Raw genomic sequence first — 68,750 nt, 5'->3', positions numbered from 1 at the left:
TAGTTTCTCTTGTGTATAAGTTATAACATCAAAGATGCCAAAGGGTATTTAAAATAAGCTACAATAATATTCAACAGAATTTAACCTGGACCTTATGTTGTAATAATTTATTCATATTAGCTGTAGTCTTCTGTATTTATATTTTCAGTATTTATTATGAATGACATGGAAATTCGTGTATTTATTGTGGCTTTTTATTGCAGTGTGTATATATATATATATATATTACAAATAAGCATTTTTAAGTCTTATCCCTTAAGTTTCTTTTATTAGTGGCACTTGTATTATGCTGTACTTTTTATTATATATTGTACAATATCTTGTCCATTTGTTTGCAGCAGAGTAAAGACGGTTTCTAAGTTGTATTTACCGTTGCATTTTTGTTGCATTTTGTGTAAATCCATTGTTCTTACATATTGAGCCATCATTACACAAGCAAGAATATCTCTCTTACTGTCCCTCCCTCACTGTAAGATACACATTCTTGAAAACCTGTGTGAAGCCAGTTCCTGTGAAATGACTCATTCATTGTATTATCATCTCAAAGTGTGTTAATTTTATTAGGATTGATCCCTAAGTGGAGATGCTTGTAACATTTTTCTTCCTCAACTATTCAACCCAGTCATCAGATAATGATATGTAAACAAAAGTAAAGATCAGAGAAGAACTCCCTGTTTAAATGAAATTTGGGAGGATATTTTTTACAAAGACAAATCCAATCTCTTGTAAATAGTATCCTGTAATTCACCTGCTTGGTAGTATTTTTGTTTTGCATGACTTGAAGCAGAATCTGAGTGGTTTGGTGTTAAGAACATTTGTGTACACATGGGTAATCTGTTTAATAATGCTGACTTATGGTAACCAAATGACCTTTTATTGACAGTAGAACGAAGAGAAAAGAAAATGGATCCTTCCTAATCTCCTGTTATCTGTAAATCACTATCTTCAAACAATTTCTTTTCCTACATTTGGACACTGGATCTATATTTTTGAAAGTGAAATAATAATATGCGGTTCTGTGATTATCCTAAAATTCAGTTTTGATCACGTTGCTCGCTTCCTTAAGAACCTTCTGTCATGATCCTTCCTCATTGCCAAGAAGATAAAATCCAAACTCTGGAATGCCCCACAAGATCACCTAAGATCTGGGTGCAACAAACTCCTGCAGTCTTTGTGCACTTTCTTTGCCTCACAGGTCCTCCCTTTGCCCACAAGAAGACTACTTTCCTCTGCTATTCAGTTTCCCTGCCTCTGTTCAGCTTGGCCCTTTAGAAAATCATACACCTCACAACCCCAACTGACCACACAATTTAATGACCATCTACTTGTTTTTCAAGAGAAAACTCAGATGTCCCTTCCTTTGTGTTGTCTTTATGATTCTCCTGAAAATAGATTTTCTGCTCTTTTATGCCCAATGCCAACATTTATTAGACCCCCTTCAAGTTTGGCTACACTTATTTATTTATATGTGTCTACTTACTCCACAGGACTCCCTGAGCACACAATGTGTCTTACTTCTCTCCATGTCCTCACCATCTAGCTTAGTGCCTAGAATATTGTAGATGCTTAAAATATGTTTCCTAATACATGTGCAGTACAAAACTGGGTGGTGCATTTACAGTTCAGATGAAGGAAAGATGGCCAACTGAAAGCAGGAGGTGGTGTCGGATTCAGGGGGAGGAAGAATTTCAGCTGGTAGGGAACATCCCACATTCCACATCATGGACACCTTGCGGAAAGGCTGAGTCAGGACCAAGTCACTCCCTCCTATGCAGGGCAGAAGGTCATTGCTGAGAGCAAATGATTTACCTCTGGGACAAGCAGGAAGCTCAGATCATCTGAAGGGTCTGACTTGGGTCCTTAGGGAAATAGGGAAATCCTGAAGGTGTCAGAATAGGAAGTCCAACCATCATGTTCAGGAGTGTGGAACTGTGTGGTTGAAGCACACAGACCATTTGGGAAGATGGGAACGCCAGTGTAAAAAATCTTCCTAGTAGCTATTGCAATTACTCTTCATTCAAAAGTCAATTGTTGAGGATCTACTCTATTTAGAACATTGTGTTAGAGAATGAGGGGGCAGCGGTTGTCAAGATAGGTAGGCTTCCCCAGACAGGCAGGGGGTCTAGGCAGCTCTGACGTAGCTAGTGGCTTGGTCCACTGACCAAGGTATTATAAGTATTATGTGAACCATAGAGGGGAGTGACCAATGTCATTTAAAAAATTTCTGGCAGCCACATTAAAAATATTCTTTAAAGATGAATGAAATTAATTGTAATAATATATTTTATTTAATCTAATATAAAAATATTATCATTTCACCATGTAACCAACAGATGAATGATTATTAATATTTTACATTCCTTTATGTGTGTGTGTGTGTGTGCTACTGTTTGAAACCCTGTATATATTTTACCTTGACAGCACATTTCATTTGGACTGGCCACATGTGGCTTGGAGACAGTACTGGCCCGGACGGGTCCACACCTGTGGGGTGCATGGATGCTCTCTGCTGGGTGTTAAGACATGATCCTAAGGTCTCCACCCTTTGCACCCACACCCGTCTGTCCACATGATCCTTTCATCCAGACCTCCTTCATCCCAGTCTCCAAATCTCTCTCCTTTCAGGCCCCTGACGAGTGAGTGAGTCAGCCAGGCCACTCACCTCCGCCCATGGGTCCATGTCTATTCTAACGCAAAGAGAATGACCAGGTCTGCTCCTGAAACTACAATTTTAAAGGTTTTCCTTAGCCACTGACTTTCAATGCTGCAGAGCAGCCACCATCCATTTTCGTCTTGCATTGCATCCACTTACCAGACAAAATCCAGGTTTTTTCCTCCTCTAACAGCTGTTCATCAGAACCCTTCGTGTGGAGCAAGGGATGAACTGAGGGTGAGGTGCTGGCACACACTGGTGGATAAAACAGGAGACAAGATCTCCTGTTTGTGCAGCTTCCTTGTGCTTTCCAGTCCCATCCCCTCCATGCTCAATTCCAGTTTTTCTACTCCTATTTGACAACAGATCACCATTAGCCCTGACTTTCCCTCTGATGCAGTGGCTTTGTTAGGCTGCTTCTCATGACGCATGATCACAGAGGCATGGCCACATGACATGCCGCACTCAGGCGCTTTCCCCCGGCGGGACCTCAGTGATACTGCAGGCATTGTTCTTCAAGGGGCATGTGAATTCCTGATGCAGATGTCAATGCCTGGATCCCGGAGCCCACGTTGTGATTCTACAACTGCAGAACTGGGGCAAAAGTTAACTAGTTTAAAACAAAATTGATGTTTACACTAAATACAACTTTTCTTCAGATACCATCAGAAGTTCGAAATTATTCCCTGTGGAATAATTAGCTGAAAGTCTAAGAACGCAGAAATTATCATAATACAGGGAGGATAATTTTGATAATTACAACCAAGTAAAAAAGCAGTGCAGATGTAAATTAGGCAGATGAAGGGGGGAAGTGGCATTTCTGATCAAAGCAGCTATTTCAGGCAACTGTGTAAAGTTCAGATGCCAAATATAAGACTACGGGAGAACCGCAAAAAGGGGAAATGAACATAAACTAAGTGCCAGACTGTCAGCGTCCTTGTATGTCATACTTAGGACTTCAGCTATTAAGCAGTGGTGGCCAGGCTGGCATTTTAAAGGGTAACTCTGACAGCAAGGTACAATGGATTGTAAGAGGTGCACAAGCAAGTAGGCAGAGAACCCAATTAAAAGTAGCCATGATCAACGGAATTACGTCTATCTTGCTTACCATTGTATTTGCAATGCCTGCCGTTATATCTGCACATAGAAGAGCCTCAGAAAGTGTCTGTCAAATGAGTGCATGCTCAAGCCAAGTACCAGTAGTCACCCAAACTAAGACAATGGCTGTGGGGACACAGAGGCAGTAACATGTTCAAAACATATGAAAAGATTGAATGACGAGTGAGGGAGAGACCGGAGTGAAGCACAATAGATGGATTTCTTGGTGTGCACATGGTGGTCCACTGAAGGAGGAGTACTCGGTGGACCAGGCAACGTCAGGGGAAGGAAAGCAGGCCTGAATTCTAAGGTTCACCTAGGAATCTATGATTAGGGGCTATCTCTGTTGAACTGTCTCAACAAAGTCTCTGCGAATGTTCTTTCTCATAGATGCTTTCTGTGTTCAAGTTCTCTGTGTTTACCACCACCCCGTCGGTATGGAACAGCCTCTGCTTCATTGTCAAGTTTTCACTGGCACAAGCCAATTACTGAGATCATTCAGATGAAAATTTTACTTTTGCCTGAATTAGCCTGAGAATTGAAGCATAAATGGACCTTTTCACTTGACTGATTGAGATAATTGCCTCACTTTTCTCGGAGAGACCTATAGCTGAGAGGCTGTGTTTGGTCACCAAAACATGTTTGTAAAGTGCGCTACTGACTTTTCTTGAAACAAGGATGCTTGGCTAGATGCCACACTCAGATGCTTGCCCTCGTCTCTTTAGGGATCTGAAACAATACAGAGAAATACTGTACCTGGGAAAACTCAACGCTTGAATTCTTTCATCTGGGGCCAGCCTGAAAACACATCGATTCAGGCCTCCGCAAGAGGTAAAAATGGCATCTAGGGGAGTCTGGTGGGAGGTGGTGGGGCAGGAGGCTGGGTTCGTGGATAGGATGCAAGAAGGGAGAATTAGTTCCAGGTGCATGGGAACAAATGGCTTTTCCTGAAAGAAGGGGGAAGGTGGACTTGAAAGAAACATGTAATTTGCATTTATTATTGGAGGGGTGAGTGGAGTTAATAAAGAGACCTGAGAAGGGCAGACATTAAAGCAGCAGCAGGACTCAGCTCAGAGCCTTTGGCCAGGATTCTGTGTAATAGAAGCTTTGTCTAACAGCATGGGACCTGGGGGAAGCAGGATTCCAAAGAAAGAGCCCAGCATCTGAGCTTTTCTGCAGCATTTACTATCTGGTGGCCTGCTGCTGTGAGGGCCTGGGAGCACACAGACAAAGCCTAGCCAGTGGTGACCTAGAAAATTCGCTGAAGAGCAAAATGTGCATTAGAAAAACACTCACAAACTTGAATTCAAAGGTTGTCATGTAATGTCTGTAATCACTTTGTGATGGCGCCCCTTACTGGCCAATTGGCAGAATGTCCTAGATCTTGAAGATAAGTAGGAACATACCTCTGAAGCATCCTGCTTAACTCCAAGTTTCCTGCATTTAAAAAAAAAACAAAAAACTATATTGCTAAAAGGATATTTTATTTTCTGAGTATCGAAGTGAAAAAAGGGAAATCTCAGCCATGGCATTTATAGAATCCAGCAGAAATATTTTGGGGGTTTTATATTTATCCTCTGGATGTTTAAAGAATCTGATATTATGATTTGTGATTATAAAGTAATATGGCTGCCTTAAATCTTTTTAACCTTTTAAGTGTTTATATCACATCTAATTTCAAAAAGTATTTGAGGTGATGGATGAGATACACACACACATACACGCATACACACACATACATACACACTCATCAGGATTGATAAATCTAAATGGACAGCATTTTTCAGGAGATCATTCACTTACAATAAAGAGGCTGTCATTGTTACAAAGCACCTTGAATTTCTTTTTCTGTTTGTTTTTTTGTTTAGAATATAGCTTTAACTGTGCCAAAGAGTAATACTTTAAAATCATTTTGGTTTTTTAACACCCATAAATCATTTAGAACTAACAATGCTAAAATAAACACCAGTGAACTAATAAAGTTAAGCCATTGTATCTAAAATAATAAAAATAAAATAAATGTCTTCCAAATTGTTCCAAGATACCTCCCAAAATAACCTTTAAAAAAATGTCAAAGAATGTACTAAGCATATATCACACACCTTTCCCACAAGCTACATATGTGGTTATTTATTTAAATATAAGAAATAGAATATTTTATTTTAAAAATATTTTTTAAAATACCTATACATATAGGTATCATGAAATATCTCTATGTGCATTTTGTCATCAAGAAGTCTGAGAAGGCCAATTCAGTCACTAGTATAAGGCTATGATTTTTGCTTTATTCTAAACCAAGACTAATAAATCTTGCAAGACAAATGATATTGTCAGGATACCTGGAAAAAAATATCACAGTATTAAACTGATGTTTTATTTCGACAGATCCTGCCATAGATAGGATACTCTTGAAATCAACAATTTACACTGAAATTGTTGATTGTCATCAGATTTTTCACTCTTACAGTTTTATTTTTATTGTACTATATCCACCGGAGTAGTCGAGAGATTGGAAATCACGCTGTGTTTAGAGGCAAGCAAGCCTCTGATGCTCAGTGGTTTGAAACCTGGTCACACAGGTCCGTCTTGACTGGAGGAGGCAGTCTGGTCCCCGCTGTCCTCCGTTATTGACGAGCCTCCACCATCTGAAAAGCCGCAAACGGGGGGAGGGCTTATGGCTAGTCATGCGCCGCTGCTTGAAGTCTAGGGGAAAGTAACATGTCTCACCTCCACTACCATGTGCATTGGTCAAAATCAATCATATGGACATAAATAGAACTGCATTTTACTTCCTATTGTCTTAACTGATTCCCAACAAGATACTTTATGATCTTTCACAGAAAAAAAGGGGGTTGGGTAATGCTGTCCTACAATGTGCTTGGAAAGAGAACAGGCACACTGGTGAGCAGCACCAATAACCGCCACGCTCCCACTAAACGAGGAGCTTTATCTTAATAAGGGAAAGGACACGGTCCTTACTAGCTGAGAATCAAATTCGGCAACAAGACACAGTGAGATCTTACTCTTGTTTTTTCCTAACGGCCAGACACCTAACATCATATTTGCTGATTAGGTTTAATGTCTGAACTTCTTTCCAAGTCTTACTTTTTACTGCAATATATTGTGCTTACAGCGAGCTCTCTGGGCATTTCCCAGTGACTGTCCAGACGGTGCGGAGGGCACTCGGGACCCACGCGAGGAGCGGGGGCGCCACAGGAGGGCAGCGGCTCCAGGGCTGGGCAGAGCACTTGAACGTTGCCATGGTGACAGCTGCGGCGGGAGCCCAGGATGCTTTATATCAGCCAGTGTGCATGCCCAGCCTTTCAGACATCAGCATGATGGACTCGTCAGCCAGGTGTTTCTGTCTGTTGACCTATGAGGACAGTTTATTCTTGCGAGAACTGTCCTTTGCCAGATGTCAGTACAGACAGACAAACTCTATTTTCTCTTCCTGCACTCTTCCTCTCAGCTTAGTGTCATATCACACCCCACCCTTTTCCCCATTTTCTAGGTATATAATGAATAGTTATTAATGGAGAAATTAACACATTTCGATATAATGGAAAAGCCAAAGAAACAGGTTCTCTAACACAGGGCTGCCCAATAGAACGTTCTGGGATAATGGGAATGTTCCGTATCTGTGCTGTTCCATGCAGTAGCCTCTGGCCACCTGTGGCTCCTTAGCACTTGAAGTGCGGCCCGTACAACCAAGTCAATTTTAAAACTTATTTAATTTTAGTTCCAAATTTAATTTAGTTCAGTTTATTTATTTAAATTTTATTTACTTTAGCTACATGTGGATTGAACCTAGAGCAGTTCTAGAATCACATTTAAGCCCAGTGTGTTGTGCTACCCAGAGCCGGCCAGGGAGGACCCATACTCAGCCGCTTCCTGTCACGTGCAGCAGCACGGTTAGCATCGGCTCTGAAGCATATTGTCACTGATACAGAAGGGCTGCCCTAACTTTCACTAACCGTCTCTTATACATTTAATTATGCAACTAAAGAGGAGGAAAAGGCGACATGATGATTTGCACCATTACAGGTAATAATCATCCAAAAGTTGAACTTAAAGGGGAAGGATGTTACCGGTTCTAAATAATTGTATTAGCCACATTACTGTGATTCTGCCAAAGAACCAGGTTTGAAGTAAAAGTCTTCAGTTCTAGTTCTGGGTGTTATGCTAGTTCACGGTACTAATTAAGGAGGACAAGCAGTAGAGGAGTTTGTTTGTTTGTTTGTTTCTGGCCTGAAATTCCTCCTCTGTATGAAAAGGGGAATAATAATATTTACTGTGTGTCTGCCAATATGGCAGAGGCTTTATTTAAGTCTCATTTATTTCTTTTACCAAATCCATAAATTAGAGATTATTTTGTACATTGCACAATTGTGGGAATGGAAGCTTAGGGAGGTTACATGGTTAAGTTTCCCAGCTAGTAATTGGAAGACGCTGTCATTCAAACGCAAGTTAATCTGTCTCCAAAGTCCAAGTTCTTTCTACTAAACCTCATTAGAATATTTCTAAAATCCCTTCCCACTCTTAATTGTCACTAAATTACTGCCAAGTATTTAAACATATTAAATGAACATTGTATATAACCATAAATAGAATTCTTAAAAGTACTCCATTTTTTAAAACATTTAAAACCCATCCAAAATGCCCTCATTCAGCGCCTTTCAACCCTGATTCACATTAAAATTATTTGAAGAGGTTTTTAAAAACCCTGATGCCAGGGATCTTTCTTAAGCCAATTAAGTCAGAATCTCTGGGAATGGGGCCGAAGAGTAATTTGGTTCAAGATCTTCAAGTGCTTGCAGTATGCAGGAAGGGCAGAGGACTGATGCACCAGGGGTGGAAGTTGTGGAACCCTCGCTGTTGAGCCACCTGCTAGAACTTCACGCGTCCGTCTCCAGGAGAAAGCAGTAGGCATCTTGGTTGATGTGCTTCATTTTGTACAAACTGTCGGGCCAGGTTGAGATGAAGAAGCCATCTCATGCAAACAAGCCTTTCCTTCTGAACAGATGGACTAACTGTGAAGCAAGAATGTTTTGTTTTGAGCCTTAGGGCTCAGAAGCCTCTGTCACACCCAACACTGGAAGGAAAGTAGTGCAAAGAGAGTAATTATCTGAAGGGAGAAGGAAGGATGTGCCAGCTTCACCCTGCATTCCTTTCCATGTGTACGGGCGCTGTAGCAGGGCACGGCCACATTCAGGTTGCAACAGGATTTAAAAGGCTTCCCAGCTGGCAGGTAATGCCCCAGGAAGGCGGGTTACTCTGAAGCAGGATTCCCCCAAGAGGCAGAGGAGTTTAATAAGTAGGATGGTTCATAAACTAGAAAAGCAGGCTTGCCCGCACTCTCACACCTCAACTAACTGCCTTTTTGTTTTCCTTCAATCCAATTCTAAGCAGAGTTTTCTCTTAAAAGAAAAGAGTACTTGTAGACCAAAAATTCAGTAGCCCTCAAACCAGCTTAACTCTCACATGACTTTAAAGAGCTCTAACTTTATATTAAAATGTGGTTGAACTAATTTCATTCCTCCACTCATCCTCAAAACTCTTGGTAACACTTCTTCTCTCAGCAGTGATTCTGCAACTTGGAGAAGCTTGTTTAAAATGCACGCCTGATGGTTTAGAATGGGACCCATTCTGAATCTGTATAGGTTAAGGATTTCAGGCAATCTGTGAGAGGTGATTGCAGTGGGCTGGATAGCGGTCCCCCAAAGATGTTCATACTGTAACCCTCAGAATCTGTGGATAAACTAGCTTCAGTGACAACAAGGACTTTGTAGATGAAATCAAATTAAGGATCTGGAGACGGGAAGATTATCTTGGCTATCCAGGTGTGCCCAGTGCCAGCACAGGGGAGAAAGAGGGCCACAGTCAAAAAGAGGAGGTGTGACCGTGGGACCAGTGGTTGGAGCCATATGCTTTGAAGATGGGGGAAGGAGCCAGGGGCCAGGGGTACAGTCCTTAGTGGCTGGACAAGGCAAGGAAACATTCTCAGATTGTCTCCTGGTGTCTGCAGAAGGAATGCTGCTCTGCCAACACCCTGATTCTAGACTTCTGAACTCTGGAATTATAAAATAACATTTATGCTTCTTTTTTAAGCCACTAAATTTGTAGTAATTTGTTATTACAGTAATAGAGAACTAATACGGTGATCTATGAAATACAGCATTCAGCCAAATAAAACACTTTCTGTAGACATCAACTTCAATATTTCCCATCACAGAAAAGGAACCTTGAACACAAAGAGTAAAGTATGCGGGTTCACTCAGGCGCTCAGGGAGAGTTAAGGACAAAAGTGGAATTCTCTTAGTTTTGCTCCTCTCTATCCTGGCATTCAACATGGCCTTCTGGAATTAGATCAGCCTTTCCCACACCACCCTATTTCTCCAATATATTTACTCCTATGGACAAGCAAACTAGTAGACACATTTTTCCCCCTGAATAAGCTTCATAATTTCTATTTCTCTACCTAGGCATGTATCTTTTCCTCTTCTTTAAGTCCTTATATTCTTGATGGTTAAGTTTCCTTCAAGGTCAAGTCTTGCCTCTTCCTGAGCTTTGCAGTGTTAAATGAGCTCTGACCTCTGAAGGCTTGTGTGTCAGTACAGGTGCTCTTTAGAAATCATGGTGAAGTGTTTCACAGTCAGTCCATTTATTTCTCACTGTGATGATCTGATTAGCTCTGGGGCTTGTCAGTACTCCGTAAAATAATACTGAGGCAGGAGTGGATGACTAAAGTCCTTTAATCCAAGCTAAGTGCCTCAATTTTCAAGAATTACCTCTTTGTGAATTATGTTCAACCTATTTCAACAACTTTTCAGTAATAATGAACTTGAATTACTTGTCTTGTTAGTATAAATAGATACCTTTCTCTTTCAACAATTAAATTCTTCTCAGTTACTTGATGTGTAGATGACAACCTCAATATTTAGATACATCACAGTGGAGTAACACAGCTTTTTAAAACATATTTCTTATTGAGATGTAATTCACATTCAACATAATTCACCATTTAGAAGTTCTTTTTTAGCATATTCAGAGTTGTGCACCCAACAGCAGTCATTCCAGAACATTTACGACCAACAGAAACACCTAAACCATTAGCAGAGACTCCCCATTCTCCCACCAACCAGTGACAGCCCCCCGCAACCACTAATCAAGTTTCTGTCCATGGATTGGCCTATTTCATGTAAATTGAGTCATCCAATAAGTGGTCTTTTGTGGCTGGCTTATTTTACTAAACAATGTTTTCAAGGTTCATCCTTGCTATAGACTGTATCAGTATCTCATTTCTTTTTATGGTTGAATAATAATCCATTATATGGATATGTCCATTTTTTTATCCATTCATCAGTTGATGAATATTTGGGTTGTTTCCCACTTTTTAGCTAATATGAAAAATACTGTTATGAACATTTGTGCACTGGTTTTTGTGCATGTGTGAGAAAATATGTTTTCAATTTTATTAGGACATACCTGCAAGTAAAATTGTTGGAGCATATTATCATATGTGTAACTTTTTGAGGTACTGCCAAGCTCTTTCCCACTGTTTCACTGATTATACCATTTTACGTTTCACCCAGCAATGTGTAAGCATCCTAATTTCTCCACATCCTTGCCAACACTTGTTATTTCCCTTTTTTATTTTAATTCTAGCCATCCTAGTGGGTGTGCAGTGCTATTTCACTGTAGTTCTGATTTATATTTCTCTAATGTTTAATGATTGTGAACATTTTTTTCTCGTGCTCTATTGACTCTTTGTATATCTGTGGAGAAATGTTTGTTTGAATCCTTTGCCTATTTTTTAACTGGATTATTTGTCTTTTTTTATTGTAAAGTACACAGCCTCTTAAAGTAATATAAAAATTCAGAAATTGGGGTAAACTTCCTAGGCACTAGCCAGCATCTTTCCATAGATATATTTGTGTATGTCGGGTCCCTAGACCCATAATAGCATCCCCTCCCTCACAGCAATAAAACACACGATCAGGAGATGATGGGGAGACACCCCTCCCAGCTCCAAAGAAGTTTGGAGGGATGCCTGAATGGCTGCCTCCTTACCCTCAGATCTTGCTTAACCATCTAATGCATGGCACTCAGTTCATTTGAATTGCATCACCTTATTGCTTTGTTTCATACTTTTCATGATACTCATTATCTGATATTTCTCAGCTTGTTGATAATTTGTTCCCTCTGGGAATGTAAGTTCCGTGAGGCCAAAACACTGCCTGTTATGGCTGTATGATAAATGATGACACAGTGCCTGTCATGTAGCAGAGTAGATTGAGGTTCATTTTACAGAGGTCTTATTCCTCAGGAAGTGGCCTGGGTCAAAAGAAGGAAAGTTTTTACCTATATAAATTACTATGTAAGAGCTATGTAAGAACTTATATAGGTAAGAACATTCTAGAGGGATTGCTAGTTCCTCTAGTATCAGATCTGTTGTGTGGCTTCTTTATTTTATTCTGTTTTTGTGTTTTTAAGAAAACCTGGAAAACTACAACCATACTCATATTCAATAGTAATCATCAGAATTAATTCTAGGTTCTAAAAACTAATTTAACTCACTGAATGTGGTAAAGTAAGATTTATCAGAAAAAAAAGACATTAGATGTCTCCATTCTCCCTGCCATAGTAAATAAAGCATAGGAAATAGTCCATGTTCAGCTCTTACATAGTCTGAAGCTTGTCATTTGTATAATAGTCTCATCGCTACCACAGATGGAAGAGATAGGGTCTGAATGTTCATTGTTCCCCCAGAAAACAGCATTTTAATAGCACTTACCTTGTAGTCACACCCGCACATCTAAATTCAAATGCTAGCACTGCCATCCACCATTAGGACTTTGGCCAAGATGTTGAACTTATTTGAGCCCCCTCCCATCAATGGGGAAAATGGGGCTGATAATACAAATCTTAGAGATGTGTTTTAATGGTTAAAAACAATACTTAGGTCTAGTACCACATTCCCAACAATAGGTGATCAGTAAAAGTTAGCTGCTTTTCCTCTCTTTCAATGCTTGTTTCACCTACAACTTTCTTCTGGGTGGGTGGGTGGGAGGGAGAGAAATCAGGTAAAACATGACCTAAAGAAAGGACATTGGGGAAAACAAAATAAGGCTCATCATGTTTTTGGACACCAGCTGATGAAGCTGTCTCACTGCCCGGGTGGCCTGGGGATCAGTCCCGTTTGGGAGGCTTTCCCATCCCCCTCTCCACTGTCATGGTTTCACAAACTTACCTAGACAAGAAGATACTATTTGAGAATATAGATTCTGGAATCCACTCCAGACCTCCAGGTAGGAACTGCGGGTCTGTGTCTTACACTCCTCAACGATCCTAGTGATTGTTCGAGTATGGAAAATGGATGCTGTGTCTTTTATCTCTTTCTCAGAAAGACTGAAAATCCTCAAAGTTGAGCACTATGGATATTCAGAATGCAGTTGGCTTGACTGCTGGCATAGAAATGATGCTAAATATTTTAATAGGAACTTTTGTCAGGACTGTAAGAATAGGCTGCTAATGACTATTGTATCAGCCACAGAGAAGGCCAAGATTTGATGAGGGCGCATGCTGTTGTTTACGGGACATGAAACGTAAGACTCCCAATTTCCCAGCCAAGATGGTGTTTCCTCTTCTGTAGCTGCATCCGACTGAGTATGTGCAAAAAGGGAAGTTGTTTTGATTCAAAAGTAAAAATGCATAATTCATTTCTTAGTTTACCATCTTTGTTCCTAAAGTTATCCCTAAATTAGTTGTTTGGAACAACATAACTATCTCTTAGGAGATAGGAGTAAATGATGAAAATAGTAATTATACTTGTAGATTTTTGCAGCATATTAAACATCTCTTTGAAATAACATAGCAGAACACTTCAAATAGACCTATCCTAAGTTCTGGAAATAGAAGGCCGTGGAAAGAAGTGAAGAAGGCACAAAGAGGTGAGAAAGAGGTGACAAAAGGAAATACCGGGGGAGTGTGTTTGTTCTTCTTGGAATTGAGATCCACAGTTACTTTGTTATTGTTTTGTTCTGTTGTGAGGATGCCATAGTTGTTTTCTTTGAACCTTATCATTTTTATGTAATTTCAGATTTATAGAAAAGTTTCAAGAGTGGTACAGAAAATGTACATATACCTTCCACCCAGACCCCCCAAATAATTTTTTACCATCCATGCTTTATCCCTCAAACATTTTCGTCCCTGAATCATTTGAGTGTAAGCTGCAGAAATGTGGCCCCTTCACTGGTAAATTCTTCCGTGTTCCACAGCAGTTTGGGTCTACTCTGCTAGCAGGGTGAGTGTCCGGCTGCTCCGAAGCCCACAGCCTGGAGGGTTATAAAGCCTCTCCCTGCGCTCTCAGACTATCAGTCACCTCAAGCTTCTCTTCCCCTGGAACACAGAGGACAGTAACTATTGTGCTCCCAGTCTGGGCCTTTGCTGTCTGATGTTTTTGACATCCAAAGCTGCTCCAGTATTAAAAAAATACAGCTCCCCTCCCACCTTAGCTGCTCACCTAATTTAGCTGAATGCACTCTATTAAATATTTATTAAACATCAGCTCCTGGAAGCACTATATCAACTGGGCACACAAGGGCAATGCCCATTGGGCAGGTTTCCAGTAAATCAAAAAGCACAGTTCTGAATCTGGATGGTAGCTAACGCTCTAAGAAGAATAAGTGTAACATGAACCTGACAATTTGGAAAAATGGCTCTACCCAATAGCAGGAAATATAAAGAGATGTGTTAAAATGCAGAAACAGAAACATCATAAATACAGTGTAAGGGAAGCTATATTTCCTCTTCCTACGTAGATGTCGAAATAAGCCTCCTTCAATTATTGCTCATCTGTCACATTTGCAATTGTTCATTTCGCTGAGCATGAAGGGCTGATTTAAGAGTTGGATCCTGAAGCTTATACAATTTGGAGGTTTCTTGTTACAAAAGTAAAATACAAAATAATGAACATAGAGCACAAAGGTGAATACCCATAATGAGAACTTAAATTGCAACAAATAAACAAATTTTGAGAAGCAAATATCATAAATGTCACAAATAAAAATAACACAACAGTTTTGTTAATTAACATGCTTCTACAACACTTTTTCCTACATTTTTTTGGCTGCATGCTCTCTTCGTATGATTTTGTAATGTCATTTTCTAAATAGAGAACATAAAAATAAATCCATCTTACCTCTACCATGATCGGGTAAAATTTCTATCACAAATAAATAAATTGACTCCTTTATGAAAAGGCCATTTTGAAGCAATGGTTTAAGCTCCCCTTATAACTATGCCCTTCACCTCTAGATGGTGCAGGCAAACTTTTCCTGTGCTGGACAACAGGGTGGGAGGGATGTATTATGTCAAGTCTCCTCTTGGAGGAACTTATCCGAGTCTTTCAAAATGTGGAGCCTTTTTCTAGAGTGAAGGTAGAAGAACAAGAGGACCTTGGGACGTGGGGAGGAGGAAGGACAGTGAAATAGGGCAAGAACATGGGAGAAGGAAGCAGGAAACAGAGTTGGATGAGAGGAAGCCGAAATCATTTTTCTGGAAACTGGGCACATATGGCCCTTTCTCTCTTTTTTTTTCTCTTCCCCCCGCTCACAAAATGCATCTGAATGCCAAGGAACAAGCCCTTTTCCGTTGTTGAGGGAAACAGCTCTAAACCTAAGTAAGGAGCAGACCTGAGTGGGCTGGGAACACGCTGAGCGCCGTGAGCCTCCCTTCGCAGCTCCCCGTCGGAAGAGGTGAGCGCACATGGAGGAGGACACTTCACTTTTGCTGTCGCTCTGCAAAAATAAAGACCAGAAATATAAATGTCATCAGAACGTTGACTCTTCTCAAACCAAACATTTTGGTTTTATATTCAAAGCCATGCCCATTTAGAAGAAAAACACATTCATTTGGGTTTTGTGGTTTGGGGCAAGGACGGCCAGAGAGGAGGTGCAGCCCCGGTGGAGCATTCCTGGACAACCCACCGCAGGCCTGGGACGATCACCACGCAGGCCGCTTCTGCTCCAGGAGAGTCAAAATAGCAACAGAACCGCAAATAATTCAAAGCCTGAAACATTCGCTTCCCTCCAGGCCAAACTCTCCTGCGTCCATCAAACGGCTCCAGCAATCCTGTCTCCTTCACAAAGCCTTTCCTAACAGAAAGAGTGACAACTCCCTTTGAACTGTACTTTTTATAAACACCTAATTCCCGTGGATCCCTTATAAGTCCATTAAACGCACTTCCTCTCTGGTTGGAACATAACACAAATCCTTTTATGCTGCATTTGTCCAATGCTTGTTGCTTTGGCTGTTCAGCCTTCATATCTCGTGGGCCCTAGAAAGTATTGTAAGCTCCACAGCTAATTCACAAAGCATTTTATCTAGCAAAACCTCTTATTCAGATAATTATTTACCATTAATGCTCTATGAGACATGAGAGACAACAAGATCATTTCAGAGAAAATGAGAATAAAATGATAAGCAAAGCAAACCATCCTTGCGATACATACGGCCACCTCCACACCCCGCCTCCTCACCGTCCACACACTCCTTCCTTTTCACCCACCCTTTAGTTCTTCTAATTATACAATGCTTCATATATATATATAACACTGTATGAAATATAAATCTTCATTTTTAGAATAATAAAAACACCTGTGCACCCACCCTAAGAAACGGAATGTGCCCTAGATGGTCCTGTGTGTCCCCTCCCAGTCACATCCCTATCCTCCCATAGTCCAAGGTAATCACTACCCTACTTTTCCTGTTAATGACTGGTTTGTGTTAATCCAGACTTTTGATATCCTTTAGATTTTACCTAGTTGCAATCTTAAAAGCTCTGTAGTAATCACAAGCCCATCCGTGTAAGAAAAAGATAAGAGAAAAACATTGAGAACATCTCCCAGAAGAAAAAAAGATCGAGAACATCTCCCAGAAGAAATAAGGTGAAAGAGGCTCCATCATCATAGTGCGTCTTCAGTTTTGCTGGTAGTTTACAGTCATTCACAGGGAAGCTGAGAGAAACCAACGGGGACGTGGGAAGGCCAAACCTGGCGCGTCGGGGCTGAGTCCGCCGCTGGAGGTCTGGCAGTGACAGGGCTCTGCCTTCTCTGTTCTAAGCTCGCCGTGCTCTCAAGCGCGGGTGAAAGATGGCTCTCCTTCACCCCATCCAAAGAATGAACTCCAGATGACTGGTGGGAACCTGAAGGGCAGTGAACCCGGCTAACTCTTAAGTTGTCCTTCAAAGTACAGCTCACAGCCATGGCTGCTGATGAAACTGACACCCACATACCCACCGCGGTGTGCAGGGCCACCCCTGTAACTCCCTTTGCTCTGTGTCCCCCGACTCTTACCCCAACTGCGATCACCTGTTCAGCTGCCCCCTTTCATTGAACTAGATGCTCCTTGAGGGACTAGCTTATATCTTATTCATTTTAATAAGTCATCTAATGTTTGTTTACTTACAAGTCAGGCTGAATATGTGGGCTTGCTGCCCTCACCTTATTAGGAATGAGGGAGTTGGAGTCTCTCTTCATTATAGTGCTTCCGTGAATTCTCCTTGCATTCTCCTGTCTTCACACATATTACATCTCATTTTCAGTTACTGTGTCACTTGCACAGCTGAGGAGACCTTTCCACAGGGATGCACATGAAATAGAAAAAAATAGTTTCCACCTTCATTTGTGCCTAAAACCAAACACATGTGTATTGTACTAAATAAACAAAAATATGATTTAATCATCTCCTACTTTTCATGACATAGCTAATCGTTTTTACTTTTATAATTAGGAGGTGAACAGCAGGTGAACTAAGTATGAAAAATGTTACTACCATTAAAGTAATCTTTTCTAACCATAGCATTCTGTGATGATGAGTACCTGTACTGTTCTAAGCTATAAAATAAAAATTAATGAAAATAAGATACTTAGATCAGCTATTACCTCACCACCCAGAATTAGCCATGTTACATTGATGCACATCCTCCCAGACTTACTATTTTTTCTTTAAAAAAATGGAATCATCCTGAATATGCTGTTTCATAACTAGATTTTTTTCATTTAATATAACCTGGGATATCTTTTCATCTCAATAAATACACTCCTAAGCCAATAGTGTTAAATGTCTATCTATGAATCTATATATGCATAGTAAATTTGTAATAAAAAACAAAGGAAAATAAACACAAAATTCAGAAAATTGGGTGTTTTATGGGGTGGGTATTAGATTTGTGAAGGGTCTAGCTATGATTTTAAACACATGAAGGTTTTTCATTTTATTTTATGCCATATTTTTATACACAGAACATATACAAATGTACTATTTCATAATGTAGACATCAAAATTTATTCAAGCAATGTTGTTCCAATAAGCATTTATGTTTTCCCAATCTTTGACTAAAGAAAACTCTGATGAGTATTTGTATACTAAAATGTTGCAAATACCTTTCTTTTTATCCTTAGATGAATTTCTAGAAATAGAATTGCTGAGTCAGTTTCTACAATTTTAAGGCCATTAATGCATATTGCCAAACTGACTTTCAGAAGGGTTATACCAATTACAATTTCCACCTGCAATTTATGTGTCCTTTTCTCTCAATCCCACCAACACTGAGCATAATTATGAAAAAAAAAATTTCTGCCAAACTTGATTAGTGAAAACTTTTCTCCTATATTTTCTCTGATTTGCATTTCTTTAAATACTGGTGTGGCTAACACTTTTAAAAGTTTTGAGCAATTTCTGATTTTTATTTTATTAATTATTTGTGAATATTCTTTGTTATTTCTTCCTGTTAGAGTGTTATTCTTATTGATTTGTAATATTTATATAATTAAAGATGTCAACCTTTTGTCTGTCTTATACTGTGGTAGGCAAAATAATGGCCTCTTCAAAATGTTCATGCCCTAGTCCCTAAAACCTCTGAATATGTTACGCTACATATCACAAAGGAATTAAGGCTGCAGGTGGAACTAAAACTGCTAATCAACTGATTACCTGGATTATCCACTGGGCTCAATAAGGGTTCTTAAAAGTGAAAGAGAGGGACAGAGTTGGAAATCAGAGACAGAGATTTCCTTGACGATGCTACACTGCTGGCTTGGATGATGGAAGAATGGAGCCCCAAGCCAAAGTGTATGGTGACCTGTAGAGGCTGGAAAAGGCAAGTAGCTAATTATCCCCTAGTTCTTCCAGAAGGAATACATCCTCGCCAACAGCTTGATTTTTGCCCAGTGAGACCCATTTTGGATTTCTGATCTTCAGAACTGTAAGGTAATACACAAAAACAGACACAAAAGAATACAAATGACCTTGAACAACTGTGGCCACCTGTGCATTCAAAAGTCCATGTAAAACTTTGATTCCCCAAAACCTTAACTACTAATAGCTACTGTTGACTGGAGGCCTTAGCAACGACATAAAGTCAATTAACATATATTTGTATGTTATATGGATTATATACTACAGTCTTACAATAAAGGTAGAAGAAAGAAATCTCTAAAAATAATTTCCAATATATATATATTTTTAAAACCTGTAAATGGACCCAACTTCAAACATGTGTTCAAGGGTCAGCTGTGTATAATGTATGATTCCATTTGTATGAAATGAAAGAAAAATAAAGATTTATTCATGCTGATAGAAATCAGAAAGTGGTTGATTCTTGAGCTGAAAGTTTGGCAGGTTTCTGGTGTGCTGGAATTATTCTAGTCTTGTTTTGGGTGGTGGTTACAAGAATATCTATATGTCAAAACTCATCAAACTGGGCAGTTTCTGGTGAGATGGAATTATTTTGTGTGTTGTTCTGGGTGGTGGTTACAAAAGTCTCTATAAATCACAATTCATCATACTGGACCTTCAAGATTTGCACATTTTATTATATATAAATTATATCTTGATAAAAAATTAACCTTATAAAACAAACTGAAAATTGCTGCTGGGAGAAAACATTATGAATATGGTATGTAACTACACAGTACAGAAATTTAAAGAATAATATATGTGACCTGAGAAGCACAAAAAGGGTGGTGAGAAAGGGCTAACAATATGATTAAAGTGAAAGCATTTTCATACATATATATATATATGTCATTTAATATTTTCTTTACATTTTAAAGGAAAAGATAGTGAGGAAAGAATGCAAATCACATAGTTTACAAATCCTACAGTTTGTGCTAAAGTCATTTGCCATTGTTTTTAGTCATGTTGTCATCTCGTGTGTCACTATGAAAGCTTGGGGACATGCTAAACACCCTATTTTTCCTATTAATTGTGAACTTTTCAGGCATCAATTTCCCTGAGTTTACTTTATATCTTCTCAAAATTTCCACCTACACACACTCTTTAGTTAATGACTTTCAAGACTTACTCTTTGGTACGTGATTAAGTACTCTGATCTTTTGGTTCTATTATTCTCATACTACAGGATTGTATATATATCCTTTGAAGAAATGCTTCATAGATTCAGATAATTTTTCAAGATTTGAAAAATTTGGATCTTCCTCAGTACTAGTAAAATCCCTCTTTTTTTTTGCCAATTTTTCCTCATCCTCCATTCCTCTGCTCAAAGCCCTTCCTTTGGCAGCCATCTGTGCTTAATATCAGTGTTCTTGAAAAATATAGAGTTGTTTTACGTAGCAGGATACTGAATGACCTAAATTGTAATGTGACGTGGATTCCTCGTGTCTTACCTTCCCCTCTTGAAGGTAGTATTTTGATGGAGACAGAAGACAAGTTCACATACAAAGTAAGACAATAATGTCAGGAAGTGGTAAATTTAATACAGGTAATACACAGGGTGATGCAGTAGTAACTGAATTACCTTTTAAACAGCATTTCTTCTGAGAATATGTTAATTAGACAAATAGAAGAGACAACTGCTGTGTCTACAGCCAGAGAAAAAGTGGTCATAGATGAGGCAGGAGAAGTAGGCAAGGGCGAGTCACCCAGGGCCTTGTAGGCTGTGGCCAGGAGCACAGACTTTATTCTAAGAGCAACTGGAAGCCCTTAGAAAACTACAAAGGCAAGGGAGCAATGTGTTCCTATTTAAAAACAATCTTTAGTTGCTGTGAAAATAATCAGCTAGAGGAACGACAAAAAAGCAGAGAAACTAGTTAAGAGATCATGTTAGTCCATGTGAGATGTGATGGTTCGGAAAAGGGCATTGGGACAGGAAATAGAAGCTTGTGGTACCGTCGAAGCCCAGAGAGGAGAGAGTTTGCAAAAGTTCAAAAATGAGGTTGAAGTCAATCATTTCAGATGCTGCAGAGCTTAGATATTTGAGGACAGAAAAAGGGATACTGGAATTGCAACTTGGAAGTTGTTAGTGACAGAAGATAGATGGGGGCTCATTTAAGAATGAATAGAGGTTTTGCATTAAGAATTCTACCAGATTCAACCCTCGTTCTCTCCTGGTTCCTTCTGAAATGCTATGAAAATGGCAATAAAGATATCGACAATATTCATAAATCCATAGGGAGAAGTAAAAATAGTAGGAGACTCTTCTTGACATAATCTTGGAGTTTGGGGAGCAAATCGATCAGTAGAGAGTACCAAAAGAATGGAGAGAGCTGAATCCAATAGAGCGGCAGAGGATGCAGGGCAGCATCACTCCACTTTGCACTGTAAGGCCTCTGAAAGGATCAAGAACTGGTGGTACCAGATGCCTCTGGAAATGAGAGAAAATGGAGTTGGGAGACCAGCTAGCTACAATTTTATTGATTGATTAGTAGACCCCTTGATCCTCTCCCACATCCAAGCAGAAGCCTAGAGACTTACTCACTGGAGAGGGTAAAATGGAGGGTCTCAAGAACAGGGAACACCAAGCACAGCTGAGGACAGGAGTCTTTTATAGAAAATACACCCCAGCCCTCTTTTCTTTCTTCTCAGGTTTACACTGTTCAGAAAGGTGATTGGAGGATTCTTCTCTGTGGATCTAACCAGTTATTTTGTTTCCCAGTACAATGACCCCAATTAGACCATTCCTTCACAAAACACATAGAGACCCTTCCAATAAGCATTTGATGCTCCTTTGTTAAAGATAAATGGACAAGAATCACCAGACATTTGAGGTTAAGTAACTATGATCAAATGCAGGGAATGAAACAAAGAAAAAAAAAGACAGCTTGGAGGAAACAGTCTAGATAAAAGTAGATAAAAACTTCTTTTTTTGGTATCATTAATCTACAATTACATGAGGAACATTGTTTACTAGACTCCCCCCATCACCAAGTCCCCTCAACATACCCCATTACAATCTCTGTCCATCAGCGTAGTAAGATGCTATAGAATCACTACTTGTCTTCTCTGTGTTGCATAGCCCTCCCCGTACCCCCCTCATTATGCATGCTAATCATAATGCCCCCTTTCTTTCCCCTCCCCCCCTTATCCCTTCCTTCCCACCCATCCTCCCCCATCCCTGTCTCTTTGGTAACTGTTAGTCCATTCTTGGGTTCTGTGTGTCTGCTGCTGTTTTGTTCCTTCAGTTTTTTCTTTGTTCTTATACTCCACAGATGAGTGAAATCATTTGTTACTTGTCTTTTTCCGCCTGGCTTATTTCACTGAGCATAATACCCTCTAGCTACATCCATGTTGTTGTGAATGGTAGGACTTGTTTTCTTCTTATGGCTGAATAATATTCCATTGTGTATATGTACCACATCTTCTTTATCCATTCATCAAAAGTAGATGAAAACTTCTAAATAAAAAATGTGATTAATATCCTTAGGTAAAAGAAAAGTTGCACTCATAAAATAATAAAATTATATACAGAAGCATTCAGAAAACAAGAGTGTGCTCTTGGAAATTATAAAATTTAAAAACTCAATTGAAGGCTTAGAAGAATATATCAAGAATATCTCCTAGATATAGAAGAGGCAAAGACATGAATATAGATAAGAAAAGTGCCCTTACAAATATTAGAAGATCAATATATTAAGGGTCTGATGTACTTAAGATTTCCAGAAAGAAACTAAGAATCGAATAGACATAAAATTAAGAAATAATTGGAACATTTCTCAGATTTGAAAGACACGAGTATTTAAAGAGCACAGGAAAATGTATAGTAATATAACTCATTGGGAAGTTTCAGAATGTTAGGAATAGCTGGAAATCTATATATTTTCAGAGAGAAAAAAATAAGATCATTATTTAAGCATTGAGAGTCAAAAATGCACTGGGCTTTTCAATATTGGAATTTAGAAGAAAATGGAGCAACATCTTCATAATATAGCTTAAAAAATGATTTTCAACCAAGAAATCTATACTCAGCCAACCTATTAATTGTATGGGTAGAATAAAGGTATTTTCAGATATTAAATTTTTTTTAATGCATGATGTACTCCTTCAAAATGAGGAAGTAAACTAAGAAAGATGAAGACATAGAATTCACATGACTGGAGACCAAACATGAGAAAAAGGTACAAGGATATCCCAGAATGACAGTCAAGGTGTCACCCCAGAATGACAGCTGTTTGGGTAGAGGAGTACAGAATGCAAGTATTTTGTAAATATTTGGGTTTATACAGGGTCTGGAGTTTTTCAAATATGCATGATGGAGAAAAGGACATGTGAACTGAGAGTGGTAGAGAATTATCAATAATGAAGAAATATTAAAGCCACCCTGGACCAGGAGACAAGTGTGGACTAGATGAGAACGATCACGAATAAGCAACGAGATCAACAGTTTGGAGGGCTCAGAGGTAAGGAAAGTTTTTTAAGAGGAAAGACTGGTACAAATGAGCTAGAAGTAGTCAGAGCCTATGTGTGATCAAGCTGTCAGAGCAGAAACGGTTACTAGAGATGCAACGGAGGGTATGGCCAAGAGAAGAAAATGGGGTGGTCAAGTAATGACAGCCAGATGCTGGAGTCATGGATATTTAGTCTTCTTTCTACTCAAAGTGTGGTTCCAGGACCAGCAGCTTTGGCATCATCGAAGAGCTTACTGAAAATAAGAATCATAGGTTGTACCCAGACTTAATGAATCAGAATCTGCATTTTAATAAAATCCCCAGGTATGCACAGTAAAACTCAAGAAGCATTACTCTAGTTGTTTACCTCTAAAACACTAGGCACCTCTGTTTTCTCCCATAGCTCCTGGCAATGGATGCACCAAAGGCGAAAGGTGTGGACTCCATCATGGACTGTCTCTCCAAAACGTCATCATTATGATACCTCACTGATGACTACTTTCCTAGACTGTGAACTTCTTGAAGATAGGGACCATTTTGTGTATCGTTGGTCCCTGATGCCTACTATAATCACAAAAACACAGATATTTCCTAAATATTATTGAAGACTAGACTTGTTAAAGGTTACAGAGCAATAATATCTATGTATGTGTGCAGAAGTCTCTTCCCCAATCAGCTGGTCTGATAGCTAATTGATGATTTTAAAAAGGTAGTTAAAATAGAAATCCATAAAAAAAGATATTTTTAACTTAAAGCACATATACTCCTACATTTGTATGTATGTTAATTCCTTCATAAATATCCGGTATAAGGCTACGGCCTTTTGAATCGGCTTATAAGACTTATTCAACATCGTTCCTACACAAACCATACTAATGCTACATCAGATACTTGTTTTCTCTAAAGTGAATTGTGAAGCAATTTGAGTGCAGAATCTGCTTAGCTTTCTGTTTTCCCTAACTTTAATAGTTCTTATCCACATGTAAGTAGCAGCATTTCTAAAATAATTTTATTTTTTTTCTATTTTTCCTAAAGCATTCAACCTTGTTTTCTCAGAAATAGCAACTGCCTATCTTTTTGCACTTACATTTTGATACTGTGGCTTACATAATACTTAAATTGTCTATCAACAGTAAGGCCAAATCTCTGACAATCTAGGGATTTAAAAATTTATCATCATAATATTGTAATTAACTATACTTCAATTTAAAAATTTCATCATCATTGGTTGTAGCTAATAGGCAATGTTAGTCTCTTGCTTATTCGGTCCTATGGTTCTGCGCTCACTTCCCTGTTTTCAGCGAGCCCACCCCCAGCTGGACCCTAGCAGTTTGGGCAATGCAGCTCACCGATCTAGAGTTCTTGGGACCTGGTCCTTAGCAATGAAGGCAACATGCCAGGTCTTCTGCAATAGCTAGACTGTTAGCCACGGTAGCTTAACACTGAGCAAGAGTGCTACAATTTCACACCTGAATGCATTCAAATCTCTCAGACTGATGGCAAGCAGACTCCATAAATAACTTCTTGTTAGCACTGTTTCAAAACTCAGGCTTTTAAAAGACACTACCACCACCCTAAAGGGCAAATTCCTAATGAAGTAGTTAAATGACACTTGAGCAACAGCCTGGGGCTCCCAAATCAGGGAAGAACGACTCTGCATTTAGCACAGCCATAATACATCAACCTAGTGCAAACAGATTTTGGTTGGAACATGACATGACAACACTTAACTAATACACAGAAGGCACTCAGATTTACTTTTTATTATGCTTTACTTAAGTTCATTTATAAAATATCTTTGAGGATTTGTTTTTTGTTTTGTGAGACATAACAAACTCTAAGAGCAATATTTGCTCCTGGATGTTCACACAAGAGTAACAAATTGAGAAACAGAAATTATACATGTAAGTGGACACTATATTTCACAATACATATAAGTATTTAGCTATAGTAATAAATAAATGTCTATACTCATTAAAGATATAACATGAAGAGCGAGCTGTCATCTGCATCATAAAATATAACATTATAATGTCACTCACTATGCTATTTCAAAATTATGTATCTTTCTTTCCGCTCCATAAGACCTAAGCTCAAAGGCAATATACGTCCTATTCTGCCTACCACAACGTCTGGCATGAAGTTAGGCACACAATAAATGTTACTTGAACCAAAATAAAAGTTGGCATTGTAATAAATTAAGGAATTCAGGGTTTTTTTAATGCAAGTTCAAAGTTACAAATGATGAGAAGATAGAACCAATAATTTTTAAATATTTTCTTTTGCATAATTGAGGCTCTGCCAGTTTAAAATATGAAACCAATCATAGTTTACTTCTTAAATAAGAATATAGGCAATCTACATATAAAATAATCAAAAGGAAAAATTTTTTTATCTAAGTAAGCATCACATTAAAAAAAAATATTAGATGTTCAAGGAAAGTTATCAGAAATTAGCGCAAAATTTTCTAAATATTTAATATAGAATCTTCTCCATTCGCCATTTTTTAATGCCATTACTACCAATGTTTACATTTTCCTTAAGATATATTTGATGGCTCTTCAATCAGTGCTTAGAAATTCACTGTACAAAATTCATGCTTCCCCCATTTATTATCACTAATATATTTTATCCAAAAGAGAAAAAAACTTAAATAATTACAATAGTGATAAGGGTTTGTTTTATTGTGTTTTCCACATAGACAGAAATAAGTTTCTTTTGATAAAAATAATAATTACAAAGACAACCTATAATTGAATCAATAACAAATAAAATTTAGCTTTAAATGAGTCAAGTATTCTGCTTTTGAAATTCAGTTTTACAAAACATTCAAGATTAGTGAATTTTGGTAAGGAAAGAAAGACTAACAACAAAAAAAAAGACACCTTTTCGACAGATAGTAATTTATAGTTTTCTTTTTTTTAATTGCTTTAAGAAAACACACAGTGTAGTTATTTAAGAAATGTCTTTTAAGGAAGACAAGTGCTTCAAGTCAAGTGAGCTTCAGACTAAAAAATACTTTAAAATTTGCCAAGAAATTAAAGTGTTAAAAATATTCTTCTTATTTAACTCCATGTTTAAGGAAACATTTGACAGATAAGTAAACAAAAGGCAAAATAAAGTGTACTTGCATTTTTATGTAATAATTTCTAGATCTATAAAAATTTCCTGGTTTGTACACAAAGGCCAATGTTTGACCTTCATTGACCGATTTCTATGTAGTTAAAAAAATACAGTATCAAATCTTTCTCCCACCCCCCAAAAAACTAGAAGAAATATTTTAAATTGTGAGTGTCTGAATGTAGCTATGCATATCATTAAGTGTACAAAACAAATATCACTTTACTTGGAAAATTATTTGCATCATACTGTAAACATCTCTTCCCCCACATCTAGACATTTCAAAATAGTCTTTGGTATCACTAGTTATTGTGCTTTGAAGTGAAACTGCAGGGATTCCTGTAGCAATGCTACATAGACATTGCAAGATATAAATAAGAAAAATGCACTTGGAATAAGTTACAATTAGCTGCTTTTGCATAATTTTCAAAAACTACAGTGTATGCCTAGTCACAGTTTTATGAGAAAGAATATCTCTTTTTTTCAACTCCTTAATTTTAAGGAACACTTAATCATTTTGGTTAAAAATCCATTTTTGGAGTGGATCTGATGGACTGCAAGACGCTAAGCTTGGATGCTCTCCGCTTGCTGAAAGGCACATGTTAAGGAACGGATTATAGAGAAGTTGACCCTAAAATAAAAGGAAACATGGCAGACGTTAAGTTCCAAGACTCAGAGTTACTGATAAATATGAAAACTACATTATGTTCTCATCAAAGCCAAAGGGAGAAATGCACATCAAATGCAGTATTTTTAACCTTTAATCTTTCTAAAAGCAACTACATCTGATAAAATGTTGTCAGATTATGGTATAAATAACACCATTTATGCCACTACTGTTCAATTCACAGAAGGCATTACATAAATGAAGAGTGGTGTGCAGAGCAAGGGCTGAATCAAGTTTTCAAACAAGAAACATTTCATTCATGTAAGTGAAAAACTCTAAAAAATCAAAAATTATAAAAGTCTTATAGGTTCTAGTATTACACAATACAATTTTCAGGTAAGAATTGCTATGTTTCAATTAAGACTTAAAACATGTTTGAAAACATAAAAGACCTTCACATATTCTCTCAATTCTAGATTCAAGAAAAAGTACTAAAACCGGTGAGGAAAAAAATCAATCACCTTAAGTGAGAAAAAATAATGATTTTTTTTTTCTCTCTGCCAGGAAAAAAATGTGACAAAAAGTATTATAAGAAATTCTAAAAAGATAAAATGAGTGACTAGTATTCATTATTCACAGAAGTGCTGATCTGCATAAACCATGCTTTAAGCAACTGTACAATTATTTCGTTCCTAAGAGTATTTAATTCATATATATATTCTCTCTGAGCACATGAATAGAAATGCATAAAAAAATTAACAAATTCTGATGGATAGCATTAATATGCTATGTTTCATGCATTTTTCCCAAATAAGCAATTAGAGCTGATCAAAATAATTATATAAAGGGATGAATTAATTACACTGAGGTACCTTCTGCATCTCCCATAGCTGTTCTCCAGTGGCAATTGTCTTGTGACCTTTGTAGGTACATGTTTTCAGCTGAACGAAACCCTGAACAGCATGAAGACATAATTCTTTCTGGATGTTATGCCGAATTTCGTGTTGAGCCGAGTACTCAAAGTACTGTGACGGGAAGAATGCTGTTACTGACAAAAGCACTTTGTATGCTCTGGTGCAAAATAACAGTCCAAAAAAAAGGGCAGCAACTCACTGAAGAATGAAGTCATACATACTTCAGCAAGATGTTACAATAAATGTAGCCGTCGGAAACATAAGCTAAGTTTTTCTGACACAAGATACTATAAGCTTTCTCCGGCCTATACCAACAGGTAATTTCTTAATTAAAAAGATACTGTTTTCTTTCCCATGTCAGAAATGGAAGTTATCAGGTAGAATGGAGGCTAGGGAAGGCATGCCACAAAAAAAGGCCTGGAAAGTTCTAGCAAGTTCACTAACTACCTTTTCCTTTGCACAAGTGTTCTTTCTCTCATATTCATCTCAATTAATGGCATTATCATTTAAACTAAGAACAATTAAAGAGGTTACTTGCCGTGTCTCAATTTCCTTGCCTGTAAAATGGCTAATTTAATAGCTTCTACCCCTTAGTGTTAACAAGATAAATGGGCTAATACATATATTAGCCAATATATTAGAACAATAACTGCTACATGATAAGCATTCAATACGTTTTGGCTCCTGTTACTATTATTGATGTGTCTTACTCCCATACATCCAATTAAGTAATTAGTCCCTTAGTCCTACTGAATTCTCCTCTCAGCTGTTACCGTCCCACTTCTGTATTCTCATGTCTCTTTCCAGGCACCCAAAATCTCTACTCCAGCACCTTCAGCTACCCTCAATTTCCACTTCTACAATCCAATCTACTCTGCAGCCAGTTAGTCTTTAGAACATTGATTTGATCCCCTACCTCCCTGCCTAAGTGAGTCACTACTGCTGCTAAGGTAAGAGTCCACACCCCTTAACTGGTACATGAAATCTTCTATTTTCAACCTTACATCAACCATTGCCCTATTATATACTATGCTCCTTTCACACAATTCTACCAATGCAGAACATGCATCTATAACTCTAAGACTTTGCTTTACTGTGCTCTACCTGGAATAACCTTCTGGGTCATTCTCTGCCTAACAAACTCCTTTCCACTCCTCAAAAGCCAATTAAAATATTACCTATCTTCCTTTGTTTTTGCTGACTGTGTCCAACTATGCCAAGTTATCTCCTTTTCAGGGTTCCCATAGTATATCAGAAATTTTTGTAGCCCTCTACTGGAATTGGTAAAGCTAGCTGGCTTTACCATAGACCAAAGTCAGGCAGTGTAGCTAGTAATAACGGCCTTTACAAATCAAGTATTTCATAATATTGACATTCCAAAGATAAAATAAGTGAACTTAATTGATTTTCAATAATGAAATAATTAGCCTTAGCAGTAATATTTATTGGGCCCTTAAATGCTGTAGGCAGGGACTGTTGTAAACCCTTCCTGTGTATTTAAGCAGCCACTCCACAAAGATTAACTAAATTAACCTTGAGATCCCCTGGTCTTAGTCTCATGCTTACTTTATCTCCTTCTATAAGTATAATACCAGTCATTTTTATAATTGATAGTTCTTCAGATGGAGCTAATGAAAAAAAATTGGTTTAGATCATGAAAAAGGCACTCTGGCTATACTTCCCTAAGAAAGATAAACCTTAGGATCTCCAAGTTGCTAAGAAAGGTAGTCAGTATTTTATTTCACTCCTATTATAAAATATAAATAAATATTAAAACAGAATTTATAAGGAATGGAAGAGTTGAAGGTACTTAGGCAACCAAAAAGAGTACATTACTAGCTAGCTGGGAACACTGGGTGGCGACTTAGAGCTGGTACAAGCACTCTGGGAAGACGCCAAGACAGGAAGTGTCACAAAGCCGTAATGAACTGCACGGCACCGGTATCTTTGCCAATTTCGTCATCTTATCAAAACACCTATTTAATTTTTACTTGGCATATACAAATACTGTTTCAATGGAGTTTTATATTTTAAAAATATCACTACGTGGTCAGACAGTAGAAGAGAGCAGGACAAAATGATCAAGTGAAATACCTTAAAAACATTCAGCACTCAAGGAGCTAAAGTTTGCAAAGTAGTGTAATTGCAATGCTTGATTGAAAACAAAATTTGAAGGAAATAAACCAAAGTAAAGTCAATGGCTGTATTAGAGTGACAGAAGCCAGAGTCATCTCTTTAAAATGTAAACTGGAAAATATTATTCTCCTGCCCCAAACTCTTGGATGGCTTCTGTCACACTCAGAATTAAACCCAAGTTCCTTACTGAGGCCTGCAAGCCTCAGATGAGCAGGCCCCTTATCCGCATCTCTGCCCCTCCTCTCTGGGCCCACTCTGTCCCAGCCGCCCTGGCTTTCCGCTGACGCCATCTACCCGCACTGGGTCTCAGGCCTGCACCCCCTCTGCCCAGATGCTCTCCTCCGGGAACGTGGTTCCTCTTCCAGCTCCTCCAGGCCTCCAGCTCTGAAGTAATCTTCTCAGAGGTCTTCCTGAACCTCTGAAGATGACCACTCACACCATTATCCACCTACACTTTTATTTTTCTTCATACCCAAAATTATATATATATATATTTTTTCCTTTCCTTCTAAAATATACAAGCTCCACAAGACAGGGATTTTTGCCTTTTTCACTACTATACCAATGCAAGTTACATACAGCAAGCTCTAAACAAATATTTGTTGAAATAATATGTGGATTATTTTTCCATCCCAAATTTTCTAGAAGACAGCTATGTTCTATTTATAATTTAAAAATTATTTTAGGGACTAACCTATAAAAACTTTGTTATGGCAATGATAAGAAACAGACAAAACAATGTATAAAATATATCTTTAATGTTTATGATAAAATAAATGTAATGCTAAGGGAAGCCTGAGAGAAATTTGTAAGTATTTATGGTTAGTGATAAGTTTTAAAAATGAGAAAATATTTCTCATTGCTCAAAACCCTAATTTTTACTAGCATAGTCCAGTGTTATTTTTAAAAGAATGCTATTATTTATTATATAATTATCTTTTTCTTCTAATATACAGAGGGAAAGGAAAAAATTTTTAATGCATGTGTATATCTGTGTGTATGTGTGTGTACCTCCGTCCTGTTTCAGAATTACACCTCAACCATCCAGCAACAGATCCTGTTCACTAGCTGTGGCTTCTAGCCCTCAGTAAGCTGATTGGTTTGAATGAATAAAAGCTGGAACTAGACTGAGTTGAAGCTAATGAGTGGGAAGAAACATGGAAGGGGATGGGCCAGGAGATAAACTGACCCTTTCTTCTTAATAATGACATCATCAAAGTCCCATCCTGTTAAAATAGAATACAGGAGTACTTAATACTGTGAAAATCCTCCACACATCCTGGACTGTATACCAAGATAACTTCAATTCGCAGAAAAAAAACATACCAGCCTCTCCCCTTCGTACACAATTCTTTGCACTCTTCTCATTACATTCTCATTCCCCCAGCCACCTCACTAACTCCCACATATCTTTCAAAAATATGGTTTCAACTGTTATCTTTCCCAGGAAAATGTATAGGCACCTAGTCTAATTCAGATGCCCTCCTTCATACCCCCAGAGCACTCAGAATGATTTATCCCAGACCTTATAATCCTCACTGTAATTGCTGGTTTTGAAATACAGATTTCCTGAAGGAGTTAGAATCTAAATTGCTTAAATGCAGCTACAGTGCCAGCTAGAGTACCTGACATGCAGAAGTCACTCAGTGAATTTGCTGAATGAACAAATGAGAGGAGAGTCTAATCCTTCCAGGAGTTGACTTGTAAAAGGCAAGGAAAGGAAGCTAAAAGCTAGAAATAATATTTTAATATGTTATCTACTCATAATAGGCCAAATAGTGAATTTGACATTTGAGTCTTAATTGGTAAAACAGTCAAAGAGCAGTAACAGGCAGAGATGTAATCAATCAAGGAGAATCAAGAGCCTACCTTTTTTTTTTAGAACATTGAAGTAATATCATAGCCCACAAAAATAACTTATAATACTGTTCTTTTGGTATTAACATTTGATATACTTTGCTATTGAATCCAATTAAAGATAGCCTTATGTATGGTATTGTAAAATCATCATGCCAGTAGTCACACAATATCAAAGACTGGCATAGAAGATCCTTCTTTTTTATTTCAAATGGCATTATTCTATTATTTCCTCATTTGCCTTTCTACTGAGTGGTTAGGCAATGTCAAACTGTTTTCAAGGCCAGAATGAGAATCAAAATAAAGTACTCTGCAATTTCAACATTAACTGCAGAACAAAATCTAAAAGCATTTCTTTCACATACCAGTTTAATTGACTGTAATACTGATTTACTTGTAAAAAACCTGCAATGACTTACTGGTCTTTCTAAGTGCTAAATGAGAAGAGAGGATTCTTCTGCTCACCTGGTTTCCCCCAAGTCCATGACACGTATACAAAATTAATGGTTTGCCTCCTTGATTATTTTCTCCGACATCCAGACAGAGAGGCTGGCCAAAGCTTTTAATCTAAAGGAAAAATTGCAAGTTATAAAAATTAAAATGAAAACCTATTTGGTTATTATACTTTTTCAATTCATTTGGTTCAATGAATTGAACTAATTCAAGGAAGTAGTGTTTATAATAATAATGTAAAATCTCAAAAGCAATAAACGCGAAAGTATTTCAGTAATTTTCCCCAAACCACATAAATGTTGGTGCAAGGAGTATACCAAGTTAAAAAAAGAACAGGAAAACACTCACATATCCAGATACAACAGGACTAAGGTCTGGCACATACACTTCTGGATAAATATTTTTCAGATACCATGTAAAATTTTTACATTGAAGGCGTTGTCTTATTTCAAATCTTTTTGAAAGATCACCAAATGATTTCTGGAGAAAGATAAGAAGTGAAAGGAATGCTTGCTCAAACATTCTCCAAGTACTACTATTTATATTTATATCTAAGTCCTAAAAAAAAATCCGGGCCCAAATGCAAGACGCAATTTAACTGCATTCACTATTCATTCTGGCAACATGTGTGCCTGCCTGCTCATTTTTTACTTCAAAAAAGAGTCAAGTATGACTGTGGTGCTGGTAGTGCTGTTTCTTTCTTCCTTTGTACCAGAAACCTCCCCTGTGGGACCAAGATCTCGAGCAAAATGCTTTGAGCAAATAATTGGTGGTGGGAGCATCCAGAATTGACCTCAACTGCGTACCCGAAAGTGATCTGTACGGTGAGGTGAGAAAGAAGGTCCGGAGAAACAGTGCCGACACATAATGTGACTTGTCTCTCTTCAACAGTCAGAAAAATCACAGTTGGGAATACTTTTTTCAAGTTTTATGGTATTGCTTACTCCTAACAATATCTTAACAATAACAATGTATTAGTAGAGAAAGGTAAGTTTTTAATCAATTGTATTTTATTTGCCTTTATTTTAAAAGACTCAGAAAACTAAATTTTTTTTAAAGAGCACTATTAAACTGAAATGGTATTTGGTCTATAGACAAATTATAAAGAAAAATTCTATGTGGTACCTAAATATATAAATATATGAAAATCTAAATACTAAAGTTCATTAGTTCAAGTAAGGAAAATATTTTCTTTGCCATCTTCAATGTCTTGAAACCAGAGGTTTTAGCAAAAATTATGAAACTATAAAGGACTTCTGACTAGCTTATGCAATTACCACATAGATCTACTTGTCATGTGGGGTTTACTGGCTCACTCACCCCTTTGTGGGTGACAGGAGGGCATAAGTGTATTTAGCTCCCACTTGCCTGCTTAGCCAAGTACACAATCGACTCAGTTTGTCTAGGTGGCCTTGGGTAAAAAGATAGCGATCTAACCCAGTGGTGCTCAGACTTTGCATCCTACTGACGTGTCGTGTTACAAGGAGACACTGGGGTCCAAAGAAAAGATGGAAAGATGCAGTGAGATCTTTCTTCATGACAGTCAAAATGTTAATGCTCTTTAATACCAATATATAACTGCCCAACAGTTCAGCCCTGTTTCTTAGAGCTAGGTGCCATTCACTGAAGCATGTTCTTAAATTGTCTAGTTCATTTACTACAACCAATAGGAAAAGTGTTGGAGCTCAGTTCTAATGCCCTAGGCATCACTATTCTGCAGAGCTTTTATCTATGACAGGTCACTAACAGTAAGGACAGGACCACATATTTGTTTGCACTTATTTCCTTGTCACACAGCTAATCTTCAGGACAGGCAAGTATTTCATGTCTCAAGGCAGGGAAGGGGCGTGAAGAAACTTGGCCGAGCACACGCTCCAGGTCTGGCCAGCCTCTCCACCACTCTGTGAAGTGCCAATCCCATGTCACAGTCTCAAAGGAGCTTTGCCAAGGTAACACTCCTCCAACGAGCGGTGGAACTAGAGCTTGAAATAAAAAGGCCTTGATATGCCTGGTTCTGCCACATTCTGTCATTGTCTCTGTCTCCAGTTCAAAAAGACAATAACACACCTAAAACCAGCTTAAAGTAGTTCCACTTAATCTTACTCTGTTTGAGTGAAGTGAACCAAGACACTTACAAAAACTAAGTATCTTCCATGCTTAAAAAAGCAGAACACCGTCTAGAATGCCCAAGTTTTTCAAGCAGTTTACTCAATTTTTCCTTTAAAAAAAAAAGGAAACTGGCATCAATGAGTTATATGTTTTAAGAGTTAAAAAAAAATGCTTCAGAAACAAACTTTTTAAAATGTTTTGTACTTGAGTTGAATCAAATAAGTAAAAAAGTACATGTGAACATGGTATGGAGTTTTTGCTGATTTGTTTACTTAGCTCTAACTTACTTGCTTAACAATTTTTGCTGCATCTGTGTTTCTCCTATAAAATATTTCCTTATATTCATCCATCCAGACTTCTGCAAGGCGAACTTGGTTGCGAGCAATCACCTGAGTGCCTTTTGGAAACGTATGAGGGCTTTTGCTGCGAAAAACATGTCCAACAACAGAGCAAGGCATAATCTCCAACTGCCCACCACATTGCCACACCTGATAATCAATGATATTTGTTTAAATTTACAGTATTTTAGGAAAACCAAAGTGTTGCTTTTAAGTTCACCTCTAAGATATTAATAAAAACAAAATATAGAAATGAGATTTATTACTTCACAGACAGTCCTGTCCCCTGCCCGTTCAAAGTAATGTTCTTAAATCTAAAGAAAGGTTTTGTTAAATGGTACAAACACTAAAGACAACAAAAGCATGTTTTCAGAAAGTAATTTAACAAAAAGCTTCAGATCTTTCATAAAAGTGAATGCCAAAATATTTTTTTGCAGACAATTATGCAAGTTCTTTTTTTTTCTTGTTTAAACAAATGAGAAAAACTCAGTGATTTGTTCAATTCAACAGACTGTGTCTGAGATTCCAGCATGTGCTAGGGGTTGGGAATATTGAAATAAATAAAACAAGACCCCTGCCCTTAAGCAGTTGGAACTCAGCTAAGATCATCATGGCTCTTATGTGATGGAGCCATAGCTAAAACTTAAATCTTCTCCTAGTTCAGTTCTTTCTCTGTCACATTATAGCCCAAGGGATGAAAAATGAATGGCAGAAAATGAACTCATGCAATTAAATAAGTACATGTATAGACTACCCAAAGCCTTAGCTTTGTTTCTCATATTAACTTTTAATATGCATAGAAAAACAAGAAAGTTCATTTAATCCAGAGTTAAGTTCAATATCCTTTAAAATCATACATAAATGTTTTCCATTCTGACTCCCTTGATAATCAACTCATTTCCTGAAGCACTAGATTTAAGTATATTTATCTTGGCTGAAATTCAGTAGCTACAAGTGCATTAATTGATGTTATTGCCTGGACACAGGAGTTTAACTGACTGCTCTTGTTACACTGGCAGCAATAAATAAATATAATAAATTACATATTAAAAGGAAATATCCTTATTCTAAAATTTCCAGCAATTAAATTTTAGAAAGCACAAAAAGATTGCACAAATCCACAATTATCTGTATTAGCCCAATAGAATAAAATATATATTTTATTGTTCACTATGTGTGCTGTGTTTATAAACTTACTCTGAAAGACATTTCTATATTTTCACCTCCCCAGATTTCCATTTCTTCATCATAAGTTCCAATATATTCAAAATATTCTTTTGATATGGAAAAAAGGCCTCCTGCAAATGTGGGTGTTCTGAAAAATAATCCATTCCCAAACTTTGTTATAAAAATCATGTAAGAAAAAAGAACATACTTTAAGAGCAACTGAATCAAAAAAATTAAAGCAAGATTACAATTTCAAAGCTTTTATATAGATAAATAAAAACTAAAAATTCTATCTTCAAAATCAAGTTTTGGAAGGAGGGGAAGTACTTTAAATATCTTTTCTGAGCAAAGCAAAATTACGCCTTCTAACCAAGCTTAAAGATTCTTTAGTGATTATGAGGAAGACTTAAGAGTTCACTTAATTCTACTTCCTACTAGTTAAGATAATGTGTATGTACATAAAGACTTTTCTACTATCCACACATATAACACATGTTCTTTATTTGTTAATGTGAATTACCTTTGGAAGCAATCACTGTAAAAGGCAAAGAGTGCTTACATATTCAAATAATTGAAGTGTACATAAGACTTTGAGAACAATCATCTTACTTAATTGGGTAGGTCTCATCTTTCCTCCGTTGCCTCTCATGATCAGGAAGGGATTCCCAGCCAAATGAAAGACTCCAGTCAAAATTTCCACGGTTATGGTTACTTCCATAAGGAGAAGGTTTGTTGAATTCAAATGTGTTCATATCTATGGATGCAATGTCTGGACTCACGACTGCAGTGTAGTTCTCAGCTATCCTGGCCAGCAAAGGCTCTAACCAACCATAGAAACACTCACCTGGAAGGAATACAATTCTAATTAAACCAGTGAAAACACTGAGGGCTTTGGTTTTTTGGAAGAAGGTTTACAGAGAAATGAGAAAAAGAGTCATTTGTGTTTCAACATTTATATCTGGGAGATTGCTTAATGGTTTCTTGTGACAAGATTAGGGTGGAAAAAAATAAGGTAAGATTCAGCATAGTTAGGAAAACTTCCCTACAGAATGATCTTTTTTTTTTTTACCTTAGAATGGAAGCAAAATGTGAGTGGTATATTTAAGTTTTAGATGATGTGTTTCCCTTTAAAATGGGTCATGAATTAAAGATAACTTTTTGCTCAGCCATAATAGAAGGCGGGGACAAAGGAGTTCCATGAAAGGTCCAGGCCCCAGGCACAGGACCAGGCTGTCTCACCAAACACACGGGGCCCAGGAGATGCGGTCCTACTGAGGACGCCCCATCAAGTGCAGTGTGGCACTCACAGTCAAGGAGGACCTGCAGACACATCTGCCTGGAGGGGAGGATGGTCCAGTCTGACATTACTGTAATTTTGGACCAGGAGAGGGAATACTAAAGAATGGACCATTTCCTTTTTTAACATTTCTCTTAGAGTGCCTTTAGACCTCTCTTCACTAAGAGCCTCATATTAAGAGAGTCCTGGATGTGACGCCTCTGAAGAGACACAAGCAAATCCAAAAGCACAGCTGGGACAATTAGCATATATGCTCAAAACCATTTGCCAGGCCAAAGATTACCTAAGGGCTAGCCAGTTCACAGCTAAACACTCATACAAAGAGTAAAACCCAAATTTAAAAATTTTAAATTAAAAACCTAATTTAGAGCTCAAGGAACTAAGAGACATTTTAGTAATACCTAACATGCATATTAAACATTGACTCTAAAAATATTTTCAAAATACTTTACTTAAAATCACTGACACCAAACATTAAAGACAAATTAGAAAAAAACCCAGCAGCAACAAAAACAAAAATTGACAATGTTCATGGGAGAGATACCAGAAGCTGAGAGGCGACATCCCTAACTCGGCATAGGAAAATGTGTGGGAATCTTTGAAAAAAAAGAACTGAAATATAAAAAATGAAAATATCAGGACTAGCACAGAGTTTAATGACAGGGTTGATTACACTTAAAACTTTCAATCATTTTCAAAGTGTAGGAATCAAAATAGTAAGGAAAACATATTTCTTGTTTTTTGTTTGGACAGAACAAGCATCTGAAAAAAGTCCCAGGTAAGGACAAGTGTCTGGGGAAGCTGGTCACTGAATGACTTGAAAGTTGAGGAGCCATACACACTAAGGAGCTAAGAACTACTTACAAGTGAGAGGAAGCTCCTACTCAGGGCTGTAATCTGCTGGGGCTGTCATCGATATAAACACCAGCTGAAAATGATGCTAACTGCAGTTAGGCATTTAAAGAAAAGCCTTTCTTACCTTTTAAATTAGAGGGAGGGGGAGGGAAAATGTTACAACTACATCTGTACAAATATACTTACAGTGAGCATCTAAAAATGTGAGTGTTTCACCGGTTGCTACCGTTGCTCCTAGCAACCGTGCAGTGATTAGACCTTTTCTCTCTCTTTGTCTGACTATCTTCACTATAGAAAATTGTTTTATATATTCCTCTAGTTTATCATGTAAGTACTCTGTAAGAAAAAAAAAATCAAAGTAACTCTTCCTAAATTAACTTTCATATATAAAACAGGAAAGCTAATAAAGAAACCACAGGCCAATGATACCTCCACATTCATAATCTTAACAGTTGCACACATTCTTTCATTAAGATGAAAATTATATAATTCTTTAATTTTAAAGAGAGCTTTTTATGCAAATCTTAACTTTGAACTACGATAACACATAACATTATAACACATTTACCCTGTGCATGCTGTATCAATAATGTATTTGAGAGGAAATAAGAGACTTCAAATGGATTGGACCCCAAGGGCTAAGGAGACTCTTTTGAGAAAATTAAGGGAGGGAGTCAAAGAAATTGAATTCAGTCAAAAAGATATTTGACACTTTATAAAATTCTATTTACATCTGGAAATTTAAAGAAAAATGCTAAATATCAGAAGTTTTTTCTGCTCTTTAGGTAGTGATCAAAATAATTTAAGACCACAATGTTGAGAAAAGGGCAAATACGAAAGTGCAAGGCTATAGCAGTTTGGGGAGAGTCAGCAAAAAATTTTCAAAAGCTTTGAACTCTCCTGACTTCAGAATATTTTCCAGTAAAAATATGAAAGAAGAAAGGAGTATGTAAATCAGGAATGAGGCTAAAAACAGGCAACATTTCATAATGGGTGTATAATTTAAGACATTCAGTATTCCAGTTTGGATGAGATGCATTATAAGAAAGAGTTGAGATGGTAGGTAAAACACATTAGTGAAGTCTGTCAAGTGTTGTTCATATTTTTAAACCATTTCATAAGCCTGCTTTACCCGCCTAAATTCTTGATTCTTTGTTGAGCATATAATGAAGTTCTTCCAGTGGTCTTCTGGAGCCCAGAGCACAGCCTCAAAATATTAGGGGAATATTGAGAATATCAATAAATGTCCTAGGGTAGGTGTTCACTTCTACCGGATTTCAGAAGCGAATGCAAATGACTTCATCTGTGATCATATATGTTTTTTCAGTTCTCCAGTGGTGCAGATAAGAGAGCTGCTTATTCAAAGCTTAAACATTCATAAAGGAAGAGGTCAGAGTCCAGAAACAACTTTCATAGAAAAGTAAATCTAAATATTGTCATCTCCAAGTAATATTAAATTTTTTTAACAGTATCTCAGAATTAATCGCAAGTATTACTATAAGCAGGATTGTAATTTGTCTTCAAGATATAATCAGAGATATTTATGCTTTAATCATATACTTTTAAAATAGAAACTTATACAATAAAAACATTTTAAAGGTCTTAATACAGATATTTTTAATGGAGTCACTACATATTCCTTCAATAAACTGTCCACTGTTTGAGTTTGTTAAGAAATTTTGTACTTACCCACAATTTCCAAACTGCCTATAAATTATCTGCCCCCTAAATTCAGTCTCTATCCCTACCTCTCCTCTTGTGAGGTTAAGAACACCAAGTGAAATCAGATGTCCTGGGTTCAGTTTATAGCACTATTACTTTTAACTGTGTGACTTTCAAGTTATTTTACTTTTTTCTACCTCAGTTTTTTCATCTATAAGATGGGAATGATAGCACTAACCCTCACAGGGGATTGTTTGGAGGATAAAATGAAAGACTGCTGTACAAATAAGGCATTTAAGGTATACCCTAGCACATGTCCTATGCTTTGAAAATGTTGATTATCTTTTGTTCTGCTATCATTGGGATTTAACTCTACCTTTATTACTTGAATATCCACATATCTATGCTGCTTTCTCCTAAGACAATTGAAATCGGACTATGGTTTCTACTTCATAAGCTCCTGTAGAGCAACTAGGGACCTATTTTCCACAGTGAGCACTTTAAGACAGCTCTTTGATTCAGTAAGACAAATTAAGCTAGTATGCAAAGATAACCCTTACCAAGAAAACTGTTGCATATCTATGGTTAATTGCTATAAAAGTTATAAAAATATTCTAGCTCTCTGAACAACCAGTTGTATGTCTAAGTTATGTATGCAAAGATGTAATTCAAAAGAAGGGAAATAAATGAAAGGCTTTTCATGGTAGTGTAACGTATAGTAACACTATGGGGTGACTAAAAGTGAATGGTTAAGTACAATGCACCTAGCCCATCATTGTCATTAAAAATAAAGTTTTGAAGGTAAAAGAAATGGGCTAATACCAATATTATGTGAAAATGTCAGATTTCAGAACTGAATCTCTGACACAGTTATGATTAGATAAACATTTTATGTTTATTTAGACAGTCATTGAGAGAAAAGGAGATTAAAATTATTGAAACAGGAAGACTATAAATGGGTATTACTTTTCATTCTGATTTCCTTTAATTCTACTTCATTTTTGCAATTAAATAATAGAACTTGAACTGAAAGCTTAGTAGAAGTAGTCTTACTTGCCTCTACTACCTATTTGAAAAATCAAACAAAATAAAAATTATCTGAGAAGAAAGCTAAAGAAACCAAAGAGGGAAAGATGTCCAAGTTCCTTTTACTTTTTAAGACAAGGTATATGAGAGGTATGCATATGTTAATCAGATATCACTTAAAACTCTGGACTATAGTCCAAATAGTAATAAGAAAAAAATTCAGAACAGACCAAGGAGTGAATACATTAGTAAATTACAACTGAGTACTGAGGTAACCCAGGTAAGAGAATTAGGAATTCAAATCAGATCAGCATATTGTGCATAACGGTAGGTAGGGGAGTTAAATTATGTAACTTCCCCATTTGGTGAATATGTTTCACATCTAGATAAAAAAATCTCAGATGATAAGCAAACTTTTCTACCTAATTGTTAATTAATTTTGAGAACATAACCTCAATTCCCTTGGGATACTTTATTTTTAAAACTATAGGACTTCAGAATTGCATATAGAAATAATTAAGCAAGGTTAATAATTTTATGCTTGATTCACTTATTGCCATTTCTGAAATCTGAATACATCTTATAATTGATGACTTGTTACTTAATAGGCAGTATCTTTTTTTTTGAATCTTTTCTCGTGGTACATACAGTAATAGCTTATCTTAAAATAGATATTGCTTTGGATTTGATGGAAGAATTACTGTGCCCATTTTACAAGATGAGAGAACAGCTTCGTTAGGGCTAGCCGGAATCTGACCTTAAAGAATCTGGCTACAAATCTGGGCTCATTCAGGAATAAATTTTGTTATTATTGAAACAATCTGTATCTGTTTGGTATTTAAAATACTTAATAATATTTGAAAATTTAGCAAATTAGAGTATTTGTCAGATTAGCCTTGTGACTCCAATATAAAATGTGATTTTGCAACTGACTATTGACTTGTCATTTTTAAGTGGAAATGTATTTAAGAATTTGGTTAACTTTGTAAACATTATTGGAATATTTTAAAGAGCCAAAATAAAATAAATGTGGTGACTCTTTAGTAATCTTTAACTACTCATTTATATTATTAATTAATATGTTCTTTACATTAACTCATTCAATCTTCAAAATAGCCCTAGGAGTTCTGTACTATTTATGTATTTCCTCAATTCTAAGCTGCATAACTGAATACTTCGTGTAATCAATGGCATCTTAGTTTAATCGGCCATGAGGGTTTCTTATTCTAGTGATACATAAATGAATGACCCTATAGTACAAGCAATTTGATGAAATATGGCATTTTCTCATTTTACAGATAAACTGAGGATTAGAGGGGTTAAATAACTTCCCCAAGTCACTTAGCTGGTTAAGACCAGAACTGGGATTCAAACCAAGGCAGCCTGACTCAAGGCTCAAGTCTGCGCTCTTCATCATTAGGCCTACGATAAAGCTCTTACACTGAGGATGACAGAGTTATGAATAAGGGTGCTTCTTACATTTCTGAACTCTAGGGGGTTTAATATGGACACCCTTGCCCTTGGATTCTACCTTCAGCCAAAGTACCATCCAAGCTAGTAAATTCAAGCTCTGAGATGGCACACAGAGAGTACAACATAACCAAACAGGCTTCGGACAACACCGCATCGATTTACTTGGGAAACAATCTAATGCGCATGTGCTTTCTTACCATCTACACTAGCATCATCCACCAAAATGATTTCTTTCAGCAGAATGGCAGGTGAAGAATAAAGCACACTGTGGACAGTTCTAAGCAGCGTGGACCATGCTTCATTATGAAAAACTATTATGACACTGGTGGTAGGCAAGGGAGGACATCGCTTAAATTTTTGTTCAATACATCTAGAAGTCAAAGAGGTAGAACAGTTATTAATTTTGTTACCTTACTTCATAGCTGTACCATTACTAGAGTTATCATTATTTAACCTTTATCACCACAGAAACGATGGTGGACAGTTTCTTTCCATGTAAGATGACCTCACACTATGCAACTGTAAAGAAACTAAAATAAAACATAATTTTTACAAACAATCCACTCACCCAAATATCATGTCTGCTGATACGGATTATATGTCAAGGATTAAAACATGCTATTGCAAGCTTTTTCAACAATACAAACTTAAATACGAATAACATTTCAAATAAGGAAAATAATCCTTAAAAGACAACCTGTAAAAATGGCAAATACTTGTAATTGCTCAAATTCAAACCAAGTTTTTCTCCCTCCTTGTAGAAATCATCCAGTTTTCTTATTATTTGCAATTTTTAAAATGGTTAAACTTTATTATTCACCTTTGATTTTCTTACATTCTTCCTAAATATGTAAAATTTTCCAACTTCATTTAATTAACTTACCTATTAGAACTTGAACCAAAAGGGAAAAATAGCTTACTATAAAACCTATTTTCTTATGACTTTCATCATTCAGCAAAACTTAAGTTTTTACCATATGCCATGCTGAGTTAAAGATTTTGCTCCAATAATCCAACCTATTGTTTAATGAAGTAAGACCTATCACTTTAAAATTTCCTTTAAAAAAATACATTTAGAAATTTAAAAGTCCAAGTCCATGTTTAAAGTCCTGTACTCCTGTTGCTATAAAAAACATTGATAGGCACAATGCAGGTGACCCTAAGTAGTGTTTGACTGATTCACAGTGCTACCCATGAACTAAAAACATTAGTTGTAAATTGGTCTTGATTTAATTTTCATAACAATGTCTTCCTCAATGAAAATAATCTTCAAATGAAGCTGTTGGGTGTTGGTGAATCTGTATAACCTTCAGCCTTTGAGATGAGTTGAGCACAATCCATTGCCTACTGAGTTGAGGTGAGGATCAAATGAAATAACATAAAAGACAGGGCTTCAAAAGTGACACCAAACAGAGTGAGTGGCACAAAACGCATGTGGTTTATGGTAAAGATAAACAAATAAAATAACTGTATGCTTAAATGCACTTAGAAATCATAAATGGTTGTACAATTTTTAGGCAACAGGCTACAAAATCCTCACACACACACACAAAAGCACTATAAATATAGTTTGTGAGCAACAGAACAGTGCTGTTCAAACCCAAAGATAAGGAAGTAAATCATTGACTCATAGAGATAAGAGCCCAATACATTTCAATTGCTCTGCCAGGGCCAGTGGGGAAACCAGAGCCCACAGTGTGGTACCAGAGGCCCGGGAAAGCCAGCCTGTAAGAGATATTCTATAAAATGTCATTCATTACTTTTATAGCCATACTTCAGTATGAATGTGTTTTAGATCCTTTTTTGAGAAGAGGTCTTTAGGGCAGAATATCTGTAGTGATACAAAAGTACTTAGACTAGGGATAAGGTATCAAGAGAGGGCATCAAGACCGCTGAGTGAGAAGAGGAGAGGAAGGTTCTGAGTGCAGTGATTCTGCTCTCTAGCGCCTTCATGACTTGGGTGTGATAGACGTGCATGGTCAAAGTAGCGACCACATTCATCCTCAATGGGGTGATGAAAGCAAACGGTTTATTCTAAATTGAATTTTGGGTGAACTACCAATTAAAAATAAGGGCCAAACTCAAACTTTCTATTCAGACATACTCTTGAATCAGTATTAACACATAAATAAATGACTACATAGCAGCTTGTATTTTTAAGACATTAAGGTTTATAAACCAACATAAACTAAGTAAAAATTATTAAAAACTCCACACTATAGTATTTTCTTTTTAAGAAAAAAAGAAACTTCATGATGTGTTGTCTTTAAGCATTTTAGGGAGGCAGTTTAGGGATTAAAAAAAAATTTTCATATTAATTAAAAATAAAAAAGTTTTGAAGATTTAAAGTATAAAACTACAAAAATTCACACTTATAAAAATGTTATCACTTTAATCTTGCAAGGCTTTTTCCCTCAGTTTCAGCTGGGATTTATTTGCTTAACTGATGAGTATCAGGTAAAAGTGTTATACTATTAATGCAAATGATAATAAAATTTCACAATATGATTTCAGAAATTTCATCTACTTGGAAACAATTAGCATGTTAAACTTATGCTTTAAAAATTGTTTCATTTAAAGTAGTGAAATTAAAATAACTTTCTCAAGAGGACCTGAGGAGATATTTCTCTAAAGAAGAAATATAAATGGCCAACAGGTTCATGAAAAGATGCTCAACATCAATAATCAGGGAAATAAAAAATCAAAACCACAATGAGATGTCACGTCACACCTGTCAAAATGGCTAGGACCAAAAAGACAGGAAATAACAAGTGTTGGCAAAGACACGGAGGAAAGGAAACCCTCATGCACTCTTGGGGGGAATGTAAACTGGCACAGCCACTGTGGAAAGTGGTATTGAGGTTCCTGAAAAAAACTAAAAATAGAAATACCACACAATCCTGCAATTCCACTTCTGGGTATTTATGTGAAGAAAACAAAAAACACTAATTTGAAAAGATATATGTACCCCTATGTTCTCTGCAGCATTATTTACAATATACGTATACATAATATACAATATTATATATATATATATATATTACATGATACATATAAAATAAAACATAACGTACAATACACATAATAATTTCCAAGTTATGGAAGCAACCTAAGTTTCCACTTACAGAATGGATAAAGAAGATGTGGTACATATATATATTGGAATATTAGTCATAAATAAGAATGAAATCTTGCCTTTGTGTCAACATGGCTGGACCTGAGTAATATACTGAATGAAATTAGTCAGGCAAGAAAGACAAATACCATGTGATTTCACTTATATGTGGGATCTAAAAAAAACAAAAACAGACTCATAGATACAGACAACAAACTGGTGGTTATCAAAAGGAAAGGTATTGGGGGGGACAGTCAAAATATGTGAAGGAGATTTCAGAGGTACAAACTTCCAATTATAAAATAAGTAACTCACAGGAATGTAATGTACAGCATAGGGAATTCTTTCAGTATTTTAATAACTTTGTATGGTGACAGACAGTCACCAGACCTGTTGTGATGATCATTTTGCAGTATATAAAAATACTGAATCAGAATCTTATACACTGAAATAAGTATAATATTGTATATAAATTATAATTCAATAAAGAATAATAAGAAAAATGAGGTAACTTGACAAAGTGACTGCATATACCCAATCAAACAATTTGAAAAATTTGGCACACAAAAATGTGTTTAATCAGTCACATGACCACCTGGCTTTTAGAGAAACTGGATCTATATTTCCTATGAGTAAGGAAAAGATCAGCAGTTCTTCAGAAAATGTGCTTCTTGCTGACACAGGTTAAATTTAAAGTAAGAAAGTATTAAACTTTCACCAGCTCTTCCCAGTTCTAGTCAGCCATTCCTATCCACAAAAGGTGCTTCAGGTGCTCAGTTGTTTTTCACTTACTCAGTGATTAACATCACTGAATATTATTGCAGCTTCTCAATGCTACATTGGGAAAAAAAGCTTATTTTGAGCTGACATTGATTGTCACCTCAAAGAATAAAAATCATGTTTCTTGATTTGTGATGTGGATTGCTTTTCAGTCAAGACCTCTCCGAAAATCAGTCAAGTTCAATACTGCACTTTAACCTAGTAACATGAAAAAGAAACTGTACTGTGCTGTTACAACAGCTGAAATATTTTATAGACATTTGTGTGTTCCTTCACACGTTCATTTAAAAATGGGCTAGGGCAGGTGGGTGAAATTTTTACAGATAAAGGGGATAAAGAGGCACAAAATCTCAATCACATGTAAATCAGTCACAGAATCAAAGCAGAGCACAGAGAATATACTCAATAGTTCTTTAACCTCATTTTACATTGACAGTAACTGTACTTGGGGTGAGCATTTAATAATGTAGATTGCTGTCGCATCATTATGTTGTATACTTGAAAATAATATAATACTGTATCTACTTCAAAAATAAATAAATATAAAGGAGAGCAACTTAAACTTGAATCACACAGATTAGAACAGAGTGACAGAAATCTAATCTATAAACATCAATAATCACAGATTCATAGTTGAAGCAGATTATGAAGATTTACTCATAACCATAAATCTGGAAAAATATGAATGAAGTGATTGATCTATGTCTACAAAAGTCCTTTCTTCAGAGTTACTTCCAAATGTAACTCTTCACACCCAGAAAGCAAAATACAGAGGCACTGCTTGTTTACAGTTTATCTATCTTGCACTTTCAACAAAGCTACAGATGGTTTGAATGCACGGAAATGCATTTTAGCTATTTCAGGCAAATAGAGCATTTGAACACTACCCATCAAAGATAACAAAATGGTTAATTAAGGACAAGGAGATGCCATAGTAAAATATGGAGGTAATGCTTACTCAAAATACTGTGTACTTGAAATAAACATGTAAAAGTGACAAAGCAATGTTGGCCTCTCAGAAGCTAAAGGCCCCACAACTCTATACATATACGAGAACTTATTCAACAGAACTCTAGAGTAAGAGTCAAAATTAGTCATTGAATTAGTAATCATAACAATATTGTTCCCTAAGAGAAAGGTTAAAAAACACAGGGCATTCTGAAATATAATTGCAGCACTGCAAACAGTCACAAAGTGTGCGAGTTAGTTGATAAAATGTCGTCTAAAAGCTCTAAAATCTTGACACATCTTTGAACATTGCTGTTCTATAGCAATATGCTGAGGAAAAGAAAAACTCTTCCACCTCCCACGTTTCCCAGAAAAACTGCCCCATAGTCCCTCGTTAATAGGTGAGGCAACAAAAGCATTTAAGAATAAAGGAACACTAAACTATGTTTTCTACCTTTATGTTGTATCTACCTACCACTTCAGCATCTTATTAAAAATAATAAAGAGAGAAATGTGGTATCCACATATAAATCAAGTATAAAAATCAAATGTGTATTCATATTTGAACTGACTGTTTATAGTTCATAATGCATGAGCAAAACCAAAAGTTTCTGTGATGACTGCCCTTGTACTGTTCACCATGTAACTTATTCACTATGTAAGAATTTGTTCTCCATGTAAGAACTTGTTCGTTATGCTTCAGAAGATTGGAGACTGACGAAAATTAGGCTTGGGGTGGATTAATGATTGTGCATTGAGCATTGACTCCCCTATACAGAATTTTATTGTTGTTAACAACCATTTGATCAATAAAAATGAGAGATGCCCTAACAACAACAACCAAGAAAAAGTACACACTTCCAATTGTAAAATAAATAAGCAACCGGGATGTAATGTATAGCATAAGGAATATAGTCAAAATATTGTAACAACTTGGTATGGTGATAGCTGGTACTTAGAATTATCATGTATATAAATGTTGAATCACTGTGTTGTACACCTGAAACTAATGTAATGTAATACTGTGTGTCAACTACCCTTCAATAAAAAATAATTATCTTAAAAAAAAAAAAAAAAAAAAAAAAAGAATAAAGGACTTCCTTGTGGTTCTATAGGTAAGATCTAGAATTTATTTTTGGATTTCTAAGATAACTTTTCACACCTGCAATGCCTTACAAAGCATAGATACAGATATCTAGCCTCAATAATAATAAGCAAAATAATAATTAAAATAGATTAAACAGTATTTGCTGATTTTTAGCCTCAGAGTGGCTAAAGAACCAGCAACTTCCTTAAGCCCATGCCCCTCCCCTGCAATCCCTGATGATTAGACAGTAAACAATGAATATTCTTCAACATACTCAGGAGGTCGAGTGTCTGGTCCAAGATCTCGGTGCAAAGAGATCCTGTCACTTGCAAAAGCATTAAAACAGTGTTTTGCTTCTCCACGTTCTTTTTCCTTCTGCTCTTCAACACTTAAATTGGTTGTCTTGAATGCTTTACCAGAAGCACCGGGTGCATTAGCATCCTGAGGTGGGCGATCAAGAACGGGTTTCAATTCTGCTGCTGTATAATATCCTTGCAAACAGGGTCTCTCACCAGCATCAATGTTTTGCCTAACAGGTGCTCCTATTTGCATTTTTGGCATTGCATCTTTAATATTGTTAACAGCTTCTAGCATTAGATCAAACACCTTGTTTTTGTTTTTCATGTTTCTTTCCATCCTCAATTCCTCTTTGGAATATTGAACACTTACTTCTCTTTGCATTAAAATCAAAAATAGGATAAAGAAAAAAATTACTGCACCAAGCTTCCAGAACTTTTTATGGTAATATCTTTTAAGATGTAGTTTTACTAGTCGCTTTAAGTGAGCCATTCTGACATTAAAATCTTGTTACTTGACAAACAACAGTTATCGTTTCCTCTGTTACTTATGGTTTTTATCATAGACTTGGTGGCAAGAAGGTTTCATTAGGTGGTAATACCTATGAACAGAAATGATAGTTGGCATTAGTAGCTATTCAACTCTATAGGCATGGTTCAGTTCATTCATTTATCTGACAGCCGAACATAAGCTTTTATGGTTAACAAGGATACAAAGATATCTTGCCCACAAGAAAATTATACTTTTGGTAGAACATAATTGTTACAATTAACTACAGACAATTTGGGCCTTGAATATTAATTCAGCTAATATCATATGCATAAAATTATTTTTATAAATACATTTTGAATTTATAAAAAGGTTAATTAACTCAATAACCAAGGGAGCTAAGGACTCCATTAAACTAATTATAAATACAGGGAAATCCATAAGAAGTCAAAGGTATACTGACAAGTATTTTAAAATAGGCATCTTACCCTTGAGAGATGTTTATTATTTGACAGTTAGTTAAGCTTTACAAGTAAACTTTACTACACCAGGTCCCATGGGCTTTAGTGCAAAACCAGAAACGAACCTTGGCAGAGAATCCAATAGACTAGCTGTGGTCATGCCCCCAAGCCCCTGGTGTTATAGTAGGTAGATAGCCAGACATGAGCAGGGAGTGGGGGGGGGACTCTGGTTGGTGTTTACATTCTGTTAGATGCTTGTTTATATTCTAAACATCCCTGTAAACGGTTCTCTAGGGATGTGGGCAGGGAGGGGAATAGACCTGCCCAAACCAACATGTTCTAACTTGGAGGGGACGTTGTCCCTGACCTCACCTCAAAGTCCATTGTCTGTCATTACATTGTATATCATACCCCTTGGTGCCATGACTGTTTGGAGGCAGACCATCTAAGGACAAAAAGTGGGTGTCACCCTATTTCCTGGATGCCCCGCCCCTCTATTCTGAGAAAACCCCACCTATCCCAATGAATATTCCACCCCCTGCTTAAACTCCAGTTATAAGACCACCCAACCTGAACCCCCACTGTGGTGCTCACTTCTGGATCACGCCTGCACTCCTCCCTGAGTGTGTACTTTTGACTTACTAAACTATGCTTTGCTTATACCTGCTCCACCTGCTCATGAATTCTTTCCCAGTCTGAGTCAAGAAATCTTTCCTAGGTTGAGGTCTCCCCTAGTGTGCAGGGAGATCTCCCCAGACTGGATTGCCCGGCAACACTAGGGCTTAGGATCCAGGGAGGGCACTTTCAGACTAACAGGGCGAAAACCTTATCTACAAGGTTCTGGGAAGATAAGGATAAGCAGACTGTTGGGGTTTCACAGGACAATGTTCCCCAACCTATACAACCTGATTGCTTTTCTCTAACCAGAGCTTGACAATAGATATAAATCAACCTTGGCTCACCCCCATTTCTCTCCCTGAGAAAGCCACCAAAAATCCCCTTTCCAGGGCTATTTAGTGATAACAGATTTCTTCAGTAGCCAGAGGTAGGCTAGATTAGAAATTTGAGAGGGAATGAACTGGTCTACTGAGGAGGTATCATAACACAGCATAGAACAAGGAGGAGTCCAGGGAAAGCAGAGAGTAGAGGAAAGTACATATCAGACGACAACTAAATCCTTCTACAGTACTGAGAGTTTCCCCAAAACATTTCATGCCATAAATCATATTTGTGGGCAGGGTGAGGAATTAAAAAATAAGGATGGAATTAATGAGGCAGTCAGAAGAGAGTTCCATTTTAGGAATAAATTATAGAGGAGTTCTTCACCAATGGGGCAATAGTCCTGTCATTGTGCGTGTATGCTTATCTGTCTACGGGCATCATGCAGTTAGGTTTTAGATTAAGATGTCTCCAACGAGGGAGTCACAGAAAGCTCATGAAGGATGTGGATTGTGTCTCGCTAATTTATGGTTGCTTTTCTGGCACTCATCACAGTGTCAGTGACACAGCGGGCATCCAATAAATGTTTGCTGACTGCCAAGGGGAAGAAGGAGGACCCAGATTTCATTTATCATTAGAAATAATAAAATAGTTAATTTTTCTTAAGTGTTGATTAGGTCCCTGATACATTGGCACTTAACTACATAAGTTCTCATTTAGCCTCCCAGTGATGTTGTAAAGTTGATGTTATTCCCATTTTACTGACAAACACTAACAGTCAAACAGATAAGGTGGCTTGGCCAAGACCATGAAGAGCAGCATTTCCCCAACGGTGTTCAAAGTTCTGATGCAAAATCCTGAGCTTTTAACTAAAGTTATCTGAGACAAAATAACTCGTCTTCAAGTGTCAAGGGGAACCCTTGGTGGGGTGGGGGGATCTGTATCACCTCAGGTAAGGTTTTCTGGAAAAAGGAGCTAAAAAAAAAAAAAACTTTTCAGAGCATGTTTTTGACAATAAAGTTGAGGATAAGATTGTAGATCTCAACAGCAGAGGGATAAGAGAGAGAGAGAGAGACCCATTCCTGGGAGAGGCTACTAAAGTAGGAACACGATACTTTGCTCTTTTCAGATTATTTCTTAGGGGAACAGTCTTCTCTTATTGATTGCTGATCACCTGAAGATTCCAACACACATTCCCCCAGAGATTTTATATCACTTTTCTGTCCTTCACTGCTAATGTGCAATATCAGGCTTCCATTAATGATAAGTTGCACTCTACATTAAGTATCTCTATCAGTGGTCTTTAACTCTGAATACACATTAGTGGAAGGCTCTTAAAAACGGCAGTGCATCAGGAACCATCTCTAGAGAGTTCTGATCTAATTGTTCCTGGGGCAGGTGTAGGTCCTACTTTGGTTCTTATTTTAGGCTCTCAAAGTAATTCTACAGGGCAGCAAGGGTTAGGAATCACTGTTCTAGATCACAAGACACTGGGCAAATTAAAACTAGCACCTGATAAAGAAAGGATTGTATCTATCCAAAGGTAACCACATTACTAATTTCTCATACTCCAACACTGGTTTTTCAAAATAGATTCTTAAAATAAATTGAGCAAAATTTATTTTGACATGTAGCAATAAGCTACAATCCAAAGCAAGAATGACTCCAAAGTTTCCTGAAAAGGCTCACATATTCATACCGATATAAATGAGGCATTCAGGTTTCAATGCCAATTATGATGTTATAAAAACATTTTTCAAATATATTATCCCCATCATAAAGATGGAAAAACTGAGGTTTGGAACAATAAAACACATAATCCAAGAGACACATAAAAAATAAATGAGTAAAGCAAGAGCAGGATTATTAATTCTAATTCCTAGGAATGATGGCATGTTCCTAAACCAAACTACTTGCCAAGTTTGAAGATGTATGTGAAAACGGTCAATGAAACAACAAAAAAACTCCCCTAGAATCAACTTCCAATTGGACTCAGAAGTTTGAGAACTTAAAAAAAAAAAAATCAGTTATATTTGCACATTAGAAATGATTACAGATGAAAAGTTTAATCTTCTTGTACTTTCTAAAACTTTTAAACACACCTATCCCAAATAGTCATTTGCTAATTATAAGATCAGATTCACAGAAGAGAGAAGACCATGAAATAGGTTTTTAAAACTAGAAAAAAATTGAAATCCCGAGATTTTCTAAATGCTAAATCCTTAGAAATTTCCAAAATTAGAAAAGAAAAAAATTTAGAAAACTCTGGTCTTAAAAGTTATTAACCAATATCCTATGATACATGTAGACATTACAAAAAGGCATTAATAATAAATAAAAATATCCACAAAATGATACCTTGAAAGGCTAAAACAACGTGCACAATTCTAACAGTCTATGAGACTGGGTTAAAAATCAATGGATTATTCTCAAGGATAAAAATATGCCACCTGAACAGAAAGAACTGAAATCTCACAAATTAAAATAATCTAACTACAAAGCTGTGGCTTCCAATTATCTAGACTATGGCTTCTCACCTTTAATGTGACACGAATCATATGGTTTAAATGCAGATTCAGATGGAAAAATATCAAGATAAAAACCATCTTTATAGTCATGGTTGTCCCTCCAGGTGGAAAAGCACACATTGCAAGAATGTTAGTTAAACTGTTAGTTTAATTATAAAATTCCATTGAAGCAACGTTCTAAAGCAAAACACTTCATAACTGCACGTGAAAGTAACATTTAATAAAATAAGAGGATAGTGGTTCTTTCCATTTCTTGTTTCTGTATTTGTGACAATAAACCTTTACAGCTCCAGGGGATTTAAGGTCTGGTTCCAGTTGACTTTAATTGGCACAAGGCCTAATTGGTCTACAAAAAGTTGCTTGCCACTGAGGTAAAGCATGCTGTAAAAATAAAGAGTTAAGTATAACCACACAAAGCAAGAAATTACAAAATTATATCACCAAACCTACTGTAGATTGTAGATTAAGAAGAGTACACTATTGTGAATGAATAGTCATTGGATCTTTGCCACATGTTATCATCTGAATTTCCTAACTTAATTAAGAACAAAACAACGACAAAATTTGCCCTGATAATAAACCCTTAAGTGCTTGGGCAGAAATTTTATTCCGCGGCCCTCACCTGCTGGTGAAAATGTTAGGGAGTGGAGGAGTGGCGGGGAAGTCACTTCCGCTGCTTGCCTTTATTGGTGAAATCAAATTTCACTGTTTTTGCTACTGTGGTTTGTTAGTTTTGATTGTGTTTAAGTCCATATTCATATCCTTGCCAGCAATTCTTCTGAGCAGGAAGTGATTTGTGGATGTATGACAAGGAGCAAACACTGACGCAAAGCAAACTGCATTAAGATGGCCACATTCTGCCTTTCAGGAGGCAGCGGACATACCTCAGGGACCCCAGCTGCAGACAGAGCAGAGTTACTCTGGAAAATGCCACCAGTGGACAATTAACTGCATGTACTTGTCATAAAGTAGGATGACTTGCTGAACAAAGACATCTGCACGTCAGGAGACAAAAAGCCTAGTGACGGAGCTGACCTCCAGCCGACTGTGAGGCACAGGGTTTAATAAGAGAAGGGGATGATCAGATATGCAGCTTCTCAAGTAAACATTTCCATTAACATTAACTTTGAAGGTGAAAGGTTGTGGACAGGACTCATCTGTGGACACGCCAATCTGCAGTTAGTGTGGAGCAAACAAGTAATTCTGGAGCTACATTACCCATCTGGAGCAGAGGAGATGTGGCTGAAGGGGGGCCCACTTACTCTCCCCTGCTACATCCGCACTTACGAATGAACTTCACACAGCATACGGCAAGTACATACTGATCGCCCATGGCACACTAGAAAGTACAGGAATGTTGAGGAATGATTCCAGTGATTCCACAGATTCCCCACTTAACTGTTATTTCCCGCAGACAGAAGTTCTATGGTGAAAGTTGTGACCATCTATTTACCTTGTAAACATAGCTGATGGCTTCTGGTTAATAAAGAGATAGAAACTACATTGTGATCTGAACAAGGGAAGTTTAATTTATTAGTAGAAGAGGATTGTAGTAATGGGGAATGCTAGTGAGAGTTAAAGAAAATTCTAAATAATGCAGTAATAGTAGACCTAAGAGACAACCACTGCCCCTAAGGGTAAGCTGAGGCAGAGGAAGGGGTCTTCCCCTCACAGGACCTCAGGGCTGACATCTAGAGATCTCTACAGGGAGGGTATAGCACTGGCTCCCTAATGGTGGAAAAGCCACGAGGGTGCTCCTTGGTGAGACGTGCCAGAAATCTGCCCTCGGAGTTCCCAGAAGCAGCCAGCCACAGCGAGGTGTCAAACACTGGACCCTGCGGGCTGCTGGGCGCTGACAGAGCCTGGAGGAGAGTTGCTGTCCATGGCAGGGCCTGTGCTCTTTCATGTGGGCCAATAGGCCAATAGGCCAATAGGCTCCAGGCTGGTGCCTGGGATCAGAGTTGGACAGTGGCTCCCTAGACACCCAGTCTTGCAGGACCCCAGTGTGCACATGTGTGGGACTAAACGGAGAGTGGGGGGAGCAGTGACCTGGGTGGGGAATAGGTCCATGATGTCTGTGGCTCCAGGGTACACCACTGTTGCCCAAGTCAAGCTCCAGAGAGAGCACAGGCGCAGGGGAAGGCTGACCCTAGAGAAAGCTGTGCCATGCAGTTACCGAGCACTGCTGGCTGAGCAGCAGAGAAAAAGTATGCCCAGTAAGAGCCTGGCCAGCAAGCCACCCTGAAACCAGGAAAGGAAGCCCCTTTCACCTTCAGTATCTCTCCAGTGCCCCCTGCTGATAAGGTTTAACATCATGCTGGCCCCCAAGCACAAATATATACAGGGCGTATCTCCATTATTTTAAAGCAGGGGAAAAAAATGAACTTGGAGCTGAGACAATAAACTGATAAACAGCATAGCCTACCCTTTTGACTATTCAGCCTCTATATGCACATTCCTCAACACATTTGAACTGTACAATTACAACTTTACAGTCTACCTAACAGATGCAAGCGTCTTTCTTACAAGTGAAGGGACCTTAAAATAAGAAGATGCATAGTGCCAAGAGCCATTATATCCATTGCTGTGACTATGTGAGTTACTTCTCAAATTCTGTCATAGAGCCACCTAATATTCTGTTACCTAAAGATTAAGTTGCAGACTTAATTTCTAACAATATCTATGTAATATTTTTAAAATGGGAAATAGAGAAGAAATAATCAGCATATACAAGTAAACACATACATATAAAAGGAAATGAGGAAAACGTACAAAGCTACTACAATCCTCATTTATCTACTGGCCATGAGCCCATGCATACATAGCCTCTATGTATGCCTCTATGCCACTATGGCCTCAGTGCATGTGTCCACTGAACAACTATATCTAACATTCAAAATATTGCTTACTGGGAGAATTGATACCTGTGGTTCCCTTTTTCCTCTACCCATTCTGCACTTAACCTCTCCTCAGGCAATCAGTGAGTCCACAGAGGTCGGTGATGGCAGGAAGAGCTAATCCATATCCAAAATATTTACCTGTTCTAATGAGGACAAATCTCTGCTTCCTCAATGATAGAAGTCAAATAAAATCAACTTGCCACCCAGTGGTATCCAATGTTGCTTTCTGCAGATTAGGAATTCTGCAGATTAGCATTACTCAGCAGTAGTGCAAGTCAACTCAACTTTAGGAAGAGGAAGTCCATGTTACTTAGCCCATGCATACAGAGCTTCCATTCCTGCCACTATGACCTCAGTTCAAGTGTCCACTGAACGAGCACTGGGATGGCTGGGGAAGAGGCTGAATAACATCTGTAGTGTGTCATTCTGTCCACAGGATTATTAAAGGCAATAGATGTCCTCAGCGAACATTCAGATGGGACACAAAAGTCTTCAGGATCTCCACTGTTTGAAAGGTCTATCCTCATGTTTCTCCCTCAAACTTGTTATCAATCTTGCAATCCTGTTCCTTCCAAGTTCCTGGCCATATGGTTAAACCATTAGAAGCTACCATGGGCCATTATAGATCTGTACTTCCAGCCATCTCTCCTTTAGACATAGTAGACAATTATATCTACCATTCAAAATATTGCCAACTGGGAGAATCTTCCTTCTCACTGTCCTTCATGAATACTCATGAGTGGAGCTATAGCGTTGCAGCCATCCACTCTTGGGTAGTACCAGAATATCCTGCAGACTCACCTGTAAACCAAGCTTGAGGTGTTTTGTTTTTTGTTTTTCCCATCAGGTAAACTAAGCAAATCCCCAAGAGGCCAAAGGCATGGGTTGAAGGAGGCCGTACAACAGGAGATGGGATCAAAAGAGTCTGAGTTACTTGCTCCTGCCCCTTACTTGTACTTTCCAGGTCTGCCCAAACTGTCTCATACATACCATTCCCTACTAGGTAGATCAGACAACAGCCAGTTAACGTTGGGAAGCCCAGTCCTCATGGTGACCAGACATCTCGTGGTCATGCATTCGGTATCTAAGCAGTAGCAAGCCAAAAGCTGTTTATCAAAGGGTTAGTAGTTATCAGAAGAAGTAATAGATTTACTTAAAAATCTCAGTGATGGACATTATGATTTTGCTATTGGTGCTTGCCAGCTCCATACAGCATCCTTATTTGCTACAGACACGTAGAGAATCTTCGGATCTGCTAGGTCGTAAAGCTAGAGTGGTAGCACAGCACGTACTTGTCCTGACTCACTGCATAGTCTGCTCTTGCTCTGAACGTCAATCAAAAGTAGCAGGTTAATGGATTGCTCTGTAGATACGTTAAAGGAGCATACACTCAAAGGTGGCATGTGTTGCCTTCAAAATTGTAAAAGGCTGATTAAGCACAGTGACTACTGAATGTCCAGAAATGTTACTGAAATGCCTCTGAATTTCTGTGGGGTGGATTTATTACCATCTGGTTCTCATATGCTTTACTAAGACATCTAAAGTACTTGCTATTTTCTGATCAGATATAATCAACATATTATCAATATAGTGGACCAATATGGTATTTAGTGGAATGTCGGGATTAAGATTTCTAGGACAGGAGAAACAACCTGGCCCAGACACAAGACTGTAAAGACACAATCCTGGCCCTGCTAGATGAAAGAAAATTGCTTTTGCTGATCATTGTAAATTGGTATGGAGAGAAAGCAATTAACCAAGTCAAAAGCTGCACATCAAATGCCTGGAGCTGTGTTGATTTGATCTAGTAACGATATTACCACTTGGGCCTGCAATGACATTTGGATTCACCAAATGATTGATTTACTATAGTCCAGTCATTCCCTAAGATCCAGTCAACTTCTGCAGGGGCCAAATAAGTGAGTTAAATGGAGAGGTGATCGCTATCACAAGGCTTATTAACATCTTTGAAGGTGGCATTAATCTCAACAATTCCCACAGGGATATGGTATTGCTTCTAATTTACTATCTTAGAAGGGAGAAGTTTTAAGGTCTTCCACTTAACTCTCCTATCACAGTGGTTCTCAATCCATGATTTAGAGGACCAATACAGGGATTCTTCCCATTATCCAGTATGTTTACTCCTATTATACACTGAGGAACTGGAGAAATAAGTATAAGGTGAATCTACTGACCCACTGTGAGTCAGATTTGAGCTAAGACACCATCTATTACCTAACCACTGTAAGTCCCTATTTTGACTGGTTTCCCGAGGAATTAGTATCAAAGGTGAGTATTTCCTTTTCCCCAAAGCACAGTCTTTCTAATAAATAGCTACTGGTCCCTTTGGAGAAGGCTTGGGGGAAGAATTACGCTGTATGCTTGAGGCGATGGTGCAGATTTCTTCCTCAGGGAAACTAGGACTCCATTGGATCAAAGGGCTCTGGGCCTGTGGATTGACTTAGGTTTGGAAACTGGGTAAGGGGTCATGACACTCCACTGTGGCAAGTGAAGTCAACTTTTCGCTACCAAATCTAGTTTTTCTGATATACACACAAAGCGATACTGTGGTACTGCCCATTCATTTCATTCATTAGCTACCACTTGATGTTTACCAAAAGTCACCATGTTAGGTCCCAAAACCATTTGCAGGACAATGTTTTCTGATGACATCTAGGTCCCTGCTCTGCATTACTGTGTATGCACCTCCTTTGCCCTTGGTGGTTAAGTGGTGCCACCTGGCTTCTGCTGCTGTGGAATGACGGCATCCCCACCCCAGACAGGTAGCCAGTCTCAGTGGCCTACAAAGGACAGCAACCACAGATGTTTTTCGCTGATGCAAAGACTCCCCTCACTGATGTTTTTCATAATATTTAGTGAAGGGAGGGGCTACTGGGCCTTGTCATAGGATATAGTTGGAAGATGGACAGGTTGCCCATAATAAATTCAGTCAAACCTTCTTCTTTTGAAGGAGCCCCAAAACTCACAAATATGGTAGATAATTTCTGCCCACTCGTTCTCTCTTTGAGGCCCCAGAATACTAAGAGATAGAGGAGCAGGGGAGTGAGATTGCTTGCTCCACTGCTATAACTTTGCATATTCACCTTTCTACAGACTCATCCAAAACTCATTTGGAAGACACTCATCTCCCACCCCTCAACTTCATACCCCTTTAGGAAAGGTATAAGCAAACTTTCTGTAAAGGGCCAAACAGTAAACGTTTTTTTGCTTTGCAGACCACATGGTCTTTATTGCTTAACTACCCTTTTTGTGGTGCAAAAGCAGCCACAGACATTACATAAATGAATGAGTGGAGCTGGTTCCAATAAAACTTGTTTACAAAAATAGGTGACAGACTGAGTTTCACCCAAGGATTGTAGTTTGCTAGCCCCTGATCTAGAAATTCAAAAAGACTTCAATCACAACATCTATCTATTTCCCTGTATCTATCCCTTCTCCATTAGCTGCCCCAGATGTAAAAGAAAATTCACCCTTCATAAATCCATAACATTAATTTTTCAAATTATGCATAAAAGCAATGTCTGCCGTTAGATGTACCTAACTTGAAGCATACATTACCTCTCCACTTACCCAGTTACCATCTGAAATTCTTGCATTACCTACTCCTCATGGTTAAAGTATGAAGAGACCATATTAACATGTTTCAACTGGAAATAAACCAGTGTCAGCTTAAACTTTAATTCTTTTTCAACAACGGGCTTCAAGTAGGGTAATTTTCCCCACAACCATGTATAGATAATTATCACACAGTAAGGCTAATACAGACACTGAATGCCAAGCTCCACGTAGGAAAGGGAGGGATACCTAATCTGTGGGATTTGTGCTTAATTCCTTAGGCAAAGAGGAGAGGCCCTGATGGATTTTAAGTAGGGAGATGACCTAATCAGAATAATTATTCTTGAAGCTCTGCTGAATATGGGTTTTTGGGGGGAGAAGGGAGAACCAGAAAGGAGGCTGGAGGTGACTGGGAGAATTAACAGTAATCCAGGTGAGAGATGAGGAGAAGGGGTGTGGAGGCCTGGGAAAGCACTTGGACGGGAGTTAGCCGAACCCCGCAAAGGGGCCCGTGTGGAGGCTGCGAAGGTTGTTACATTGTGAAGTGTGTCAAGAATGAGATCTTAACTTGTTGAAAAGTAGACCAGCTAGCGGAGCGTTCTCTGCTCTGGATTATCTGCAGAGGTAGACCTGGCATAAAATAATGGGGCAAAGAGCCATGAGCACAAAAGGAATTGATGACAGAGGAGGTGTGAGAAAGAGACAGAGGTGAAGAAGGAAGCAAGTCTTAAGCACTTCAGAGAGATGGATCAGATTGGAAAAAGCAAAGGTCATAATTAAAAAGCTCAAAGAAAACAATAACTTGCATTAGAAACCCTCCTGTACTACAAATTGTCCCCCAAAAGGGCCCACTTTTTTGCCGTTGGGTATTTACTTCCAGGTGTTCTGACTCAGAATTATCAAACTTGCAAGCTCACCTCCATCACTGTATCAGTCAGGTGTGGGGATTAACTTCTAGGAATTTATCCCACAGATATGCTAGTACACAAGAGAAATGACAACCTGTGAGCTTGCACACTGAAATATTGTTTTAATATCAAAAGATTGACGCAACCTACAACTCTACCAATAGGGAACGAGGTTAATTATGACAGAGCCATGTGATGGAATATTATGCCAAGTTGCAACAAAGAAGCCACTTTATATGCTCATGTGATGTTATCTCCACAGTAAGTTAAATGGGGGAAAAAAAGGCAAGATTTGTTTGCATTTCAAAAAAAGGGAAAATATATTTTGTTTTTATATTAAAAAAAAAAAAGTATCAGTTGCCTCCAGAGAGGAAAACTGGGCATCGGAGAGCAACAGTAAAAGGAAGACTTATCGGACACACCTCCTTACTTTTTAAAACCTTTGAACAACAGGAACACAGCAACTATTAAAAAATAATTTAATAATAATCAATGAATCAGAAAAGAAAACGTGAAGGTAGAATAAAGATTTTCTAACAGGCAATATCTCAGATTTCTTAATTCCACTCATCATTTCTCAGGAAGCTACTGTGGAGTGTGTTCCAGAAAAATGAGGGAGTAAATAAACAAAAAAAATTCATTGTATCTAATAAATAGGGACTACATAAGAATCATCGGCAAAGAAAAATCCCAAAAACCTGCTGTGGAACAGGCCTAGGAAGCAACAGTCCAAACTGGAACAAGAGGTCAGATAGTTGTAGGAAGAGACCAGTAAATCAGATAAGTTTGAAGATGTTTAAAAGCCATACCGAGAAGTTGGAGTATATAGAAACAGAAAAGGATATTTGAAAAAACCAAGACATTTTTTTTCTTAAATGAGTTAACTATTAACTCCAGGATTAAAAAAAAAATCTACAAGTAAGGGATCATACTCATAATACATCTGTTTGGCTCAGTAGTGAACTGTAGTGACCTACCACTTTGGATGTTAGAAGGAGATATGGCTGCCATATCCAATGTAACAGTGCTCCTGAACCAGGGCCTGGCACAGTACCACGTAATCAAACACAGTACTGGTTCAGCAGTAAGACACATCCCACCCACGGGGATAAAATTTTTGTTTGTTTCGATGGGATACAGGTTCTGCACATTTATAATCTCAGGTAATTCTGATATCCCTCTGTTTTTTCATTATGATATCTTAAAGATGTCTAGTAGGCAATGGGATAGATGAGAAAACTAGTTTGGACAGTTTGAAGCTAAAACAATTATAGGGAAAATGTGTACTCAGGGAAATACTCTCTATCGAGTGCCAAAAAGAGGAGCATGACTCAAGGAAATTTCAATTGGCAATAGTCACTAACACCCAGGATTCAGAGTCCTACTTGACTTCACTCTACTGTGAGTTAATGCACTTCTGTCTCTTGCCATTGCTGACACTGATTTGAATTCAGTGCTGTTATTGACAGTCCAGTGATACTGTTGAAATTACACAAAATATGTAAAATGAATTATTCTGATACTAACTAGATGCATCATTGGATGACTGAAAATATTTCCTTTTTCATCAGATTTTATAACCATAAAAAAAAAAAGATCTATCAAACCAACTGCGTTTTTACACTTTATAGGCCAGAGATTTGAATATGTCTGAACATGACCTGGGCATTGCTCATTTCCAAAATATTAAATACATTAATATTTTCTTTTGAAGAAAAATTCCTTCTACAGGGAATGTGAAAGCAGGTTAAAATTTAAAATATCTATGGAAGGTTTAATCATCCAATCAGAGCTTCCAAGCCTACATCCCTACAGGTCATTTAGGCAGCCGATCTTAATCTCAGTCTCCCCATCTAGAACTTATTTTTGGGGAAATGGTATGATTCCTACGTACTCCTACATTCCATGTCTTATATGTTTCATAGTAAATATATGTATATATAAAATATTAAACAGACTACAAACCAAATAATAAACTGGCCTGTGTTTAATAATTTTTTTCAGACTCCACCCACCACTATAACTCAGCCATAAAATTTAGAACTTAGAATACACTTTATAGACCAGAGGTGGACAGAATTATTTTTCTCAAACTGTCACTTGATAATTGTTACTATCAAACACCTGCAGAAAACACTTTCCAGTTTTTCCTGTCCCCAAACGTACTACAATATTCTTAGGACCCATTTAAAATTCAATAATGTACAGTGAGGTTTCATGCAGTTCCTAATGTTTGACAGATTTAGTCTAGCACCAGGTTCCAATAAATGTTTAATAAGGATTATAGTATAATTTTATATGTTAAAAAATGTGCGATTTGATTCTCTCTCTCGTGTGTGTGTGCGAGCATGTGTGTGTGTTTATGTGTACAGGAAAACTAGTAGAAGAATCAGCCTTAAAAATATAAATTCAATAGGATACCACTATTTGCACTGTAGGTTCCAGCCCATTTGTAATCATAAAATCAATCCAGTGTGCTGTGACCAATATTTTTTTTAATAAAATACAGAACATCCATGTTTTGTGAAATTTGTTTCATTTATGCACACACACACACACACACACACACACACACACACACACACACACACTAGTGTGTACTGTGTTGAGGCACAGAATGCATTTCTTACTGAGGACTGCAGTCCACAAAAAAAGATTTAAAGAACACTGACAATCAAGAAGCGGACTTGCCAATCAAAAACCTAGATTGTTGCAAATGGAGAGATGACCCTGGGTCACTGCCTCATAAAAACCATTTTAAGCCAATATAATAAAAGATCAGAACACCAAACTGTGTTGTCTATGCTTACTCAAAAATTAACTGTGGCTCTAAAATACCAAAAAGGATTAAAAATCTCAATCCACATGGCATCTTCAGTGAATATGTGATCAACAGTGAAAAGAAAAGAACGATGGCCTCACTCAGTCTCCCTGGAGTCAGGCATCATAATAGTGCCATGTCTACAAGTAACTTTCTGGATAAACTGAAGTTAGAATTTCTCCCGGCTTGGATTTGTCACAAACGGGGTGGACTGACAGGATGTCCAATGGGAGAAGGGGAGCCTGAGAATGCTAGGGTCACAGGAGATTTCTGCTTTGTTTTAGGGCTTCATCATCTTAATCTAGGGAAGTATTGTTTTTCGTATTTTATAGACAGTTTACCTGAGGCACACTATCACAGCAGCTAATCCAAACATGTTGCATTTCTCCCAAGAGTTAAAAGTAGTCCAATAACATCAGGCCCAGTAATCCATTAATTTAATAATCTCAACTCAGAGAGCGACATCTACATCAGTGGAATTGCCATTTGTCATGAGAAATTTCTATATAAAAATGCTAAAGCAATAAAAAAGATTCTTGAAATAAACTGTTCAGAATGTTTAAACTGATCTGTATGCTAGACATCAGATATTAAAAGTTAAATTTAAAGAAATCTAATCGCAGGGTATGACTTTAACCTCATGTATTTTAGCCACAAACTCAAAGGAAAATGTACGAGCAAAAGAAGCAACAGATTCTCCCACTGCCAGAATTTCTCAAATTAAAATGCAGCAACTTTCTGTTTTTTTACCAATAGAATTTAAATTGGGATGTCGTTATATGTAGTATAACTTCTTTAGCAAGTTATGTTAGCTTAATAATGTTCTTAAAAGTCCAAAAAAATGGTAATTCCGTGGGGTTTACAGAAACAGTTATTTGATGTGCTTGAAAGTGAAGCGTTTCGACGAGTTTGAGAGAGAAGGAAACAGAAGTCTAAGGTAAGCACCAGCTTCACCCTTAATTCTTGGGCTCCAGAAAAGCCTAACTGGGCAAGGAGAGGAATCCGGGCCCGGCACACCCGCGGTCAGACGCGGCAGCAGCCCGAAACAAAGTTTTTCCGACCCTTTGAGTCATCTGCCACGGGCAAACCGAAGCCGCGACACCCAGGTCGTGAAGTCAACAGGTTCCCGAACGAGATGGGGCGCGGTTGGCGAGGGGCGGCGGATGTCCTCCTGCCACCGCGAAAGGAATCTTCTGGACCCAGCCGGAGAGTGGGGGCGCTCGGGCGTCGGGAGCGCCCCGGAAAAGCGCAGAGGCGAGACGGGGCCCGAGGGGCGTCCGCGGCGCGACCGCAGGGCGCCTCCCGGACCCCTCGGAAACCGGGCTCGGGCGGCCGCGGTTCCCAGCCGGGCTGTCTCGGCTCCGGGAGGGAGAGCCGCCCGGCGGAGCCCTGCCCTTCGCGGCGGCGGGCGGGAGGCGGTCGGCAACTTGCTGGCCCGCGGCGACGCGGCCGCCCCGCGCCTGCCCCGCGCCCCCGACCCCGGGCACGGGCTCCTCCTGCGGACCACCCTCCGGGGGCCGGCTCCCAGGAGCCTCCCGTCTGGGCTGGCAGAGGCGGCCCCCGCGGCTGATGGGGCGGCAGGGCTGCCCGGAGCCTCCTCCCCGTCCCCGGACGCCCCCCGCGGCCTCTTCCGAGGGGGCAACGGACACGCGGTTGGTGATACCCCCCCCCCCACCGGCCGCCGGGCCGGACACTGCCCGCCGCGCGAGCCTCCGCGCCCGCTCGGCCGCCCCACGCTGCCCGGGGCGGGTCGCCGTCCCGAGCGCCGGCCGCCGGCGTACCTGGAGGACGGCAGGCGGAGTGGCGGGGCTCGGGCCGGGCGCCAGGCGCAGGTGGCGGCGGCGGCGGCTCTGGCGGCAGTGGCTACAGTTGCCGCTCAGCCCGGCTCCTCCCCCGCCGCCGCCCCCTGCCTCCCCGCGAGGCCTCCCGCGTTGCCAGGGGAGGCCGCGCCGCGGCGGCGCTTCCTCTCGGAGTCTCCCAGGTGAGCCCAGCCGGCGACGTCGGCAGGGGCGCGGCCCCGTCCCGCGCGTGCGCGCCAGCCCGCGGCCCCGCCCAGCCCCACCTGCGCGCCCCAGGTGAGCGCCGGGGGTCCTGCGCGCGGGCGGGGCGCCGCCTCTCTGCCCGCGCCGGGCGGGGCTGCTTCTCTGCGCTGCGGGCGTCCCGCACTGACCTGGTGGCGGTGGCCACTTGGCAACCAGAGCCCAGTCTGGGTCCTTGGGGAGCCAGCAGGTCTAGGTTCCCCTCACACACGTCTGCCTTCCTCAGCGGGTCGCCAAAACGAAAGGGCGGCCTGCCTGGGGGCCGGGGGGCCCAGGGCCTGCGAGGTGCACCGCATGTCCGCAGCGGCTCTGGGCCCGGACGGTTTCCCCGGCAGGGCTCAGCAGCCTCTGCCACCAGCTAGGTTCGTGCGCGGCTGGGTGAGCTTCCTTCCCGTGCAGCCTTGATTTCATCACTTGACTCACTTGGGCGCTGCTCGTGGTTTCCGTTTCTACAAACCCGCGCCCTGGCAGGGGCGCCTCACGTCCAAAGGAGGAGCCTGCCTCCGCCAAGGAAGAGCCTCTGGCGTTTGGCAGAGCCTCGCTGATTTGGGGCGCACTGCTCCTTCCTGGGTGGCTGTGCAGGGACGAGCCTCTTCCAAAATGAGACGGGCAGCAGCGACCATACAGAGAAACCCGCTGTCCTTGTTTGGAGATACTTTGATTTCCCCGAGAGGATTTGCTTCTACTGTAGGTTTGCTTAAAAGCTCATCTGTTGGAAAGGTGAGAACGCAGACTCTAGGGAGATGGAGGGTTTTGCCTTTGTTTTGAAAACAAATTTTTTAAACAGTTTTTCCCCCCTTTTAGGATATTTACAACTTTCTGTTTCGTCCCTCCTTCTGCGGTTATGGCAAACATGGGGACGCGCCCGAAACCAGGACTTAAAATGACCTTTATACCTTCCTATGAACTCACTCATTTATTTGGCTTTGTCCTCAAAGTACATAGGAATATAAATAGAAAAACTTTTTTAGTGGCATTTTAATTACGTGGTGGAAGGTTTTTCCATCAAGTATAGCTGTGGCCTGCTCCCGAATTTTTGACATGTACTCTTACAGTTCCTAATTTTTGGTATATTCGTGTTATGTGTGACCTAAAATTAAAATTTAGAAATATTGATTACTAAGTCATCAACAGGTGTAGCTTTACAACGTAGCTAGTCTGACGTTGGTTTCAGCATCTTCAGTACTATTTGATGCCACACCTATGATTTGGATTTAAACTTTTAGTTATTTGTTTGTTTTGTATATTGTGGTTATTTGCAAGCATCAAAGAAACTTTACGTGTTTTGTGACATTTTAATATTAGTACCTATAAGCAATTTTTAAGCACTCTCTCTTCCCCCAAAAAGTTCAGGAGCTACTTACCCATATATATTACCGTATAACCTGGTAATATTTGGCCTTAGGTTCAGAGTTAAAAACACTACCCAAATCTCACCCCATCCCCCTTTTTGTGAGGTTCTGCCACTTTGTTGTTTGCCTCTAACTAGAGATTAGGGTGTTAGTCTTTGGGAAATTTGGAACAAATCCTAAATGTATAACCACGGAGTCTGTATCTGTTATCTTGCATCACCCATCCTTGAATGAGATGGAGCCAAAGATTATCAGAGTTTTGATGTCCCACCTGGGACAAATTGTTGCAAAGAGCTACAATTTTCACTGACAGCGCAGGTCAGAGCAGATGGATATAGCATAGCAACCTGGAATCGAAGGACTGAGATGCACTGATGGCAAGACTAGTAAAGTCAAATATTAACTAAAAAGAGAAGCTAGGGCAGACCTATAAAGGGGAGAACAAGTAGATAGGGCCAAAATGCTGCATGAGGAGTGAAAAAAGAACAGAGAACACATAGAAATCAGGAGTTAGTTACTAAAACAGTCAGTTTCACAATGGAGATAGGTAATTTCAACAAGGAAAGCAGTATTTCTGGGTCTGGCATACCTACCAGCATTACATGTACTATTTCATTTCATTCCGAAAGCAGAATCTTAATGAAAGTTTTTTTACTTAACAAAATTAAAATTCTGTGGGCCCAGAAAAAATATTATTATGTTAAAATGTTTAATGCCCTAAATCCAGATGAAGGGTTTATGAAAGTATCATCCTATTCAAAATTATGAAATAATTTGTTTTATAAAGGGGAAATCAGTATTTTATCATAAAATAAATCCAGGAAACTTAGTGTAGACATGCTTTGCAGACATAAACTACATGTTTATCATGTAATGGAAGTTAAGATAGAAAACCGAGCTGATTTTATACAGGAATGAAGATAAACTTCAAACTGTTCTCTCTACACACACACACACACACACACACACACAACTAGCCATAAAATGTTCATCTATATGGATTTAAAATAATACTGCTTAATTTCTTTTAACATTTAATTAATGACAAGACCAGGATCTGATACTAAATAGGTGTTCAATAAATAGTTGTGAAATGAATAAATGAATCCATTAAATACCATGACAAACCAATATGCATAGTGTCTTGAGCAGAGACAAGACCAGAGAATGGTTCAACAAAACATTAGGGGAAATAGTTTGGAGCAAGTAGGAATAATGGGCTAATAATCTGAGGGACAAGTTTATAAAAATGATACCTATCAGTTATCATGCTTCTCTGTTTCATAAGGCACAATGCAACACAATTTATATTCCTACAAGTCACTTTACTCCTGGGACTAAATTTCTCTTCGCAAAGCAAAATAGTGGTACAAGGTGATTGCCAAGTTCCTTTACATATTGATTCATGTAAACTCCATGATAAGGTAATTGTCATGCAAAAAAAACCCTCTAGATACAGGAATAATAATTAGTAGAAAACAAAGGTGGAGAAATGGAATTTACTTAACTCAGATCCAAATTTTAATTCATAAGCATTAATATAATTTAATGTAACTAGTGAAATTCTTCAGATTCACTAAGTCCAACTTTACATGTCTTTAGTTTGTTAATTGTTTAGTTCTTGGTTACCCAGGGCTAAGTAACTTTAGTTTGAAACATACTGCCTTTTGGCCTTTAAAAAACAATTTGGTCTTATATGGGAACTGGTGTCTTTAGTCAGGATCTCAAAGTCAGATTGAGAGTTTTGGCTCAAAGACTAAACAGATTGAAATAATTTCTACTAAACGAATTGAAAAGCTATTGATTTAAAAGGAAAATCATGCTGGTATCATAGTGCAGAGCCACAAATATGTGGGTATTTTTTATAGTGATGCAGCATAATATTCTACATTGTGTTTAAAATAGTATGAGTTAAAACAGTGAAAACATAGATTATTTTTAGTATGAACTTTCTTGGGCATTGTCTTACATGAAGATTGCTTGATTTTTTTCCCCCTGAAGAGTATCAGAACAACCATCTGGGACTTACAAAGAGGTACACATTTCTATGAGGGCACTTA

The 68,750-nt window shown here is 38.3% G+C and overlaps 1 protein-coding gene across 3 annotated transcripts; it reads right to left on the bottom strand.

The window, feature by feature from the left end:
• Positions 1–25,184: 25,184 nt before the first annotated feature.
• On the bottom strand, positions 25,185–65,751 carry GALNT3 (polypeptide N-acetylgalactosaminyltransferase 3). Of its 3 annotated transcripts, none has more exons than XM_036884387.2 (11): positions 65,470–65,751; positions 48,655–49,278; positions 42,648–42,820; positions 38,476–38,625; positions 36,747–36,981; positions 36,168–36,285; positions 34,920–35,120; positions 32,872–33,003; positions 32,536–32,637; positions 28,036–28,188; positions 25,185–27,187 (listed from the first exon to the last, which is right to left on the bottom strand). In XM_036884387.2, exons 2-11 carry the CDS (start codon positions 49,167–49,169, stop codon positions 27,065–27,067), a joined length of 1,902 nt encoding a protein of 633 aa, XP_036740282.1. In that variant the 5' UTR covers positions 49,170–49,278; positions 65,470–65,751; the 3' UTR covers positions 25,185–27,064. The 3 variants fall into 3 exon arrangements, with proteins under 3 accessions (XP_036740282.1, XP_036740281.1, XP_036740283.1); XM_036884386.2 differs by lacking the exon at positions 65,470–65,751 and adding an exon at positions 65,081–65,291; XM_036884388.2 differs by lacking the exons at positions 36,168–36,285; positions 65,470–65,751 and adding an exon at positions 65,081–65,291 and having other exon boundaries at positions 34,920–35,055.
• Between the last annotated feature and the right edge of the window lie 2,999 nt (positions 65,752–68,750).

Source organism: Manis pentadactyla, chromosome 8, assembly GCF_030020395.1.
Source record: "Manis pentadactyla isolate mManPen7 chromosome 8, mManPen7.hap1, whole genome shotgun sequence".
In the NCBI taxonomy this organism is placed as follows: Eukaryota; Metazoa; Chordata; class Mammalia; order Pholidota; family Manidae; genus Manis; species Manis pentadactyla.
This window is presented reverse-complemented; position numbering and strand designations above follow the sequence as displayed.

Excerpts from the sequence above, each read along its gene's own strand:
- GALNT3 (XM_036884387.2), bottom strand. The coding sequence starts at position 49,169 with ATGGCTCACTTAAAGCGACTAGTAAAACTACATCTTAAAAGATATTAC. Across the intron at positions 38,626-42,647 it reads GGATGATGCTAGTGTAGATG|AGTACTTACATGATAAACTA; the intron begins GTAAGAAAGCAC and ends TTTTTCTTACAG. Across the intron at positions 27,188-28,035 it reads AGCTATGGGAGATGCAGAAG|GGTCAACTTCTCTATAATCC; the intron begins GTACCTCAGTGT and ends CTTTTATTTTAG.